Source organism: Salvia splendens, chromosome 19 (assembly GCF_004379255.2).
Source record: "Salvia splendens isolate huo1 chromosome 19, SspV2, whole genome shotgun sequence".
NCBI classification, from domain to species: domain Eukaryota; kingdom Viridiplantae; phylum Streptophyta; class Magnoliopsida; order Lamiales; family Lamiaceae; genus Salvia; species Salvia splendens.
The window spans coordinates 14434317-14505938 of record NC_056050.1 but is presented as its reverse complement, the minus strand read 5'-3'; the positions used below and the strand labels follow the sequence as shown (position 1 = coordinate 14505938).

The following is a 71622-nucleotide window of genomic DNA, read 5'->3' as shown; positions in this document are numbered from 1 at the left end:
ACCCTAACCCTTCGGGTTTCGGGCTAACCCACAGGGTTATTCGGGCCAATGCGTATTTTTAATTCTTTTAATATTTTTTAAAAAATAATACGTATTTTAAATTTTCTTTAATTATATACATATTTTTAATTAATCATTCAATAATGAAATACGTATTTTTAATTTTCTTTAATATTTTTTAAAAAGATTAAGTTATTTAAATTTAAATAACTTATTCATTACATAATCATTAACAAAATATCTATCAATAGTATGTTTATGTTTATGTATTTAAAACATAAATCAACACTTTGTTTCAAAATTCAAACATAAATCAATTCGTAGAAAATTGAATAAAATTTTCATAACGTGAGAGGTGCATCGTAGATGTAACAAAAATATTTTGAATTATTAAAGAGTGAATTATCAAGATGCTAGCTAATTGGAGTAACTCTAAGTTTTCTTGAATTATGATTGGTCAAAATTAATTTATTCCAGCTGTAAATAAGTCAAATAATAATTTATCTTTGTTTTAAGAATCATCAAAGTCCGCATAATTCAATGACGAAGCGGCGCCAAAACACTTTGCACTATTATATTGGAAATATACTAAAAGAAAGCTTTTATATACGAGTATTTATGAATCAATGAACCACATAGTGATTTTTTTCGTGATCTTATATAGTCGGTTGATGAATTTGGATTTTACATGGTTTTAGAGGGTTGTCTTGGATGATTTTGATTATATTTCTATATTTTGGTATGTTTACATGTTTGTTGAGAAATGATAGAAAATGGATTAGAAAATATACACAAAATATGTGGATGTGCAGCAGCCTTCTTTGAGTCAATGTTTCTCGCGATTTTGAAGTTTGATAAACCCCTAATGCATATCATTCTCTTCGTCTTCGAAAAAGCTTCGCGTGGATATATTGCACGCCTTAATCGGAGCTTTGTAGAGAAAGTTATGACCGTTACAAAAACTGCTCGATGTGCAGAAGCCTTCAACACGACGGGCCGACCCGTAACCCGAACGGGTCAGCCTGCCTAGCCCGACAACTCGAACGGGTCAGCCCGAATGGCCCGATTTTAAATTCGGGCTGTGAAATTACAACCCTAACCCTGTATTTTTATCGGGTTATTCGGGCCGGCCCGTGGGTTCCGGGTTACATTGACATCCCTAGGTATACCATACCTACTCACCCCTAATTATAATATTGTTAATTAAGAAAATAATATCATAAGTGGGTGTTCGGTTTGCAAGATTGTATCCAGAGACTAAATTTGTTGCGTGTTTGGTTCATGAGATTCAACCCCACAACTCAATCCTAGGTGGATAATCATGGGATAATTAGTCATAGCTAACCCCCTATGACTAAAATAATCTCACAACTCAATCCTAGATTGTATCTTGATATTATTTTATCTTGTAAACCGAACACCATCTAAGGGAATAAAATTAATGCATATCAGAAAAATAATAGAAAAAAAAAGATTACTTGCACGATTTTCGGACATTCCAATACCAAATACTAAAGTCATAGCAAATTTTGGTGCATCGAATAAAAAATTCAGGTGACTTAAAATAGATTATGTTACTTTAATATTAGGTTGTTTTTTTTAATAATGTATAGTGAACGGATCAATCAACCGCTTCAAACTAGAGTTATTAGATTATGCTATGTCACAAATTAAGTGGTTGATCATCCTAATACGATGACTCCAATTTGACCTTAGTTTTGATATAAGAATGAATTTTGATTTGATTCATTCTTATGTAGGGTTGAACTAAAATAATACACCCTAGTTATGAACTGACAATACAATGAAAAGGAACTGAATATTAATTTACAGTGAATTGAACTACACAAGATTAGGTAACAGTCAATTTGAACCAAATAGTGTTGCAAGTTGGGAAATGACTATACAATAAAGATGATGGAGGCCTTTGAGGGCTTTCTGTTCTCCTCTTGCTACGTCATCGAGTTTTGAGGCCGAGCTTATGGCTCTTCTTCAAGGCTTAACGAAGGCTATGAAGTTCTCTACTCACATTTAAATAAAGCTGGACTTAGCAGCTCTTGTTTTTTCACTTTCATCTTGACAGTTTGGGTCTGCTGATCTCAGACATTATATGGCTCAGATTCACAGTTTGATTTCTTAGCAGCAGATTCGATTCTCACACATCTACAGAGAGGGAAACCATGCTACCGACTTTCTTACAGGGAGGGGGGCCAGACCCCTGCCTTGTCATTCTATGATTCAGTCTCTGCGACCAGTAGCGGACCTATTCAGAGCCATGGGGGACCTACGGAACCCCCAGACATTTTACGTATTAGAATATGTATATTAACGCTTATAAGAAATGTCTCAGTAGTGCAGTTGGCTTCTTTCTCTGCCTACAGCGCGAAGATTGGTGAGTGTTCCATTCCAAGCCGAGGCAGCTATATTTGTTTCAGACTTAAGTTTTTTATTAAGAGTTTAGTCACTCTATTTTTACTTATTCTTCTTACATCTTTAAATATACTTATTTTTTCTTATTTACATTTGAGTTGAGTTTGATTCTTACAAAAATTATATTTTTTATTATATACATTTGAGAGTTCGATTCTCACTATAAGAACAATTACTATTTTTTCTTTCATTTTACATTGATTTTTCTATTCTATATTTTATGTGTTCCTATTTATATCCCTTTTTTATTCTACGTGTTACATCTAATACTAATTAACAATCATCTTACACGTAACTCTAACTTTTATAATTGATTCTCTTATTCACAGTGCAAAAATATACCATAGTACTAGGAACACTAGTTTGGAACCCCTATCATAAAAATCCCACGTCCGTCACTGTCTGCGCCTCGGTATCTAAGGCGCTTGTTAAGATGGACCAGTTTGGATATCCTAACTCCCGCTTCCGATGTAGAGATGTGAATTGATCTTGTTATTAGTTTAGTAACTGATACTTTGCTTTTAGCTATTCCACTTGTTCATCCTAGTTTTAGTTTAGTTTTGATAGCATGGTGGTTCCCGACCTGTGATACTTCCAATTTATTGTTTCTTGTTCTATCTTTGGATCCAAGTCACTTTTGGGGTTGAGTCATGTTTTGGAATGGTATATTTTAATTTTATTCATGGGTCTGCCTAACCCCGACCACACTTGGTGCTTTTGATAAAAAAAAGTTGAAATTAATAGGGTTTAGAGCATCTCCTATGGCGCCCCTCCGGTAGGACGTCCGGTCGGACACCGGGAAGGGCGACGGGACGTCCGCCGTTGGGAGGTCGGAGGTCGGATACGGACGTCCCGTGAGGACGTCGGGTGTCCTCGGACGTCCCCGGGAAGGGCGGGTGGACGGGCGCCACTGTGGCGAAGGTCGGACGTCCCGGTCGGACGTCCGATATTTGATTTTTTTTTTTTTTTTTTTTTTAAATTCTATATATACGGCTCGTTGAACTTCTTTTCATTTGCACCACTTGTGTTAACAAGTTTCTCTCTTCTTTTACTACAAATTTCATTTCTACTTAATGGAGAACGATAGGAACTCCCCGGCCACGAGCGAGTCGCAGACTCCGGCGTTTCCCATAGATCTGGAGGGAAACGTTAGCGGAAGTGCGTCAACGGTTCCGGGAATGTCGGGGATGGGTGGGATGGGTGGAATGGGTGGAATGGGTGGAATGGGTGGGATGATGTCCCCTTATATGTACAATTGGATGGGTGGTATGGGGGGTATGACCCCAAATATGATGATGCCGGGTATGAGGATGGGGGGCATGACCCCAAATATGATGGGTATGGGTGGGATGATGCCGGGGATGATGCCGGGGATGATGCCCGGGATGATGCAGGGGATGATGCCGGGGATGATGCCCGGGATGATGCCTGGGGGAGGGGGGTGGCAGGGGTCATGAACCAGTAGCGGACGATGTGTATCGCCCGGTGATGGCTACGCTGTCTACGGATACCCCCTCCACTTATGTTCCGGAGACTCAGTTCACCGGCTTGGAAACTTTCTCTTTTGAGGAGTTGGGGCTATCTCCAATCAGGGAGACTCCCGATGATGTGGGGGCAGCAGCAAGGGGCAGGGGCAGGGGCAGGGGGATGGGACGTGGCAAGGACAAGGGGAAAGCCCCGGACTCTTCCTCTCGAACGGTGGCAGAGGAGGAGGATGAGGAAGAGATGGGAAAGAGGACGGTCTGGAGCCCGTGGGAAAACGTTGCGCTTGCAAAGGCTTGGGTGGCAATAGTCGAGGATCCCTATGTCGGTGCCAACCAGCATATTGACAGACTGTGGCATCGTATCGCTGAAGCCTACCACACACACAAACCGGCTGGGGCGAAGCGTCGCGTTTCGGAACAGTGCCGGAAACAGTGGGAGCGGTTGAGGCCTAAGCTTAGTCGATTCGCTGGTATCTACCAAAACAACCTCCGCCAGGCAAGCAGCGGTATGTCCGAGGAGGATGTCCGGAGCCGTTCCTTTTCTCAGTACCCCGACAGAGCCTTGAAGTTCAAACAATTCGACCAGTGGGAGGCCTTTCTCGTGGTGAAGGATTCCCCAAAGTTCTGTGGGGGTGTCGAATCGGGCTGGAAGCGGACGAAGATCAACGCTTCCGGTGAATACAGCAGCAGTGCTGGTTCGCACGAGCTCCCAGAAGCCGATGAGGTTTCCCCGCTACCTCAATCAGACGCTCGCCGTCGTCGTCGCCCGGTTGGGCAAAAAGCAGCGCAGCGGAGGGGTCGGGGAAAGCAGCAGTGGAAGCGGGTCGTTCGAGGTCGAATCGGGGGCCCCTGCTGAATCGGAAGATTTCAACCGCCTCGCCCGCGCACAAATAACCCAAAATTATATCCGGACCATGCATAGGTGGCATGGCGCGACCGATGCGACGTACAAGAGGATGCTGAAGGAAATCATCGATGGATGTCGGCGCGATTTGGGGATGCCACCCATTGGAGATGATGGCGCCGAGATAAGCGGAGGGGACGACGGGCCAGGCACGGGCGACGGGGGCGGCACTGGTAGCGGCGACGGCACGGGCGACGAGGACAGTGCGGAGTGAGCCGGGGATGTTGGACTATGTATTTTTTTTTCATGATTAAGTATTTTTTCTTTTTTTCCTAAATTTGTTTTTTTTTTATGTTTTTTGACTTTGTATGTTTGCCCTTTTCAAGTATTTCCCGTAATTTTTCCGTATTTTGCTTTCCCGTACTTTTTGTTTATGTTAAAATTAAATTATTGTGATTTTTTTAATTGCGGGATGTCCTAGTGGGAAGGGCGATGGGAAGGGCGGATATGCAGGGGATGTCCTAGTGATGTGGCAGTGGGGTGGGATGTCCTAGTGACGTGGCAGGAGGTGTTTTTGGGATGTCCTAGTGGATGTCCGAGTGGGATGTCCGCCCACTGGAGATGCTCTTACAATGAATTTGCCTTGCACATGGTTGAGTATTACTCTCGACTAAAGCAAATAAATTTAAAAAAAGATGATAGTAAACCAGGACTCTGGAGGCGACGAATGGAGTGTTGTGTTCTACTTTTGATTGAAAATGGAATGATGTTAGTCTTCTTCAATAACGATATTTTGTTTAATTAAAATAAAATTGTTTATATGTCCTGATCTCATCCTTACTGTCATTTTTAATAAGATGATGTTTCTAAAATGATATTATGATGATTGAAAATAATGTTATGTTTCAACAATAATGATATTGTAATCAAATTTATATTGATATTTCTTAACAAAATGATTTTATGTGTAACACCCTGAAATTTTGAAAAATTTAAATTAGTTCAAATGTGTTGAAAGTGAGTTATAAATTACTTTATAGGTATAATTACTATAACTTATTATGATTGGTTTAGTAAGAAAACTAAATTCTAATCGCGTACATAGAAAAAAAATACAAGGAAAATAAAATAAAGATAAGGAAATAAAATTGAAATTTTAAGGAGATTTTTATCCCTATCCCTCTTCTGGAACTTACGGGAGTTATCTCTCCCATTCTTTTTCTACATCTGGAACTCGCACTTTTTACACACACATGCTTCGGTTGTCAAAACGGGCCTCCGGCGACCACCGCCTTCCGTCCAGCGTGGCAGCCCCTACTTGTCTTCCTCTCTGTCTCGTCACTTCTCTTTCTCCCTACACACCCAGCCACTTACATCACTCTCTGTGCAGCGGCTGTCCGACCGATTCCGCCACCACTGTCGCCGTTTTCCGGCAGCTGTAAGCTGGACTTCTCTCCCCTTTGTGTAAGTAATCTTCCTCCACCTCTTTTTGTCCAATTTCATCCTCAATTGAAAGTTAGGGTTTAGATTCAAGTTCTTCCCATATTTGAATTTAAACACAATTTAGGTGTAAATCCAATGTTTTGATGGCTTGTTAGGTTCCAAAGCCTACTTTGAGGAACGAATGGAATGAAATTGTTGGGCTTGGTGTTTGAATGTAGGGATAACATAGAGTTTTTCAATAGGGCTTTCGAAGCTTACCTTGCTAATTTGATTTAGTTTGAGAATTTACTTTACTTGCATAATCTAAGTTTGGATTGTGAGGAAAACGTGTTTTAGGTAAAGGATGTTTTGGGACAGCCTATAGTTAAATGTAAAACTTGATGGTTTTTGCATACCTTGATTACAGATGTTAACAATAAGTTAAATTTGCTTATTTGGGAATTAATTATAATGAGCTGAACATGGAATTTTAATGAAATTATTGGGATGATTATATAGTTGGATTATCTTAGATAGTTGAATTTTGAAATATACCAGTAGAATTATTGTTGTGGTGAAAGCAATGTTATCAATCTCGTATGGCAGCTTATGGCGGTTTGCCTAAAAACCGCCACAGGGATATGGCGTATTAGTATGGCGGATATGACGGTCAAAAATTAAATAAATAAAATAATACTTATATATTTATATATTATTCAAAATTTAAAAAATATTAAAAATATAACATCTAAAACACTTTAAACAATTAATAAAGCATAATATACCACTCTAACAACCATGTTTCTTGCATAATGCCCTATTCCTGAATGCAATACACACGCAATGTTGTCAAATGTCGGATATAGCGGTACTATGGCGTTTCCACCACCGAACGCCATGCCATAGCGCCATGGCGCCGCCATATCCGCTATTTGATAACATTGCGTGAAAGAAACAAAGGATACAGCTTTTGTGACATGTTCTGGCAGAGTTTATTCGACTTCAGTTAACCAAGTAAGCGATCTCATTTTCTTACCAAATTTTAACTGAACATACTTTTTTATGCCTTCTGTCATGTGACCAAAATTCAGTTTCAACCAAGTTCAATTGAATTAATAATGGTTTCTGTAAGGGAACTGCCCTGTTCTGCCAGGTTTGGGTAAAATACACATTTATGGCTTATGTTTTCATCTAGTTATGTTGAATTTTGACTTAGTGGTTGTCTGGATTGGATATTCAAAATCAGTACATTTTCTGTAGAAATCTTGGGACATGACAATAGTTGAAATACTTATGTTTTAACCTTATCACTTTTGAACAAGTGTATGAAGATGTGTTTGTTAATGTGAAATCTGGATGGAGTAATAGTAGTGTTGACTAATCTAATGTCTTGTAGATGTATGCATAAATAATGGACAATAATTATGAAATTAAGTTAGAAAATAATGTTTAGTAGATAGACACTAATAGCATGTATTAAGTGTATAAATAGGTTTATTGGATGACAATATGAATTTGATACTTTCTATGTGAAGGTAATATATATATATATATTGAAAGGTAACAGGACATAACAAGGACCAGGAGCATGGATAAAGTGATTCATATGTCAAAGGTGTTTAGCATTTTGAGGTAGTGTATTCTACATTAGGTCTTAATTCTTGAATTATGTCTTCTTGATTGCATATAGAATATTGTGTGCTAACCGGTGATACATTATGTGATATGTATATGTTGCTCATGGTGTGAAATATGTGAATTTTGGATATGTGATGGTATTCTGAGAATTAGAGCTTATCCGTCTATTTGATATGATACCGTGTGAAAAGAAGTTGTGAATCTGTTATGTTAAAAATTATTGGAAATAAGAAATTTGATGACAATGAGTATACCATATACTTGACTGTAGTTATGCCCCGTGCTTGAGTGTGTTCTGTGGGTACAATTGGCATGCCATAGGACAACAGCGCTGCATTATCTGCGATCACTCGTCTTCGGGATAACTGAAGCGAGGATCGTCAGAAATCAAATCTGATCTGTCTCTGGTCTCTGTCTCTGATATCTGTATCTCTGATCTCTGTTTCTGATATCTCTGTATCTGGTATCTGTCTGCACCCTAAATGGGTGGTCTGTGCAGAGTCCTCTCGAGGACAAATTCCGCTCTGTGTCTGATTCTGTTTCTGATCTGGTCTGCGTACCCTAGTCTGTCACTAAGCACTTAAGGGGCTATATTTGTTCGTATATGTGAAAATATTAGAGATCTGTTATCTGTATATATGTGTTGATATTTGAATAAGATTGTAATGTATTTCTTTGGGTTTAATTAAATAATTGGTGTGGTTGTCTATCAACTGGCTTATTTTTATTTTGTATTTAAATGAATGTATATATTTTATGAATGGATATGTGATTACTGATTATGTGGTAAATTAATTGAGATCAATGGCGACTATATGAATGTGGAACTTAAATGGTTGTTGGTGTTGCTAAAGAATAAATATGTAAAGATCGGGTAAGTATATATGTGTGTTAAAACTATGTGATTGATGACCTGTATACTATAATTGTATATCTCTGGATATTTTAATGAAGTGATATATGATTATGACTTTGGTAAGTCCTAGAAAAATCAAGAGAGGATGATATAAAGGTCAGATGTATTGTTGTGTATTTTTTTTGAAAGTAAGCATATGTATAGGGAGGTAAGGATGTTGGTACCGGAGGGAAAAATTTATGGTTAATAATTTGTAAACATATTGGTTGTATAATGTTTACTTCGAAAATTAAATTCTTGTTGAAGCTCTCTCCTTTCTTTTCTTTCCTGCAGATTATAGGATTATACTAGCCCTTTTGCTCTTTTGTTGTATAACTGCTGCTCAAGTCAGGTCACTGGCCAAACTTTTTGTGTTAGAAATAAAATTCTATTGGATATGTTAGATGTGACATGTAGTGTAATGTAGTTTGGACATTTTTTTTACCTTTTTATCCAGATTGTATAGATTTATATATGCTTTTGGCAATAGGTTTTATGGTCTATTTTTAGAAGTTATATAGCAGTTTTCCTGTTTGACAAGTAAAGGGAAATAAGGTATCTATTTATAAAAAGAGATTTTCCGTTAATTCAAGATTTTGTACCAAAATGTGACCTCACTTGATCGATTATTGAATTAATCGGGTAAGAGGTGTTGCGTTATGACAAAGTAAAAAGGCCGTTTTTCTTCATCATAAATAATATTGAATCAAAGTATAAAAGATATTGCGTTTTGTTTAAACTGAAATGATATGCCTTAAAGAAAATGATATTTAAAAAAAAGAATGAACTACTAAAATAGTCCTTCAATTATGTGTTTATCTCACCAATAATCACTGAACTTTAAAAATATCTATAGTAATCCCTAGATTAAATATTTATTTCATAATTGGTTGTTTTGCACTATTTTTTTTAAATGCCCCCTAAGTGAGAGGGGTATTTTTGTCCATTCTCAATTCCACTTTTTCAATCAGATATTATTTCAAACTACTTGCACTGTGTGCGATATTAATTTTTAGTATTAAATCCATTTTGCATTGCATGTAGTACTAAATAGAAGTATGATATTATTTCAAAAATATCTCTTCTTCCCTTTCACTCCTTCACTTTATTTCCTTTTTTTTCTCCATAACACTATCCATTCACGTATGAAACAATTAGGTTATTTATAAAATGATATTTAAAAAAGACATTTTTTTCTCAAACTTTATAATTTGAAGGCCCTTTTGCCAAATAAATAAAAGCCAATCAGCTTTTAACAATACATTACTTTTAGCTTTAGTGAGTCGATGGAATTCCTTTAGCAGAGTCTTCTCATTGTATATTCATAGCCACAAATAAACTTCAAAATTATGATTATTATATTTTATGATATTCCCTTTGATTCATCATCCATGTTAAAAAATTAGCCCTATCTTTTGATTTATTAAATAAATTGTAGTATGAAAATTTCATTTTTCACTTGAGCATCAAAATGAATGTAGGAAAATATTTCATTTTGAAAATTTTAAAATTAAATCAAAATATATACTATGCACATCGAATTCGAGCTTCGATAAAAAAAATTATGTGTCATATCATTTTTTATAGTGTTACAGAGAAAAAGTTAATTTTGAAATAATATCAGATTTAATATATACAATGCATAACATATTAAATACTAAAAAATAATATCGTTGTGCAAGTAGTTGAAATAATCAGATTGAAAAGGTGAAATAGGGAATGGACAAAAATGCCCATCTCACTTCTGGGGGCATTTTTGGGAGAAAATAGTGCAAAATGACCAATTATGAAATAAACCCTTAGTCCATGGTTACTTTAAATATTTTTAAAGTTCAGGATTATTGATGAGGTAAACCAGTAGTTCAGGTTTAGGGACTGTTTTTATTGTTCACTCTTAAACAGAAAATAGAAAATGTTGTTGGTGTTCATCACTAATGATATTGAGTCAAACATAAAACTATATTGAATTTTACTTTAATAAAATGATTTTTTAATTAAAAATGACACTTCTTCCGTCTGCCATTAGGAGTCTCATTTCTTGGCCGCACGGGTTTTAAGAAATATTAAAAAAAGTGAGTGGAAAAAATTTAGTGGAATATGAGTCCCACTTGTATATATTAGTTTGTGGGGATGTAAATCAAATACAAACTCTATATATTGTACAAACTTCAAACTATGATCTGGACCGTTTGAAAATGTCAACAGATGACAAAATAACATCAACAGAAAATATCAACACAGTATCAACGGTTGACACCGTGTTGACATTGTGTTGACATTGTATTGGTATCATCTTGACATCAAAATCTTGAAATTTTACACTGTGTTGACATTGTGTTCAAAAGTTTGGAGTTTGAATTTTATCACTACCCTTAGTTTGTATATATTAGTTTTAAATGAAATGTGAGTGGAATGAGTTAGTGGAATGTGAGACCCTATTATACCATTTATGATAAAAGTGAATTATGACTCCTATTTATGAATGAACTAAAATGAAAAAATGGGACTCCTATTAACATAGAGTACTCTAGAAAAATTAAAATGATGTTGATCTTCATAATTAATGATATTGTATCGAATTGTGTATGATATTAAGTTTCTTAATAATAAAATGAGTTTCTTAATAAAATGAGGTTTTTTATAAATGATATTTGAATGAATAACGACGCTGGTCTTCAACAATAATTTATGTCAAATTGAAAGTGATCATATTTTGCTTTTAATAAAATTATTTATCATTTTAGAGGAAAAATTGATAATATTGTTCGGTGATGAATTGGCGACATTATAAAAACATTTTGTGTGATAGGATATCGTTACACTATTAAACTTAATATATGTTTTGTGAAAAAAACAATTTAAATTGAGAGCTTATGTGAAATTTAAAGTTTCAAGATGATGTTTAAAAGAGAACAAATATTATCTTTAATTTAATAGTATGTATAATTAACATAATTTAACTACTTCACATGAAAATAGATTTCATGATTAATCTGTACCATTTCTTATCAGATTTAGATGTTCTAGATTGACTTATTAATTATCATGGAAGATCGAGGTTTATTAGGCTTGTAACACATAGTTTCATGATATATATCCCATAAAAAATCTATGTCACAAAATATTCACATTTTATGTTCACATTACCATTTAGGTTACTTATTAAATATATCTAATTTCATTATTATTATTATTATTATTATTATTATTATTATTTTTTAACTCCTCATTCCACTAACTTAGTTTATTAATAAAATTAATATTTGTATTTATATGTTAATATATTTTTTAACCATTTTCTTTTATACTCAGTAGCGGACTTATATGGAGCTAGGCGTGCACAAACCGAACCGGCCCGCCGGTTAACCGCCGGTTCGGGCCCGCCGGTTCATGAACCGGAACCGGGACCGGAACCGGCGGTTTAAACCGTCCGGCGGGTTGTCGGTTCCAACAGGCCGGTTCAGGGTCGAAGGATGCGTGAACCGTGAACCGGCGGTTCAAAACCGGCGGTTTACCGGTTTGAACCGGCGGTTCAACGGTTCAAATGTTTTACAAACAAATGAATACAAGAAATTCGTAATAGCCCATATATATTTGATGGGCTTGCGAATTTATGAAACCATTCTTTGTTGTTTCTCTTTTATAGAGATATCCTTGAATGTTTTATGTTCCACTTTCGATGTGGGACAAACTCATTCTAGGTTGTTTCTCTTTTATAGAGACATCCTTGAATGTTTTATGTTCCACTTTCGATGTGGGACAAAATCATTCTTGGTTGTTTCAGAGAAATCCTTGAATGTTTTATGTTCCATTTTCGATGTGGGACAAAATCATTCTTGGTTGTTTCTCTTTTATAGTGACATCCTTGAATGTTTTATGTTCCACTTTCAATGTGGGACAAAATCATTCTTGGTTGTTTCTCTTTTATAGAGACATTCTTGAATGTTTAATGTTCCACTTTCGATGTGGGACAAAATATGTTGAAGTATTTTCTTTTATAACTACATGTTTAGAGCATTCATTCATCTTTTTCCAATGTGGGATACAAAACTTTCTTTTGTCTTCTACTTTTCTTCATGTTTTGTATGATATATATAAACAAAATTATTATTCAAATATATTCTTGATTGATAAAAATAAAGAATTATTGAGAAATATGATTTGTATATAGAAAATATTTATTTGTATAATAATTATTGTTAGGTTTATACAATTTGTATAAGAATTATTCTTTCAATGTGTATAATATTATTTATTAGTTAACATATACATAAATTTATAAACATAAGCAAATCATTAATGATAAATAAAATATTAAGTAGTGTTTATTAATTTTTGTAAATAAAATATATTCATTATAAGTTGAAATACACTCTCTATAATTCAAGTAGTGTTTTCCCTATAATTCAATACACTCTCTTCCAATTTAAATGCTCAAGTCCAATATTAAGTATTGAAATTTTAAAAATTGTAAATAAAATATATTCATTATAAGTTGTAATTTTTAGTCTAATTCAAATTTATTATCAATAAAATTGTAATTTTCACCTTATTGTTTGAAATTTGTTTAAGCACATTTTATACATAATAAAGACTAAAAAGACAAAAAAAAATTACTCCATACTTAAAGTTGGATTTGATTTTTAAAATGCCAATACTTGGATGAAAGTATATTGGATTTTATTTAATTTAGAAGATAGTATATTGAATTATTCTCTTTTATAATTACACATTTTGGATGTGTTACTCTTTATTTCAATGTGGGATAAAAGTCTTTATTTATAAGTATATTATAGAACGTCCATCATTCTTCGTCTATATTAATACTCTATCTTCTATTATTATAATTTAACAACAAATATTATTACATAAACTATTATTCATTAGTTCTTTATCATTAATGATTTGCTTAGGTTTATAAATTTATGTATATGTTAACTAATAAATAATATTATACACATTGAAAGAATAATTCTTATACAAATTTTATAAACCTAACAATAATTATTATACAAATAAGTATTTTCTATATACAAATCATATTTCTCAATAATTCTTTATTTTTATCAATCAAGAATATATTTGAATAATAATTTTATTTATATATATTATACAAAACATGAAGAAAAGTAGAAGATAAAAGAAAGTTTTGTATCCCACATTGGAAAAAGATGAATGAATGCTCTAAACATGTAGTTATAAAAGAAAATACTTCAACATATTTTGTCTCACATCGAAAGTAAAATATAAAACATTCAAGGTTGTCTCTATAAAAGAGAAACAACCAAGAATGATTTTGTCTCACATCGAAAGTGAAACATAAAATATTCAAGGATGTCTCTATAAAAGAGAAACAACCAAGAATGATTTTGTCCCACATCGAAAGTGAAACATAAAACATTCAAGGATGTCTCTATAAAAGAGAAACAACCAAGAATGGTTTTATAAATTCACAAGCCCATCAAATATCTATGGGCTATTATGAATTTATTGTATTCATTTATTTGTAAAAATTATTTTTAAGTATAAAAATCAATTTTTATAAATAAAAAGTATATTTTTTTTAATTTTCGGTTGAACCGCCGGTTAATGCCAAAAACCGGCGGTTTTGAACCGCCTCGTGAACCGGCGGTTTTTTGAACCGGAACCGGAACCGCCGGGACCCTTCGCGGGCCGGTTCCGGTTCAAGCATATGATGAACCGTGAACCGCCGGTTCATGAACCGGAACTGGCGGTTCGGAACCGTTGTGCATGCCTATATGGAGCCATAGAGTTCCTTGGAAACTCCAACTAATTGAGACTTTTCTATATAGCATGTAATCATACAAAAGGTTGCCAAAGTAATCACCAATCTTTGTAGGCATTCAGAGTCGACTCTTAATCATAACTATAAGATAAGGGTTTGAATCCCATTGATAGCATTTAGTGAATTTTTATTTCTATTTCTTAGTCTTCATGCTGGCTTTCTAGTTTTTATAACTAATTTAATTCTTATGACTAGTTTGTTTCTTTATGTATTTCTCATAACTAATTAATTAATATTAATTTTTAATTTTAGATATTAGTAATTTTGTATATTTTTTGCATTTGTATAAATATTGTTATTATAATATTATAAAGTAATAATATTTAATTTTAAAAACTCTATTTTTAATTTTTTTCACGTTGACATTGTCATCGTATGTATATTTAATTTATATTATTCATTTTCAAATTATTTATCTATCATCATTCCTTTCACAGCTCCATAATATGTCAAATTGTTTCTGGTGTCGTCGACATTAAAAATACTCCCTCCATCCACGAAAGTAGGTAAAGTAAGAGAGATATTGAGAAAAAGTAGATAAACATGGAAGGGAGGAATAAACATAGGGTAAAGTATGAGAGATAAAGTTATCATTTTTAAAAATAGGACTATTTTTATTGACACCAAAATGACTTAATGAGACTTTTTTTTTGGATGGATGGACTATGCAATAATTGTTAATAACAGTTGGACACCAAAATGGCTTAATGAGACTTTTTTTTGTGTCTGTTTATACTGTAGTAGTAATTTTTTATTTTGCTTATGAGTCATTAGTCTCATAAAACAAAACGAAAAAATGCGTCCAACATTACAAACACAGTGAAGTATGTGGTGAGACTTAGCAACATTCTACATGACTAAGAGAAGTATGTGGTGAGACTTAGCAACAAGTTTCCCAATAAACGAAAGCTAATAAACCAGAAAAAACAGCAACAAGATTGGAGCAGAAGAGTAATTTGCTGCTTCAACAGCCTTGAACCCCACCTTCTCATACAATTTCACTGCAGCTTCATTATCTTCATACACATGTAGAAACACCTTCTTAATACCTCCCTCCTTTGCAATGGAAATCGCATGTTGTAGCATCCCGGTGGCGTGCCCCCGTCTCCGCTCGGATTTAACCACGCAAAGGTTTAAAATATAGCCGTACCTGTCAGAGGCTCTTCTCTCCACATGCCTCGAAGGCTTAGGCATAATCCCTTTCTGTACATTAAAATTTCATCAATGAAAATCAAATCAATTTTTATAAGTTCGTGAATTAGTTGAATGTAATTACTGTTTACTTTTAGATTAAGTGTCGTCTCTACATCTGGAAATGTTTGCCCATCTGCGAAGTATCGAATGTGCAAGCCCAGCGTTCCAACTACGCGTTTCGATAATAAATTGTTTTTTTCCTCCTTCACCTGATGAAGAGATTATATGTATATATACATACGAAATCAAGAGATTGTTTCGTTATCGTACCATTAGAATGCATTTGCAGTTATTCCCCAGTTCGACGTCGCATCTCTTTCTCAATCCAAAGAATTCCTGCACAAATAAATTAACAAATTTACCATTCATTTTTGGAATAATTATAATAATTCTATGTTCATTTCATTTATACCTTTTCAGCAAACTGCCTTTTTAAGTCCTCGGTATTTCTGCAGTTATAGAGGAGACTCAACAATAAACATTGATAATTAGTCCATGATTTTTTTCCCTCTAAAATAAAAATGATATTCACCTCTCAATTTCATGGCTCTCACAGAGGCATGCTGCTCTCAGCCATGCTGCCGCCTACAAGAAAAGATCGAAAATGAAATAATTAAAACGAAACAAAATACGAGATTGAAACCAAACATAAAAGTACTTAATTACAGAATAGTCTTCATCGGTTCGAGCCTCATAGGCCCGGAACCAAAAATCAGATGGCTCTCCTTCGACGGTAGCTGCTCGCGGACTAGATATTTGTTTCTTCCCCTTTATTGAAGAATTCGTCATCGCGCTGCAAGTGCAAGACTGCAAAACCCTAATCAAGAGCATATACTGTTGATCATTTTTTGATCAAGAAAAGAAATGATTGTAGACTTGTAGTAATATTTAATGCGATGAGGCGAAAACTGAAATCGAATAAAAGAAAAGGATATATGTATCGAAACTAGCGAGAAAGGTGGTGGAAACGGATAAATTCATTCAGCTTACAATATTCTCCAAGTTGCGAGTGTTTCCACTAAGATTTCTTAATAATGCATAATTCAACGACGTTGATATTGAGAAATCTGTTATGGGTTAAGAGAGTGTGTGTTCTGTGATTGGCGGGAAGGACTCTTAACCGTCTTTCAATTTTAAACCACCTTCTGCTCGCCCATAAATACGGTGTATTTTTGTTTTAATATAATAACAATAATACGTTGTTGAATTTTAATACTTCCTCCGTCCCTTATTATATGTTTCAGTTTTCGATTTTGGTTCATCCCGTATTAATTATCTCACTTCACTTTTATTACTTACTAGTACATCCCCAGCGCGTTGCGCAGCTGACGACATTCGTAGTAAATCCTTTACTTCGTGCAAGATGTGAATAAAAGAAATTATTTTAGAAACTCCATGTCTCCATACCCAAAAGTTTTGTGTACCAACTTAGTTGGGACAGCGAGAGTATAATATTTAAGAATAAATATTTATTGAGTTAAATAGAGGAAATTAAAATTGACAAAGAGGAAAAATAAGATAAATATAAAAAACAACAAATAAAATTTGAGGATAACTAATGCATAAAATAAATGTACAAACTTGTATTGGAGCTAATAATGCTTCAAATTTTCATATCAACAAAAAATTCTAGCATAAAATATAAAACAAAACATTAATTGAACTTTATAAAATTAAACTCAAGAAACCAAACATCAATACTTCCAACCATGCGATACGCAAATATATTTAAATTTATTATTGGGTTTATCACTTTTTAAATAATTATTTATAAATACGAAGTAGTACAATTAATAGTAGCATTGTTAATATCCTACGGACAACTCAAAGATTAAATAAAATGAATAATTGTGAAAGTTATTTGTAAATATTAATCGTAAAAGTAATATTGGAGTTATTACTTGTTAACATGAATAATGCCAACACATATCCAGTCCTTTAGTATTACTTGTGTACAACATTGGAAATTTAAACAATTATTAGGAGACAAGATTAAACCAACGTACACATTAGAAGACATATTTAGCAAAATATTGGAAACAAAAATCATAACAATTTCAAATGCAAGATAATACTTGGACAATGGAGGATTTTTCAAATGTAATATATTCTTTTTTTAATGTTTATACGTATTCATAAAATTATAATATTAGTTAATTATTTTCATATAATTATAATATTAGTTAATTACTTTTCGTCATTTGATGTTTCAAAGTGTGATATCAATAATTAATTTTAAATATCTACTATAACCCTTGTGCATTGCGCAACTAACGACATTTATATTAACATATGTATACTTAATCAACGTTTTGTATACAAAATCTTATACTTCAAAAGTTTTGAACCAACTTAATTAGAACACAAGGAATATAACATTTAAGAATAAACATTTACTAACTTGAATGGAGAAAATTAAATTGACGGAAAGATGAAAAATAAGATAACTATAAAATAAAACAAAAAAAAATTGAAAAAAAACTAATGCACAAAATAGATGTATTAACATGCATTGAAGCTAATAAAGCTTCGAATTTTCATATCAACATAAAATCACAAAATTAAGTAGCATTTGATCAATAGAAAAAATAAGTTGAAGAATAATAATAAAGTCAAATAATGCAACAATCAACACAACAACACTAAATCAATTACACAATTTCATCTTCTCCCAAACCAACTCCATTTTCCAAACCGTCTCTCTGTGAAAAACACAAAGAAAAAATGGCTTGAGTAACAAATAATGTATCTTTAGTACAATGATATTTCAGAATGTAATTATACTCTTTTTTGGTATTCGTATGTAATACCCGCCCTTTTATTGCTTAAGTTTTAAGAGTTCTACCGAACTTTGGAAAAAGTATCACTTTCTTTTATGTTGAAATAAATAGAACTCGTTACTTTTGTTGATACTTAAGTGATGATGTTTCGCGAAGCAAAAATAAAGAGGGCGCCGATTGAACTAAAACAATTACCTATATTTATGAAACATAACAAACATCGAGGAAGAATATGAAGAGTTCATTCCCGAACTAGAATGTTCGACTACATCCCAAACTACGCTTTAGCTTACATAATTACATGTGGCTTTATGAGTTTAAGAAAAAGGAATTATGGATGCTATTACAAAATAGACAAGTATGGGCCACAAGAGCTTAAGAAATTATATTGGTATGTAGCTTGCACTTTTGGACCTTCTCCTCAGGCCCAAGCCCTTAGCTCGGCCCTTTTGTTCGAAATGAGTCAACGTACGAGCCAGCTCCTCTTCCCAGCACCTGTAACATGAAAAAAAAAGATCAAATAAAAACCTTGGAGGTACTAAAACTAGCTGTCCCCTAAGTAAAGAAAAAGAAGCAGCAAACTTTCCAAGATAGACCAAAATATCTTGCCAAAAAGGGGCAAGGGCTCCTGCAAATCCTCTCCCAACGTTCTGCTCCACCATGAACACCTGCAAAACCAACAAATAACATAAATGCAATAGTCCTTATCTACTAGTACACCACCAAATTGCAGTTAAAGTTGCTGCAGAATCATAAAAGAGAGGATTTGCTGCAGAAGAGAATCATAAAAAGTAATACAACAGCTCCAATTAACATAGCAAGTTGAGAGTAAGAGCTCTTGAGATTCAAGAGCTGAAAATCAGGGCAACTGCAACTTTTAACAGGTAAACCCTCTATGCATCATGTTTAGGCAAACACAGTAGGTAGCCAAGAACAAGAACTTAGAAGAACTCAGAAATTGACGCCTTCGATCAAGAATCTCTCCAATCACCTCAATAAGCATAACAGAAAATAGCAACCAGAATGATACCATAGCCAAAGACCAATTCCAGTGAGATAATACCACAGTTAAGCATTTTCACACCACATGCTTCGATCAAATTTAAGAACACACAAATAATGAGAAAGTAGAGGACTTAGCTTAAACGATGGGCTGTCCGGTGACGAGGTTTCCGTCGTGACAGTGGAGACAGCGGAGCCCGAAGAATGCCGCAAGGACTCCGCGGAGCAGCGAACGGCGAGTGAGGAGCTATCTACTAGAATACTAGGCATCGATAAATAACTATTTCTTTATTAACATACATTAGCAATTGAACCTACGTTATTGATTATGCATTACTTTGACTTATCAAATGGTGCATGTTTTTCACAACCCAATAATCCTGATATCTTGGGTAGTGGTAATTAATATCTAGCGGTGCTAGGATTGCTATTATGTTGAATCGTGCGCGAGGTGAGTCTCGTTTGATAATGTCCTAAAAGGAGCGTGAAACAAGGTTTTATTATTCGGAAACTGGCCAGTTGAAATTTAAGTATTCCATGAATAATAAATAAATGTTTCTTGCTAAGTCCACTCTTGGAATTAAAAGGTATTAATTAATTAAGTCCATAGCAGACATTAATTAATTAATGGACGTTTATATCTTAAGCGTTGGAAATGAAAGTCAAAACGGAAACCCGGATTTCTTGTAATTTCGGATTTGGATGGGGAGGTCAATATTACTTCTGTAGTTGTTGCTCGTAATATTCCAATATAAGCTTGTATTAAATTGTGAGTTCAATTTAATTAGTAAAAAGCTAATTGGGGAGCCCATATCTAAAACTTTCCATAGATCCCTGACTGGGCCCAATATGTAACTTAATATAAATAGGAGGATAGAGGAGACGGAATTAAGATTTAATTGTTATGAAAATTTCGTCCAATCCCATATTTAAGAAGGGGACGATTTTTCTTATTAAGTTCTCCTTCGTGAGATTTTCAGCTCTCCTCCGTGAGAAAGTTCTGTCTCTTTATTCGAGTCCTAGTATTTTGATAAGATCAACCCACCCTGATATCGGAATACAGTTCGGGAACAAGTCAGAAGATCCGTGGTGAAGATCATCGTGGAGAAGGCGCAAGCAATCGACGAATCTTTGGAGAATCAAATCGGTAATTCTAAACCGCAGTATTCAAGTTTAGGATTTATATTTTTTGAGCATGAATTATTTGCGTTCTAGTATGCAATTATCTATTTAACACGTGAATTGATTAATCGCATAATCGGTCAAATAGATCCTTATCTGATTTATTTGTTATGTGCACGTCTTCCGCTGTGCAAAGGGAACCAAACCCCAACGAGATGAATGATCTTCTACCTTGATTTTATGATTAAATGTATATTATTTAATTATAGTTAATAATTTAAGGGTGAGTTAGCAATATATCAACCTCAGTTCTAGGAAATATCATATTTGATTCTAACTTCAGTGCTTTTCCAATAAACGTCGGTGTTTTTACCGATCATAGAAAATGTGCCACATAGTATCAAATGTGCCACGTCAATTTTAAAGATGACCGATCATAGAAAATTAATATGTAAATGATTTTTTTTGACATTTTTAAAGTTTAAGGAAAATATTAAATTTTGTCCAATATCATACTAATAATAGTTAATTTGTTGAGTATAATATCTGAATATCCTTTCACTCTTGTCTATAAAATATACTCCAATTTTATTTTAAAAAATCTCTTAAGATGGGAGAAGAGCTGAAGACTGAAGTCTACATCTCCCGCGGCTTCTGTATCCTATTTTCCAATCTCCGGCCACTTCCATTTCTTAAATATGCTCAGCCCAAACCACAATTAACCATTTGAATACAATTATGATATTTCTACTGTGCAAAATCTTAAATTAAAACGTATATTTAATTTAATAGAAGTTCGAAGAAGATGAATAATTAAATCATGGTTTTTTGGCTTCAAAAATAAAAAACTTTCTCTGAATTCTGATTTTTTCCACGAACTATGAGATTGGATTTTAAAACCACGAAGTTTCACTTCGTTCGCTATTTCCCCGGCGGATCAACAGCCAAACCCGATTTATCTATGTGTCAATTTAATCCTATTTGTCATTAAAGTGATTACTTAATCCTATTTGGCAAAATGCTACATACACTCACAATTTCTTTCTTAATAAATGACAACTTAAACAAAAGACATAAACATCTCCACATCTCTTCCCCATTTCTCTCTGCACACTGCACAGCCGCGCGCAGCGCTGTTGTCTCCGCCGAATTCACGGCGGGTTCAGCGCCATCGCCGGCGTCCCTGACTCCGCTGTCTCACGCCGCTGCCTACAACTCTGTTCCCATCTCTCTTTCATTTCTCTTTCTCGCCCGCCCTCACGATCAGATGCAGCCGCCGGGGAAGCTCACGTCCAGCCTCCGTCCTCTTCTAGATCCTGTTCAATTCACGTGGTCTCAACTGGCAACGATCTTCCGTCGCCATCACTGCAGCTGGCCTTGTGCAGCCTCCACCGCGGTGGCGCGTTGCTACCCATCCCCGTCGCCGGCGTGGCTTCGATTCTTCTGTACTTCGACCACCCCAAACAACTTATTTATGAAAGGAATCGACCTACGGTTTGTGAGGACGGTCACGAAGATAGACTGTAACCACCCAAAAACTCACAAAATTGATTTGCCTACCTGAGATGGAACGAAGATGGCCGAATTCGAAGTGAGGATGAACAAAATCAGACCTCCAATTTAAGATCGATTTTCGCGAATTTTAGGGTTTAGGAGAGTCGTGTAGTGTTTAAATGTGATTTGAGTGTAAAACGACGTCGTTTAAGGGCCATAAAACCGACATCCAAGTCATTTTTGCGGCTGTCCACGTTGGACAATTCTACACCGGAAATGTGTTATTCGGGTCGGGTTGGGAAATAGCGAACGAAGTGAAAGTTCGTGGTTTTAAAATCCAAACTCGAACAGTTTGTGGGAAAAATCGGAATCTGGGGAAAGTTTTTTATTTGTAAGGCCAAAAACCCTTAAATCATTACTGAAAATTAAAAAGGAAGAAGATGTTGAGAGGTTGGTGTTTGGCTACAGACACACAGAGAGAGAAAAGCGAATCTGCAAATCTGCTAGTGGATCCAATAGAAAAAGAGATGCAGGAAGAAATGGGGCCAAAAAAGCCTCTTGTTTTTGCCTACTATGTCACCTGCCATGGATTTGGCCATGCCACCCGTGTTGCCGAGGTTCTCTTTTAGCTACCACCATTTCTGTTGTTCTTCTAATTTATTTTGGCAATGTTGAATGTTTATCAATCTCTTCTTAAATGTGTAGATGTGCATTACCTATTACTTTGGTTTCATTAGTTTCTTTGAGTTTGATTGAGTTCTAGCTTTCAACTTATGAGAGATATTATTTCTGAGGATGAAACTGATACTCTTTTTTTTTAATTATTAACAATTCACTAATGCTTAGAGTAGTTAGATTGAAAATGAAGTTCAGCTTGAAATGACGAAACATGTATCGTAGATGATCAGATATTGTTCGGAGAAATGAAGGTGGGTGTTCAGTTATTGTAGGGCTTAATTTACTTTTAGGGAGCACAAGTTAGGGAAATGCATTTATAGAGTCTACTCAAACTGTTTATGTCCAAGTTAGGGAAGGAGATACTTTGGGAAGTAAGGGTCGAAGAAGGACAATCACTCATTTTTAAAACCAATGTTCTTAAGAAAGAGCCAAGGGGGAGGGGGGCTCTTCCAAATGAAATCCAATGGGATCCAGGGAGATCATGTCTTCATCCATAGGCTCCCAAGTGCGGGGATTAACCTTAATGGTGAGGTTTCGGGAATATCAATGGATGACTTGTTTGGTTTACTTGAAACTGTGGGCATTGGTGACTTTCACGAGGTGGGTGAGGGACTTTCTTCCTTGCAATTTTTTTACGGAATCCTTCTTCCTGCAACCTAGTTCTCCACTTTTCCTTCTCTAACAAAGTTTCATCATTGTACTATCCTTGCCATTGTTTGGTCTCGTCTGGGCCTCTCATGGCTCATGCAGTCATGCGGGTCATTTTTTCATTTAAAGGAGTAATAATTGTTCTCTATTACCTCATTGGTCGTGGTGACTCAAACCCCTACCCTATGGTTGGAGGAAAAGAGTCTTACCAAATAAGTTGCGGCTTGCTGTATACTTAGAGATCAGAATTTTAGTCTTGTAGTTTCATTGTTTCTTTTGGAGTGGACGGCTTGTCTAAATGTATACATTTCATTTCTTTCTTGGATTAAAAAATACCTTTGATTTCCTTAACAAAAGAGAAGAAGAGAAGGTATCATTTATCTGTATGATATCTTCTTTGCTTTTGCACACAGAAAAATATCATTTCGTAGCATTTATGGCTACTTTGGAAGTTCATAAATTGATGCTGATTATTTTTCAAATGTTGCTTATGTGCAGGTGGTTCGCAATCTCATCCTGCTAGGACATGAAATTCACGTGGTTACAGCTGCTTCAGAGCACATTTTTACCACAGAGATAGAGTCACCTAAACTTTTCATCCGGAAGGTCAATCCCCTACCTTCCCCCATTTTTTGTATCCAAGACTTAATATGCTTGGAGGTACAAAAGCTATGTATACTGTGCCTCTAGAAGGTGTGCCGCTCTAGATAGAAAGAAAAGTTGCGTTTGCATAAAAATCAAACCTTGTTTGTCGGATGCTAGCAATGTAGAGTGGATCTTTTGGAAGATCTGTTGTCAAACTCATGTAGACTGTATAATAAATGTAATTTTAATTCTCTGCAGGTGCTATTAGATATTGGAGCCATTCAAACAGATGCGTTGACAGTTGATCGTCTTGCATTCTTGGAGAAGGTACTTGGCTACTAGCAATAAAAATGGAGAGAGTCTTATTTTTACTCTCAATTCACATTTTATATATTGACTTCTGTTGATTATCTCATGACTTATTGGCTTCCACATTTTACATATCGACTTATCTGGTAAAGATCTGACGTTATGGGCATTATTATTATACTCCTAATTGGGAAATGCTTTAGTGCATAACAACTGCTACTGGGAATGTTGTCTTCTGCTTCTGTGAACTGATGGTTTGAGTAGATTTATGATAATAATGTCTGGCATACCATGAACTTAATCACATAAACTGATTGTGCTCTACATACCAAAACCAAGACATTGTTTGATAGTATAGAACAAAATTGTAGTACCGTCTCGGGTTTCTTTCTTGTAGTAAGTATGTTTTGAACAAGACCGGCGACCATCATGTATAGACGGATAATAGGAAAAATGATATTTATTTGCTAGAGATTCTCTTAGGGAATAATACCACTAGCAATGGGGTGGTAAGTCACATTTGAACGTTAGTAGGCTAACTGCTCTGTCCCTGTAGTTTTAAGAGGGTTGGACTATCTTCATTATTCATTTGAAGTCATAAGCAGTTTATTTAAATATATAGTAGCATAATTGCATAAGAAGTAAGACAACGGAATTAAACTGTTTAATGGAAAAAAAATAGTACTCCCTCCGTTCAAGCATTTCTTTCTGGCACGGAGATTAAGAAAATGATGTGTATTAAATAAAAAGATGATAAAGTACGAGAGAGGAAAAAGTAGAGAGAATAAAGTAAGAGAGAATTCATAAGAGAGAATAAACTAGCAATGGGGTGGTAGTGAGAGAATAAAGTAAGAGAGAATTCATAAGAGAGAATAAACTAGCAATGGGGTGGTAGTGAGAGAATAAAGTAAGAGAGAATTCATAAGAGAGAATAAACTAGCAATGGGGTGGTAGTCACATTTGAATGTTAGTAGGCTAACCGCTCTGTCCCTGTAGTTTTAAGAGGGTTGGTTTATGTTCAATATTCATTTAAATTCATAAGCAGTTTATTTAAATATATAGTAGCATAACTGCGTAAGAAGACAATGGAATAAAATTGGTTAATGGAAAAAATAGTAAATATTACAGGGTCGGTTTCTGATGACCAAAAAGATCCACATGGAGCTGTCAAACTAGAGAATTTCGCAACAGAAAACAAAGTTTCTGATTTTGCATCATGCTGTAGTTGCTGACGATTTCTCTACTATGGTTTATTCTCTGTTTAAAATAGATGGAAAATGTTGTTTTCAGTTGATTCTGTTAATTTTTGTGGCCTCCGTGCAAGTAGAACTATCAGCAGAAGCTAAATTTGAAAATCTTTAAAGGTGATTTCTGGTGTCCCGGAGGGCAAAGGTGTATCATCTTCCGCTGCAATAGAAGTTGCAACAATGTCTGCTGTGGCTGCTTCTCATGGTAATGATAAGTGCTACTTCTTTAGGTGTCAGACAGGAATAGTATGATCAGTCGAAGTCTTCATATGTTTGGCAATAACAACTTCAGTATTTACTGTTTGAATCCAATAGATCATGGATTCAAGGGTTCTGCTTATGTGTTTGTAGAGCTCCAGCATGAATAAATATGATTTTTGCAAGCGATGGTATTTATTTTAGTAAAGGAGGCAACGAGCTTAATATCAATAATTATATGAATCAATCTAATACTCTAGAAGCTACCCAATGGTTAATTTGAACTCAATGCCACTGTATAACTAATACCAACTTGTACATCAAGAGACAGAGATCCATAAAACCTCGAGTGTAGATGTACAGTCTTGGATAAAGATTATTATCAACTTATTTTTTATTGTAGTTTTTCCTAGCCTTATGAATGAATTATTTGATTGTTGTTCAATTTTTCAGGATTAGATATTGCACCAAGAGATCTTGCTTTGCTTTGTCAAAAGGCATGCTATGCTCCTAATCAATTTTTGTTGGAGTTCCTTTAAGTCTAAATATTTGCGCTGCTATTTACCGCTTAACATTGATCGAGTATCTCATGTAAAAGGTCGAGAATCATGTTGTTGGTGCTCCGTGTGGTGTGGTGAAGAAAACAAACTACTAGCAATGTTGTGTCAGGTGCGAACTATAGTAAAGCATGCTCTGTTCATCATAAATTAAGAAGCTATTGAACAACTGAATCGTTGTTTTCTTGTCTCGGCAGCCTGCTGAAGTCTTAGGTCATGGGGAAATCCCTCCTCACATACGATTTTGGGGGATACGACACAGGTATACATTTAGGGGCTACTTGGTATGGTGGAATGGAATTTCCATTCCTTTGCTTGGTATTTTTATTTTTCTTTGTTAGGAATCACCATTCCATTCTACATGGGAATAGCCATTCCTTCCATTTAGCTAAGGAATGGCCTTTCCATTCCATTTCATTATCTTTTCTTCTTATTTTAGATTTTAATAAAATTTTAAAACATATTATATGCTATTTAAATTCAATATCACTCAATTTTATAATTTTTAAATTTTATATTAAAACTAAAATTTTAGAATTTTTAATTATTAAAAAAAATCCACACTACACACACATTGCAGTTCACACACACTACACACATTGCGCGCTCACACACACTATATCCATACATTGCACACACCACACACAATATACACAATTCCATTTCATTTGTATTCCTTACATTCACCAAGCATAAGAATGGAATGGAATCACCATTCCCATCCTCATTCCATTCTCATCTCTATTCCATTCCCTCCTTGTTCCATTCCATCATACCAAGAAACCCCTAAGTGCCGTACTTCTTAGATCATTTCTGTAGTTAATATTTTCTGATACTCCAACAAATAGAAGCTTCTATAATGAGAAGATGAGCTATTGAGAATTTGAGATCAACTTTTGGGATTCACAACAACTCTTGAACATATTAATCTGTTCTACTTTTAGCAATGAACTGAGTTTTATAATTCTTATAAATAGGGTATTATTTTATTTATCTTTGTTTATTTCGTATCTCTGTTTCTTCATTATTATCATGTCAATTGTACGACTTGCTTCATATGCGAATTAGCGAATGCATATATATGGTATGCCCGCCTGTCACTCCGTATCATATTTCTTTAACAGAGTCATTTATCTATACTAATCTAAAGTGACAGTTTGTTGAAAAGACCTATTTGCCCTTTTTGGCGGGAAAATGCAAAGCTATTTTATTTACATTTTTGTCATTTTGAGAAATGACAACTATTGGATAGAAAAAAGGCAGCTCCTATGGAGCAATAGTGGCTTCTCAAATAATCCAACAAAATGCAAACTTAAGATTTAAGACTTATATAAATACACCATTAACTGAACAGTGAAGCTTATCTCGTGAGTAAAGAAGCTGCCGGATTTTCGGAAATTCTGCCCAGCGACGGCGACGGCAGTCTGGTGACTTTCCGGCAGCGCTCCGGCGGCAGTCCGACGATCACAGCGAAACTAACCTCCTTCGACCACGTTTTCACAATCTATCCAAATCTACACTTTTCAAGACTTGATTGTTAGTTTTAAGCTTTCAAAGTAAGAAAATAAAGAGAAAGGGGAAGAGGAAGAAGAAATGGAGGAAACCCTACCTCTCTCGGTCGACGGCGGTGAGACCGCCATGTATACAGCGGCGACGGCGGAGGTGGTCGTCCCCGGCGGTAGAGAGACCGAGAGAGAAAGAGAGAGACCAAGGGAGAGAGAGAGAGTAGGGAGGAAGACGCGCCGGCGGCCGGCGTCCTCACCGGCGCCACAGTGGAGAGAGAGAGAGGTTGAGGGGGGAAGTAGCCGCCCCCTTCCTTTCTGTTTCTTTTTGAATTTAGAGTAGTGGGTAGGGTTTACTAATTAATTAGGTATTAGGCCTCCCCTTTGGGCCAAATAATTTAGTATAGTATGGTCTTTTAGTTTTTCTAATTGAGTTGATTTTATTTTATATATTATAAATAATTACTATGTATTTAGTCTTTGGCCATACATTATAAGTTATGCTAAGTCATTAAAACCTATAGTGTTAACGATCCTTTTGGTACTTACTATTATAATATTTGTTGCAATTTAAATATTTTTTTATTGAGACATTTAGTTTTTTTATAAGTTATTATTAAGATAGTATAACTATATAATATTTTATTATAATTTTATTTTGGATGAAAGAAAAATAAATTCTCTAAACTTGCATTGTACATATATTCAAGAAATGTTAAAATTTTAATTAAGTAAAATGATAGTGTTTGGGTGATGATATTCATAGGATGAGATTGTGACAAAATAATTTGCATCATGAGATAAGATTGTGGACACTAAAGGTAGTATGAAAAGCTACAATTTATTTAATTTTGATTTCTTCTATGAGATAAGATTTTGTTCTTTATAACTTTGATTCCTATTTCTCTTTTATGCTTCTTAAAATATTATATTTATGTACATTACTCTCTTCGTTCAATAAAAATATAGGCATATAATATGCTATGGAAATTAAGATAAAATTTGTAAAGTATGAGAGGAGGGGAAGAGTAGTTGAAGTAATGTTTTAATAGTGGTATAAGATATAAATAACTTGGTATATATGGATAATTTTATTATAATTTTATTTTGGATGAAAGAAAAACAAATTCTCTATACTTGCATTGTACATATATTCAAGAAATGTTAAAATTTTAATTAAGTAAAATGATAGTGTTTGGGTAATGATATTCATAGGATGAGATTGTGACAAAATAATTTGCATCATGAGATAAGATTGTGGACACTAAAAGTAGTATGGAAAGCTACAATTTATTTGATTTTGATTTCTTTTATGAGATAAGATTTTGTTCTTTATAACTTTGATTCCTATTTCTCTTTTATGCTTCTTAAAATATTATATTTATGTACATTACTCTCTTCGTTCAATAAAAATATAGGCATATAATATGCTATGGAAATTAAGATAAAATTTGTAAAGTATGAGAGGAGGGGAAGAGTAGTTGAAGTAACGTTTTAATAGTGGTATAAGTTATAAATAACTTGGTGTATATGGGTAATAAATTGGGATAAGTTTCTATAAATGAGATTGTGACCATATTTTTATGCGACGAACGAAATGGAAGGTAAATATATTTTTATGGGACGGATGGAGTATTATGTTTGATAAAAAAAAATCTTAAACTTATCAATGTTGCTCACGATTCTCATCGTTGCAATATTGGAAACTTTTTTCAAAAAGTTTGAAAAAAACTACTACTATCTCATACTATCAACCAAGCCATTCAATATTTTCAGTTTAAATAAAAAAAACTATTACTATGTGCATTTGGTCAATTTAGATACTTTATACTATGATTCTAAATTCTTTTAAAGATCAAACTCTACAACCATTCAATAAGAAGCAATACCTTCTCCAATTTGTTTTCATTTTTTTATTCCTAATTAGCTCTACAAGTTTATTGGTAGTAAGGCTATTCCATTTAAAAAAGTTGCATTGGCCCACCGGATATTTAATTAAAGAAAGAAATAGGGAAAAAACAATGAGAGAAATAGAATTAGAGTACTACGTGTTTAAAATTTTACCATCTTACTGCTTTTCATATGATAGTGGTTACGTTTAACCATAGCAACCCTCGCTATGTTATAGTATAACACAACAGAGGATCCTCTCCATCTTACACATGTGTTTTTATTGAATGTGTCTTTGTTATCTATCTCTCATAAAACGTCTATTAAATTTAGATGTTTGTGTAGTGTTTTTTGTCATTTGTCACTTTGTGTGTATTTGTGCATTTTGTATATCCACTTTATTTTCGTGCGTACTAATGTAAGAGTTGGGTGTAAGATATAGACAAACATGGTTTATGGTTTTTGATATTCATTTATTTTGTATTTATAATTTGAAACTTTTATGTTCCGTGCATAGCACGGGTGTTAATACTAGTTCCATTAAAGTTACGGATGGAAAGAATCAATATTTCCGACTGGGGATCTTAATCAAATTATTAACTACATTAGAAAGTTAATTATGTTTGTCTCCAACCAATAGTTGTGAAAAACTTAGTAATGAGTTTGAGAAACATTTTTGGCATTGCAAAAGAATCTGAAGTACGCATTTTATAGTCTTGATATGGGAATGAGTGCTATTTATTTCAGGCGGCAATTTAATGTAATGTGGATCATATTCTTGATTGAGGGAGTTTTTTTTGTGTCTCCATTTCAAGCTTCTTTTCAAATAGACATCATATCCAGGATGCATATTGCAGTGACATATTAGTCCATCGTCGACTGGGTAAAGATGGTGTTTTTAGTGTACAAGTTGGGCAGCCCTCTCCTCTTATAAACCATTATAAGAATATAATTGGCCCAATCCTAAAGTCGATGTTTGGTCATGTGTTTTAGTAGTGTGTTTGGCAAAAGTCATGTTTTCTCCCACATTGACTTGCCAAAGATCCTGCAAGTTAGTTTTATTAAAATACATTCTTCTGTTTTTGTAAACATTAGTAGTTTCGTGCCAGCACAGTTTGCAGGTACGTGAAACTGCTACTGATGCCTCTACCTTTTGAATATTAATAGTTTGTGATTTAGATCATGAATAATTGCATTATAATTTGAGGCAAATGATACTACATCTTTACTTTATATTTTGCCTTTTTTCTCATTTCATGTGCCATTATTGAAAGAGCGGTGAGTGGTGATGGATTCCGACGAGAAGAACGGCAGCCATGATTGTATTTGTGGAATGAATCAAAGAAATGAGAGAGGGAGTTTGAGAGTTTGATAATTCTGATGCCAAAGCGGCAATAGTTTATAGCACAAGAAATACGTGGTGATCAAACACCCAATTAACTTAATTTCTTCTTCATTTCATTTCTTATTCATACTCAGTAAGCCCAAAAATGCAACCCACATTATTATTATTATTATTATTATTATTATTATTATTATTATTATTATTATTATTATTATTATTATTATTATTATTATTATTATTATTATTATTATTATTATTATTATTATTATTATTATTATTATTATTATTATTATTATTATTATTATTATTATTATTATTATTATTATTATTATTATTATTATTATTATTATTATTTATTATTATTATTATTATTATTATTATTATTATTATTATTATTATTATTATTATTATTATTATTATTATTATTATTATTATTATTATTATTATTATTATTATTATTATTATTATTATTATTATTATTATTATTATTATTATTATTATTATTATTATTATTATTATTATTATTATTATTATTATTATTATTATTATTATTATTATTATTATTATTATTATTATTATTATTATTATTATTATTATTATTATATTATTATTATTATTATTATTATATTATTATTATTATTATTATTATTATTATTATTATTATTATTATTATTATTTTCTACCGCTTAAAATTTACTTTGTCTTATCGTCGATTAATAATTATTTTTATAGTATCATTTCAATTTATAAATTTTTTAGAGGATCTAAATTTAGTATCTGGATATTTCCGCGAGCTTTGATTTTATGAATATTACTATAAAATTAAAAGGTTTTACTCACGCGCTCTATTATTATATTGCAGTCTCTCATTTCTTTCTTCACCACACCTCGCACACTCTAACACAGTATCTCTATTCTACCTCCTTCTCACTTCAGCACAATGATGATCAGGGGAGATGATGCAGAGAGACATAGTGACAACGAATGAATAAAACTTGGAATTCAAACAGAAAACAATATCCACTGCAATAGGCTACGACTAGAAATTGAAAGGGCGTCATTGATGCGTGATGTTGGTGCGGCCTCAAGGGACGCGACACACATTTGGGTACAGACCCTCTTGGAGGCGAGCAGTGTTGAAACCTTACTCAGATATAACCCGAATTGGACTGGCACTTTGGTCGTGGCTAGAGACATTCACGAACGTGCACTTCAAATTATTGAATTGTTGTGTGTGAGATATTGATAGTAGCTAGTCAGAGACTAAGACTAGTGTGCGTGTGTGCAAAATGCAGATCAAACAGGTCCAGAGGATTCACTCAACCGCTAGGCCTAGGAACTCCCTAAACTATTTGTCCGTGTCGTTGGGATACTCTCAATTACTATCTGATAAGGCCAATTTATACATCGGTTATGGGTTAAATTCTATCATTTCTATGAACTAATACACATTTTAAGTTTAGGTGCGTAGAGAATCTTCCAGGTCAAGGAAACGAATGGAAAAATCTACCAGGCAGAGGAAACCGAGGAAAATGGAGTGAAGAAGCCAGCTCGCAACCTGACCTAGGGGATTACGGAAGCAGCTGTGAGCAGAAAAACATCTTTTGAAGGAATTTCTAGGAGGGAAAAATCGACAAATCAGCAGAGAAATTACCCTAGAAGGTCGAGCCTCCGCTATTAATAGAGACACAACATGAAGAGAGGCATCATCACTCATCATATTCACTTTTCGCTCTTAGCTCATCACTTCACACAAATATTTATCTGCGCACATAGCTTTTATGGGGTAAATTCTAGGAGTTCGTAGCGGCCTAGTTCACTTTCTGTGGTGTAACACCGTCCTTGTGAAGGGCGAAGATACAATTTCCTATTTTCTGTCGTTTTGAGCCGAGACTTCGTCGTTTTAGAAGCTCGACGTTTATTATTTCCGCGTTGAACCTTAAATATCGTAGTTATGGAAGTTTATGTTTTCTATTTGGCTGATTCTGATGTTGGATTGTTGGTATTTACTGTTTTGGGTGCTTTTCACAATTGTTGTTTGATTCGGAATTGAGATTGGGTTGATCGAAGTTGATTTGTTGTTGAATCGGTTGAATCGGAAATGAGGAGTATGGGTTTGACGTATTGGAGTTGGTTTTTGTTGATTTGAGTTGAATTGTTGAACGGAGTTGTGGATCCGAGTCGTGATGTTCTGAAATTTGCATGGTTATGGATGTTTACTGTTTTCTGCTTGTTTCGCTCGGCCTAGTAGTTTAGATCTAGTCATTTCGCGTTTGATCGTAATGTTTGAAGTCGGATTTGTGATTACTCTGTTTTCATATGCTTGATGCTCTGTTTCGCCTCTGTTTATTTAGATTGTTGGAGAAGATGAAGGTATAAGTTAGTTAGGAGTCGGATCTGTCACGGGTGTTGTTTACTTTATCCAGTTTTTCTGTCGTCATAGCTAATTCGGGAAAATGGTCCCCACTGCATGTTACGTATCGTCTAGCCTTTTTTTTTGGAAACCTGTTTACCTGGTCTAGTAGTTTAGTTGTTGAATTTTTCTAGTTAAACTTCATTTCTGCTATTCATGCATGCGTACATACTTTTTCTGTTACCTAGGTCTAGCAGATAGGATAATCACTTTTAATTTTCTCCAAGTCCAGTAGTTAAACAAGTCTTAACCCATGAGTTGCGTGGCAGCAGCCAACCCCTTCCAATTCCTCTGAACACTTGCTTACCCCTTCCATCTCTGTGGGATCGATCTTTACTACCCTATATTAGCCAATAGTAAATGGGTTAAGGTTTTGATAGTAATTGAGAGTATCCCAACGACACGGACAAATAGTTTAGGGAGTTCCTAGGCCTAGCGGTTGAGTGAATCCTCTTGACCTGTTTGATCTGCATTTTGCACACACGCACACCAGTCTTAGTCTCCGACCAACTACTATCAAATGGCGCCATTGCCCGGGATAGATGGCATGTTTTATGTTTGTGTTTAGAGTGATTTGGTGTATATAGTTTTTGATCTGTTTTCATTTTTCTTCTTTTTATTTTTCAGTTTATGAGCAGAGGCTCGAGGTACGGGTACTGGAACGATACATCGAATTGGGGGGATAACCAGACTAGTTGGCGGACCAAGGAAACGCCAGCCCCTATTACCACTAGGTCCCGGTTGACCACAACAAACCAACACCTTCGAGTTCTTGAAGTGAGGTGGACCCAGTCTCACCTGTGAAGAGAGAACCGGAATTACCACCGGAGTTTGAAGAAGAGCAGCCAGAAATCATGGCGGAGATAATTGATAATTATCCGGAGATATGATCACTCAACGGCCATCTGAATGGTGAACCATCCCAAGCCATTGTCATTACCCCAGCCCAGTAGGCGATCGATATCAAAACGAACGTGTTGGCCATGATGCCGCATTTCTACGGGCGGAAGATTGAGTGCCCGTATGAATTCCTCCATGAGTTCTGCAAACTTTGCAGTATTCAGAAGAGGCCCCCTAATTCAACTGAAGAGGATTACAGGTTGTGCGTGCTCCCATTTGCCCTGAAGGGTGAGTCCAACACATAGTTATTAAGGTTACCGGCAAATTCTATCCGCACGTGGACAGATTTCAGATTATTTTTCTTGGACTATTTCTTTCCCGCGAGCAAGAACAATGCCCTCAAGAAGGAAATTCTAGCATGCAGACAGGATTATGATGAGTCCTTGAGCTAGTATTGGTCACGCTTCAAGGGACTGCTCGATTCTTGCCCTAACAACCGAATGAGCGAAGTAGAGGTCTACAACATCTTCTACGAAGGGGAAAATCCAGAGTCCAAGGAATTGATGAACTCCTCGAGCGGGGGAATATCACAAAGAAACGTGTGAGCCAAACCAGAGAGATTCTAGGAAGATTGATTGATGCAAAGAAGGCGTATGATTCCCCTCGTGCTATCCTTAGAAAGGGAAATGTGGATGCAGTGAATGTGAAAATGAGGATAGGATGGATAAGTTGGAGAAGACGATTTTGACCGCCCTAGAAAAAAATAATCCGCCGGCCCCAGCAGAAAAGGCCAAGTACATGTCAGGCCCAGATGAAGGATACCATTGATATGGGACTCAAGGGGAGATGGAATGCCAATCCCAAGTGAATGCAGTGGGAAACTGGAACCAGAATAACCAGAACAGTAACTGGAACCCTTGGAAGATCAAGGATGCTCCATGGAGAGATCATCCTAATTTCAGGTGGATTGTTGGGAACCAAAATCCACCTCCTCAACCGCAGAATACAAATCCACCTGAAGGGCAATCTAACTGGCCTAACAAGAATCATGAGGGGTAGAATTACCAATCTAACTGGTCTAGTAGAAATCAAGAGGGACATAATTTCCAGCAGAACTGACCTAACAAGAATCAAGAAGGACAAGGCAACTGGGGGAATAGGAATCAAGGGAGCTAGCCCAACTGGGTCAACAAGAATCAGAACCAACCCTCAAGTAACTATGTTCCACCCCACCAGAGGAACTACTAGGGCAATCATTCAAACCCTCCAGCCAATTACCAAGGAAACCAGGGATAACATGTCCATTACAATTCGAACCCGCCCCGGAATACATCTTTAAGACGATATTCAAGTCACACGCCGGGTACTATGAGTTTTTGATCATGCCCTTTGGCCTTACTAATGCACCGGCAACTTTCCAAAATCTTATGAACACGGTCTTTCGAGAATTCTTGAGGAAGTTCTTCTTGGTTTTCTTTGACGACATCTTGGTGTGTAGTGATAGTCGGGAGGAACATGTGCAGCATATAAGGCAAGTACTGGAGTTAATGCGAGAGCACAACCTCTTAGCTAAGCGATCAAAATGTTCATTCGGGTATAGTGAAGTAGAGTATCTAGGCCATGTGATCTCGGAGGCGGGGATGGCTACAAATAAAAGGAAATGAGGCGGTGCTGGCGTGGCCCCAGCCTAGAACTATCAAGCATGTACATAGTTTTCTCAGCCTAATGGGGTACTATAGGCGTTTTGTGCAAGGGTATAGCATGCTAGCTCGCCCTTTGATAGACGTCATTAAGAGTACCGGGTTCAAATGGAACCCTTTGGCTCAAGCAGCTTTTGATAAGCTCAAAGTCGCTATGACAACAACTCTCATATTAGCGCTACCCGATTTCTCAAGCGAGTTTGTAGTAGAAACTGACGCGTCGGGGTTGGAATTGAGGCCGTTCTCATGCAAGACAAATACCCTATTGCATACATTAGCAAAGTGTTGTCCCCCAAATATCAAGCACTTTCGGTTTATGAGAAGGAGTTGCTTGCCATCTTGTTGGTGGTCAAGAAGTGGTGTCATTATCTTCAATGCCGGAAGTTTGTGATCTTGACTGATCACCAAAGTTTAAAATACCTCTTGGACCAGAGGTTAACTACACCAACACAACAAGTATGGATGACCAAACTTAAGCAATTCGACTACGAAATCCGCTACAAGAAAGGGGTAGAGAATTCGGCAGCAGATGCGTTGTCCCGGGTGCCGGAGATAGAGGTGTATGCACTCACATCATATGTCATTCCTCTTGAGCTCATTGAAAAGGCTCGGTCTTCATGGTAGTGGACACTCAGGTTCAACAAATCATTGATGATAAGAAGAGGGAGATTAGAAGTTGGAAGTGACCTGGGGAATTGAGGGCTCAGATCCTCTCACTGTTCCATGCCTCAGCCTTAGGAGGTCATTCTAGAGGATTGGCTACTTATAAGTGCCTATCGGCTCTACTCTATTGGCCGAAAATGCCTAATGTTAGCGAGTTCGTGAGGGTGTGTGTAGTGTGTCAGAAGTATAAGACAGGAAACTCTCCTCATGTCGGGTTGCTACAACCATTGCCCGTGCCTACGACATTATTCACTGATTTGACTATGGAGTTCATCGAGGCCATTGCCCGTATGAACAAATAGGCCCATTTTATGGCCTTGGCTCATCCATTCACGGCCAAGCAGGTCGCTGACGTTTTCTTGAACTCGATGTTCAAGCTCCATAGGATGCCAATCAAGATCATAAGCGACAGAGGAGCCATTTTCGTGGAGGCATTCTGGAAAGTTTTCTTCGCTTTACTGGGCGTTGAGCTATTGTATTCGACTGCCTATCACCCCGAGACGGGCGGGCAATCCGAAGTGGTCAACCGTACCTCCGTTGCATGATTGGGGAAAGGCCTCATTCATGGGTGCAATGGCTAGGTCTCGCAGAATATTGGTACAATACCTCGTACCGTTCCTCGATTCGGATGACGCCTTTTAAGGCGCTCTATGGATTTGGACCACCTATGCACGTACCATATTTTCCGGGGGATTCAAGGGTAGAGGCCGTAGATATTGCTTTGCGTGATAGAGAGGACATGATATCGGTGCTCAAAAGGAACATGCAGAGGGCGACCAATCGCATGAAAAAAGAGGCGGATAAACATCGGCTTGATATGGAGTATGAGGTGGGAGATTGGGTTTGGTTGAAGTTGAGAGCCTACATGCACAAGACGATCAAGGGAAATCACTAAAAGTTCGAGCCCAAGTTCTACTGACCATATCAAATTTTGGAAGGTAGCATACAAACTGCAGTTGACTTTCTCAGCTACTATACATAATTTCTTCCATGTTTCGTTGCTGAAATCGGCAGCCCACCAACTGTTCCTAGCTCCGATATACCACCGATTTCCCACATTCAAGAGACTGTTCCGCAGGAGATCCTTTAACGCAAGATGATTTAGACGTGTTTACATTATCATATTGTCATTGTCTCATTGATACATTCAAATTATATATATATATATATATATATATATATATATATATATTTATACTTTCAATTAAGTGTCTTGATATAAATGTAACATTGTATTGATACATTTATATTTTGATACAATCAAATTATATGGACATATTCAGTATGTTGATATTTCACTATCCTATAATTAAGTACGTATTTATATATTTGTTGTATTCATATATAAACCACATCCAGGTATTTATATTTTTAATTGTATTAATGTATAATCAAATCTGGTGCGTTGATTTTAGGATCCAATATATCATGAACAAGAATACATGGGCGTACTTCATTTCCAACCAAATGCAAAAAACAAGAGACCTAAAAAAGGCCACAGAGAATATCTCAAGCCAATAAACATTCATGAGCAAAGGTACACTTCTAATTGACCAAAGCAACTCTAACCAAAAATTAAGGGAAAAAATGATGAATGAAAATGAAAAATGAATGTTCAACTTGTTAATCGCCCAGTTTCCCCTCCACTGTACTATAATAATTCACACTGATGACATACCGAGATACATATAACCCCCGGACCCGAAAGAGACCGAAAAAAAACACACAGGTAAAAAAAGAAACGCGAAAAACTATACATCTGGTCAAGACTAGACTCACCTTTGCTTTCCATCCATTTGATGAGTAATGATATTTCTTTTGGTTGTTTCTTGTTTTACCTCGTAACGAAACGAACCAACCCAGTGCATGTCAAACTGCTAAACTGGTATGACATCTACCTTAGATGTGTCCTCGCATCTCAACACGATCCCTTCTAGACTGGCTGGAAGGATGCATTTGTTCCACTGGCATCCTGTTGAGAAGGGTTCTGATGGGGGGACTATCATTAATACATTTTCGTTCCGTTGCACGACTCCCATAACGCTCACAGTGCTACCTTCTTTGATATAACTAATCATTAATCATGAAAAACACTGGAAATTGTGAGTGAGATTCTAAGATGTAGAATCCAGATAGCATGCTTTGGCTGCATAATCGAGAATATTATTTTGTGTGGCTTGTCACGTGCAATCAGTGTGATGTGTACATAGAAATATATTTGACATATAAAACAGGATAAGCAAGGTTGTTGGGAGGTATCATAGGATCGTTACCCCTCTTTGAGACGCATTTGGCGATCATCACTAGAAAGATTTCTTCCTCCTAACCATCTGACAAACTCAGGAGACATGTCACGGTTAGATGGATTGATGTCGACCACAACAGACTCGTCCACATATGGAGTTACCCTGGCACCATAGCCAGTCTTGACCAATGCTCGCAAACCAGATTGGAAGTCGGAAATATAGAAATCAACAACATGCCTCTGCAGCAACGATTGCAACAAGTCATATTCCATTATCTTGGCCAGACCCAAACAGTAGGGTTTAACAATTCATGACAGTATAGTTTAACAATTCACGTAGTCAACTTTAATCAAATGTCACATGCAGGTCCTAAAGTCCCATAAGTTCAAAGAGGGCAAAATGTGAATTAGTAAACTGTAAAAACAAACTAATTGCAATTAAAATGAAGGTATTTATCAATATACAAGAAAACACCTTATGCTTTCATATGCATAAAACTCGCTAAGATTTTAAACTCGGTTAGATGTAGCCTCTTTTATATTTTTCTCTCATGCAATGATCTCAATTTCTCAAATACAATCAAGAGTCAAAAATGCAATGCCTCCCCTTGCATGTTAGTTAAACCGTGTGATTAGTTGAATAACAGACTGAATGTAGAGGAAAGCACTGTAATTGGACAAGAGAATTTCCATTTGCAAAAGCATACAGAGAATATGTGGATATCAACACTAAAGAAAGAAATATAGAGAAAGGTATCACTTAAGCATGATATAAACAGACGAATTTTGTTCATTGAAGAAGGCAACAAAAGCTTCAAGAACAATTTAAGCAGCATGTAAACAACAACGTATTCCTCCTCACCTCTAATGTCCGGAGGCCCCAGGTAAAGCGACGATGTGTCGGGTTTGCTGCTTTCGAATCCCATCCCCGATACTCATACAAGCTTGTAGATGTATAAACACATCGAGGAACTCTCTGGAATGATGACTCAAGAGGAACATTTCCGCAGGTGACAACCTTCAAAAGGAGAAAGCTAAATTTGTTACGACAACAGTGAGGTTTTGAAGCTAAAACAAGCTGCATCAATGCTCTATTTCTGAACAAACATTACCTACCACGAGGCACATACGTTTGGCAAATGTTCTCCTTACTAAGGCTAGGAGATAATTATGCTCACTCACGTTTATAATTAGACAAACACATTGCTTCACCTATATTAATAGTTGTAAACCGTATCACATTTAGTCACCCAAAAGCGAACTTTAATAAAGGTTTCTTGATTCATTTTCAAATTTTCTTAGGATTTTATCTATTCACACGTTTCACTAAGATTTTCAAAAAAACTTTTAAGTGCAAATACATGACTTGCAATATCCTTTAAATATTTATTTTCATCCCAATACTTGAGTTGAGAGTAATCTAGTTTCCTTGTTAAAAACAATGTAATGCAACATGAAACTTGATGATTGGGAATGACAGATCTTAGCCTCGAAACCAAATTTTAAAACAAATGCAAATGCATGCATATAATGTCTAGAATGACATAAACTATAGCATCATAGCAAGTATTGCTGATCACAGGACATGTTTCTTAGGATTCCATAATTGCTTCAACAAGAAAACCATAGTTCTCACTTCTCAAGTTTTTATGCATTCTATGAATGCGGAAGAATCTTCGTGTAATGCACCTGAATAGTCAATACTGTATATATTCTAAATGAACATATCGACATACCCCAGAAACTTTGACAAATTGGCCATCTTTTGCAGTTCGTAACTCTGCATCTGGATAGCTAGCTATAAAACTAGTAATAGCTCTTCTTCCCCAGCACGTATTCCAGGTGAATACAGAAGCAACTGCAGCGAAAAGAATAACAACAACAACAAGTAGAATGGGATTGCGAACAGCTCCAAGGATAAAGCCACCAGCAATAAATCCCATCACAAAGAGGAGAATGATGGCCCAAAGAATTGGCTTCGGGAAGCTCTTGCGAAATGAATATTCATCATCCTGACTAAGATGAGTAACAGCCTGGTTATTGACTAAAGAAGCATTATGCATCTTCATCGAGCCTGTAGAATCTAAAGGACCAGAGGCTTTGCGTGGAGCACCCGATGAATTTAGGGGGCCTGACGTAATAGGCCCGGACGTAATGAGGCCAGTGGTTGGCAGAACTGGAGGAATAGGACCCGAATTTTGGCGAGATACAGCAGTTCCACCTCCCTGAGGACCAGACAACTTCTTCAATGGCTCACCGTGTTTATTAAGTGGGCCAGAATTCGTTTTCTTTAATGAAACTGACCCAGAAACCCCACCAGCTGAAACCGAGGCACTTCTAACTGAATTCAACTGCCCCGAGTGAGAAGCTGCCCCACCAAAAGAACCTGACCTTGTTGGAGCATTGTTTATGGGACCTGATTTGCGGGACCTAGAGCCATCCGTAGGGATGTCGAACATTTTACCTAGCTCTCCAGATTTTTTAATATCACCTCCAGTATACGGCATGGCAACTGAGCTCATTGTTGGAGTCTTCTCTTTCGGCTGCTCCGGCCTGCCCGATACATAAAGACCATTGCTCAACTGATGAGAGGGGAATCGAGAGCCCATATCTTAGGTTCAGTTCTCCAAAGAATCCACGAGATCCAATACCGCAGCAATGAACCAATATATAAGGACAGCCACCAATGAGGACAATCAGAAGTACTTAACTCACTAGATCAATCTAGGGATGTCAGGCTGGAATCTTATTCCTACAAGACACCAAATCCAGTACTTAAAGATGTGAGCAGAAATTCACTACAAAAAATGAACATGAAAGCAATTCACTCTGCCTTCTTACTCCACCACAAGTATTCTACTTAGCAGCCATTAATTTCTCACTTATACACATAAAGGTTGGAACAATTTTAAGAATCAAATATCAATCGAACTAAGAAGTAAACCTAGAACTTCAAATTGTGAAAATCAACACTGATTTAAGCTGAGCAAAAACAACAAAAACTCATCAATGGCAATCAAGTTTCTTTCAAGAAGCTACACTGCAGACCAAGTACTTCACTCACAGAAATCTTTGACTTTCCTTACGAAACCACCAAAATCAAGAACCTCAGAAGTGAAAACACTACTGCCTAAACCCAGATCTAAGAACCACCAATCACAGACATTGTGCAAACAGGAAAACAAAAAAAAGTATACACTTCTACAGTTCCGCACTGACAGCTCTGATAACATTCACGAAATTTCTTCAATACCCACACGAAAATAGAGCCTCACACTATCAAGCACAAACAGAACTCCACAGATCCAACAAAATAGAAACTTTAGCCCAAATAGGAGGCGTCCAGAAGCAAAGGCGTGAGATCAAAACCCTAATCAGACATTTATGTTTTGAGAAAATGTTTAAGAAAAAGGAAAAGAGGAGAAAGATCCCTTCATCCGAATCCCCTAAAAAGAAAATATCCCCAAAATATGAAATTGTAGAAGAAAATCTGGAACCCATTTTGAGAAATCAAGCAAATGGGAGAAGCCACATTTCCAATTTTGACCAAGAGTCAACAAAACAAGAGATGACAATACCCAGAGATAGAGGGAGTGAATAAGCGAACCTGAAGATAAGACATTTTGGAGATCACAGGTTGAGAGTCTGGTGAAGAAAAAGTGGGCAAATTAGGCAGGTACATTTTGCAAGATTGAGGGAGAAAACAGAGAAGCAAAACTGTGAAACGGAAACAAACACTTCACCTTCCTGCTTTTTGCTGCTATGCTTTGAAATGTTTTTTATACCCTTTCATCTTCCATGTATAATCATCTGCTACATTTTTTAATTTTTAAAAGTGAACTTGGATGGAATTTGGTGTACGAAAAATGCACTTATGCAAAATCATAATCTTGAAACCATATTAGTATTGCTCTTTAAAATTATGTAAAAATGCCACTTAAGGTTTTTTTAGCTATGAGTCTTAAAAAAGGAAAATGTCAAATCCATTTAGAGCATCCACAATGTAGGATGTCCCGTCGGACATCCGTGCGGGACGTCCGCCATTAGGCGAGGAAGGGGCGGATGCAGACGTCGGCGGCGGACACCGCACATCTGCGGCTTTCCGGGACGTCCGTCGTGACGTCCGCTATTGCGGTGCCACGACGAACATCCCGGTAGATGTGCCGGTTTTTTTTTTTTGTGGATGTCCGCCGGGATGTCCTTGGGAATGTCCGTCATTGTGCAGTGGGATGTCCTTATGACGTGACAGTCCAGTGGGAGGTCCTTATGACGTGGCAGGATGTGTTTTATTCTCTATACCTATCGATCTCCACCACCCTCTTTTCTTTATTTTTAGGTTATGCCATGGTATGAAGATTTGTTACATAATTAAAATTATTTTTAGTTGAGGATGTCATATTATTATTATTTATATTTTTGTATATTTAATTTGGATATAAAATATCTACTATGTTTGAAATAATGGAAAAGATATTTATTTAATACTCCCTCCGTCCCAAGGAAGATGACCCCTTCTTGGGACGGCACGGGATTTTATGCATACTAATTTTATAGTATTTAAAAAGTGAGAGAAAGTTGTTGGGTGTTTAAAAATAGGAGAAATAAATAAAGTAAGAGAGATAAAAGGTTGTTGATATTTAAAAGTAAGAGAGATACAAAAAGTATGTGAGAGAAAATGTTGTTGGGAGTTTAAAAGTATGAGAGATGAATAAAGTAAGGAAGGAAAAAAGATAATTGAGTATTTTAAATATTTCCTAAATAAGAAAGGGGTCATCTTGGTTGGGACGGACGAAAAAGGAAAGTGGGTCATCTTCGGTGGGACGGAGGGAGTACCTCATTTGTCCCCTAAAAACAAGACTTTAGGAATAACACGTATTTTGATGTAAAATTAGGAAAGTATGAGAGAGCTGCAAAGAAAATGTGATGTAATAGCCGCGATCTAAATTCTCAGAATTTAGACTAGAAATTTAAAGAAGAAAGACGAAAGAGTATTGGTTCAATTCTTGAGTAAACAAAAAAAAACTCAACATTTAGTATCGAGATAAGTCTTAAATTACAGATGTTGACAAAGAAAAACAAAGGAAACGAAATACACATGAAATATTACAGAGACTTGTTTACATGTTAAAGAAAAGGAGAAAATTACGAGTAAGAACCCTATCTCCTTACAAATGAAACTACTAGCTTCGAGCCTTCCTTCTTAGCTTGGATTTCGGTCCGATTGTGCCGACAGCCCGATGAGCCGAGACATCTAGGGAACCCGCTCTCGGTAGTTAGCCATGACCTCTGCCAAACCAAACAAAATCAAAGAGGAATTCCATGCTTCATAGAAGAGAAAAGGGGCAGCGGGACCCCTCCGGGAGGAGTACGAAAGGCTCACCAATTGGGACAGCCTGCAGTAGTGCAACTCCTTCACATCTCCAGCCCATGTCCAGCCGCTACGAGCCAAGAAAAGGGGCACAACTACAGCTGCTCTACAGAGCTTCAACTGCAGAGATTCAGTTAACCACCTTACAGAGCTCAGTCCCTGCAAAAACCGTACCAAAAACTCAGATAGAGTGCTGCAAAGACAGGGGAATAAGGCCACTGCAGTAGAGTAGCAAATGAGGATGGAATCGCATTTATTTTTACGAGTACATGCCCTGCCTTGTTGCAGGAGGATCAGCCGACATACAATCAACGTGGGGACCCTTTTTCCTGCACTAAACAGCAGCTTTCAGTTACACACCCTCTATATATGGGGAGATAACCCCTCGGTCTCACCCTCTCTCACCACCACATACCAATTAGCAAGATAATGCGTAGAGAGTGCGAGAGAGACAAGTCTAGGAGCAAGATACAAAGTGGTGAAAAAAAGGTAACCTCCATATCCCTTTCTTTTCCTCAAACTCAAGCATGAATCACAACATCACATAGAGACACCGCCACATAGAAAACTCATTTAGCATGCTAAATCTCAAGTAAATCAGTAGAAAAGAAAAAGACACCAAGCATGAAGAAATTTGGAGTTATATTACATGATGGAAACTGAGGAACAAAACGCTACTGCCACATGCTCAACATCTCAAATAATCTAAGAAATAACAATGGAAAATTTGCAATTGACGAAAGAGTTTGAGTTGGGTTATAGATAGCTTAGCTTTAGTCGGAACAGCGAAGGTGAGAGGGCGGCGCCTCGAGCTTCACCGAACAGCAACTGAGGCAGAGACCTCGCCAGAGGACGACGAGCCTTGCTGGACTTCGGTAATGGTGCGCAAACGCCGGGAGTGAACGACGGCGACGGTAGCTCGACGGCGCTGAGACGCCGTGTAGTGACGGAGGTGAAGCGTGCGGTTGATGGTGGCGGCGGTTCCATCGAGGAGCGACGCCGTGGAGTGGAAAAGGCGACGCCTTCTTCCCACCGGCGACTCCGCCGCGAGAGGAAGAGGAGCGCCGCCACCTCTGCACGATTTAGCCCTGCCTCTCGGTTCCGAAAAGAAGACGGCGAGAGATCGATGAACGTAGGTCTCGATTCGCCGGAGATGGTGGCACGCCTCCGTCAGGCGCGGCAGGGGCGGCTGCCTGCAATGTCGACCGAGAGGAGGGAGAGAGATGGAGGAGTTAGGGATTTGAAATCAATTTGGGGGAGAAATTATATTAAAGAGAAAAGAAGAGAAGGAAGAGAGACAGTCGACGGATGGGAGCATTTTATAAAAATGATTTGGACTTTGCCGTTTTTTTTTAACCTCCTCTTCTTTTATTTTGGGCCACACTTCCTTTATTCTAATTGGGCCTAGAAATTGAGTTTTAGCATTTGGGCCAAGAGTAAAAGAAAGAAAGAAGGGGGAGTTGGACCCTTTTCATTTTAAGTAAATGGGCCACGCTTTTAAGAAAAAAATGGGCCACTGCCTTAATAAAGTTTGGGGCATGAAATCTAATTTTCTTTGGACATTGGAGAAATGTTAGTCATGATAACATGATATCCAATAAAAGATTTAAATTGGACTTTTATTATACCCGAGAAGTTCGGCCAGTTTCTGAATAAATTAAATCGTCGATTTAATTAAAGAATTCAGATTTCTAAATTTTAGAAAGAAGAAAAAATAAAATAAAGAGCACACGCTTAGGCATGCATACATGCAAGATAAGTGATTACTTAAAGCCTAATTTAAGTATATTAATTTTGGAAAGGAACGTCGTCGCTCGACGAGTAATCTCAGGACAGGAAAACACCCGTTTTGCAAGAGTTTAAGCAATTGAGGTGGGCTTTCTTTTCTTTCTTTTAAAGCGTGTTTTATGTGAAAACATGATTAATTGAATGAGTTGTCATGTCATGTTTTGTTTTATGATTGCCTATCTGTTGGCTATGCCAACCAGTTAAATCGAATTCGGGTCCCAGTAGGTCAGTAAATCCTACTCGGACTAGTGTACACATAAGGACCGTGAGCTAGCGCCAGGTTGGCCGGTCCAGGGGTCGTGAGCTAGCGCCAGGTTGGCCGGCCCAGTGATCGTGGAATGTGGCCACATTCTCGATTCACGCATTGAGATATGGTATATCATCAGAAGTTTAAAAGACTGCAGTCTATTTTTCAGAAAGAAATAACAGTTTTAGTGACCAGGACTTATTTTATGAAAAACCCCGCATTCACTCAGCTTGGCTGACAACTAAAAGAGAAAATATTTTTGACATGAGCCCACTGAGTGCATCAAGTACTCAGCCCTGCATATTGTTTTCCTTAATGTGCAGGTTGATCGTTGTCGAAGCCGAGGAGGTGTTGGGACAGAAGACTAAATAAGTAGAAGGATAGCTAGTGTAGTACGTCTTCATACATAATACATCTGTCTTGGTACTCTTCCGTTGCGCAAATTTAGAACTTGCTTTTAGCAAAGACAATTGTTCCATAACTACTCTGATTCAGTATGATTTGTACCCTCAACACATTTCAGACAATGTTCCTTTGATTTAAGCATCTTATGATGAGTTGAGACAGTTTCAGTAAGTTTTGGTCGCGATATAGCTGCACTTTCTTTGACTAGGGAGATGTGCTCGTGACAGAGTGGTATCAGAGCACCTTTCTTTCGCTCTGACCCAAGAACCTTCCTTCTAAGCCTCAGTCCAGAAAAGATAGTACTAGGCTAGAAAGTGAACAGAATGTTAAGTACAAGATCCCAACACCTCAGCTCGACACGATCAACTGCAGCAGAAACAAGGGTCGACGCCCGCTCGTCCAGAAAAGAGAATTTTAAAGAAAGAAAAATATTTTCCATTTAAGAATGAAAATGAATTTTATGAGATTTTCAGAAAAAGAAAAGAATTTTCACAGCCCTTTATGGGAACGAAAATGTTTATTTGAAATGTTTGCAAGATGCAACGTGATAGCTGATACTTTGCATGAGATATGCTTAAAGTATCTGTGATTTATGAGCTTGACATGAATGTATAGGTGTCATGTGGACTATGTATGCGAACCTAGAGTGCTTTAGAGAAGTACCGTAGGTGAGACATATGCGGCCAAGTGCTAGTAGAATGAGAATTTTTTACCGCCTTCCAGGGCGATGAAACCAATTAACACCCATCACTTTGGGAGAGCTTCTAATTCCACGGAATTACGAGAAAGCAATAGCGAACCAGAAAGTACGGTCGTACGACCTATAGACAGCAATGGAAGGAAGTCCATTTCTTTTGAGCACACAGATAGTATATATAAATATACATATATACTAAACGATGAACCAAGAAGTTCCCAGTGTCTTTATAAAGACCCAGTCATAACGAAAATAGTGTACCTTCGATCCTGTTCGGAAGATACGTCCCTACACGAAAAAAGATCATACTCGTGATCTAGTAAATTGATCTAAGCTGGCGTAACAGGCCCAAGTGGCTACGTGACCCAGAAATGATACTTATAGCGTGCTATGAAGCACGATGGAGAATGCAATGTTTTAAAAGAATCGGTGTTCTAAGTTATCGAGAACGATATGAAAGTATGACCTCCAGCTACGGTTATCAGTTTAACAGCACGAGAAACCCCATCATGGAATGTATGGTTTCCTAGAACGCGTTTAGCGTGTTAGAGCGCCACAAGAACAGACAAGGGAGTGTCACATAACTAGAACCGATGATTATAATCAATAGTACTTACTTGGATTCCCAATGAAATTCCTTCTAAGAGTCCTCCCACAGGACGGTACCCCCGTCTATTCAAACTTTAGTTGGACTCGCAAGTAACATGTCAGTATTCCTTTTCCTATGTAAGATTTGATTCACTTCCAGTTTATGGACTGCAGTCCTTGGACTCATCGTTCATAAAGAGTAAAGTTTTGACTGTGTAAGCCCCGGTCATAAACCTTAAATTCTAAAGTTGTTTATATCTATGACCTTCAGAATGAGCTTATTCTTCAAACCTTCTTTGAACCTCCTGGACAACGATGTCCTCTCGTCTATTTAAGACTTGTGATTGACTCACAATTGTTGCAAGAAATACGCCACTTTCATTTTTTTCACGAAAGCGGTGATTCAGTTTCAGTTCCCAAATTTGGGATACTCCTATGTTTCAAGCATCGTTATTTGTTGTTGTCTCTTTTGAGCCACAATATAGGGGATTTATATCCAGATTTCTTGGACCCATGCAATGAAATTTCATTCTTACGATGCTACGTTTGTGATCTCCAGAATGATCATGACACTTAAACAATTTTCCTCAGGGAATTTCATGTGGTGCTGGAACTTTTGTTCACCTCCCTATTTTGAAACCCTACAGAGATGGAATTATTCTACCTCAGTTCCAGTACATGTATTATTCATAGTCTTGGAATTTTTCTGCAACTTGAAGTTAAGGCAATCATATTGCACTTTTCCCTAACGAGCTTGGCCTAGCTGATTTTTCTGAATAGTTCATTTCACTGTATTGCCTTAATGAACCTATGAAATCATTGATGTGATTTTGTTATTCCATATCAAGATGCCTTTGAAGCATGATCAATGTTCCTTCATTGCAATCGCCTACGTTTCTAAATTTTCGTGTTTGATCATATTAGGCGGTGACATGTTTGAACCACTATCCTTGATGCTCAGATCCTTTCAGTTTAATTGGACAACAATACTGTCCTATTTGGCAGCTCACTATGGAAATTTACAGTTAATTCATTTCCATCCAGTTTTCATGACCTATCTCATGATTATTTCTAGCTCCCACCAGGGGTAAGCCTCAGCTTCTATGAGTTTATCTAAATCCAGTTGAGCTACGTAGTTCTATGAATGAACTCAGTACTTACCTTCAAGGTCGATTATCGACAAAAATTCATATGTGTTGAACAAAAGATGTTATTCTTGTCCAGTTAGGTATTCAGGAGCCCTTCAAATTTTCAGTCATACTCTCCTGTGTGAATAATAATCCAAGTTAAGACTATTAGATTAATCATCGAGTTATTGATACGAGACTATCAGAAAAGGCATGGTCTCAGTTTCTTTCAGATACGCATGACAAATATGTCTCTGTTGAGACACGTGCAGAAGATGAGGCACCAGCCAGAAGCGTCGCATAACCAACACCACCAAGCGTTAAATATTTCACGTTTACGTACCGCTTGTAACAAGCTGGTAGAAGATCGAATATTATGTTATGTAGAGAAGTAACTAGCCTTGAGAAGAGAGACATCAAGGAATATACAAGGTTTAGATGACGTTCGATGACGTAAAAGACCTATACATATGTATATAACTGTTTGATCGATCGAAATGCTTATTCCGAGTAGGATAAGTAAGCCACGAGAACAAAGACTAAGTCATGGTTATGTAAGGAAAGCCATGGAGAAAAAGTGAGTACATGCGTAGCTTATGGTTGACGAAACAAATCCCATCAGCAAGAGGGATTCGTCTGAGAGGTGGCCAGGAAAAGCTAAAGCTGGAGAGATATTCGGGAAAGAGGAACGCGTGATAGCATCGCTACCCTCATCATCCCCACTATGAAAGAAAGAATCGAAATTCTTCTTTAAAGAGTTATCGCAAGAGAACTGATTTAGAGCCCTATAATATAGAGCAAGGGCAAACGTTAACATTAAAACGCGAATAAGTATTCTACGATATGCCACGCCCCAATTAAGAGGCCCAGAGAGGAGCTGTCGATAGAGTTTTGTGTTAATCTAGACACGAGATCTAGATCACGTGAAAAGTCATGCTAGATTATTTCACCACGAATCGCTCAGTCGAACCAAAAGGGCATGGAGACAGTAGCATTGGGAGAAAGAAGCCAACACCTCCACATGCACTAATCCAATATTGAAGGATTAACGCGAGTAGAACAAAGTCTGTGCTAAATCATGACAAAGAATCGCGGTAAGCACAAAAACATCTTGAAAGCGGTGAAAGTAGACTACCTCAGCTAAGCGAGAGATTACGAGGTCATTATGCCAGCTCAATGACTACGATTACGATCAATGCAAGCGTTAGAGAACTCAATATCTGACGATGAAATCTAAGATTTGAAATGGATTCATGAGCCAGACGAAATAAATTACTAAATGAATGACTTGAATTAGTCATATTATCTCAGTCACCATATAGAATGACGCTTAAGGAATAAGAAGAACTTAAGATCTAGATACGAGAACTACCAGACCTGCGTTATTAGACACAGTGTGCGACCAGGTAGTACACCAGAATTCTTCGTGAAGAAGGATAGAACGTCGAGAGTTGAATGAGTTAACACTCGAGAACAAGTACCCTCTACCGAGAGTCGACGACCTCTTCGACTAGCTGCGAGGAGCCGGAGTATTCTCGAAGATGGGTTTGGGATCGGGTTATCATCAGCTGAGCGTCCGACAGGACAATATATCTAAGACCACGTTTCACACCAGATATGGCCATTTCGAGTTTACTGTAATGCCTTTTGGGCATACAAATGCCCCAGCCGTGTTCATGGACCTAATGAACCGCGTATTCCACCCATAGATGGACAAGTTCGTCCTAGTTTTATAGATGACGTGTTCATTTACTCGTAGAACGAGAAGGAGCTCAAGGATGCACTTGAGGACCACCTTAGAGACATTAAGAGCCGAGAAGCTCTATGCTAAGTTTAGCAAGTGTGAGTTCTGGCATAACGAAGTGAACTTCCTTGGATACATAGTAACAACAGAAGGGATCCGAGTGGACCCTGCTAAAGTTGAAGCCGTGGTACGTTGGCAGTCACCAGCGACACCCAATGAAATTCAGAGTTTCCTAGGACTGGCAGGATACTACCGACGATTCATTGAAGGATTTTCTAAGATAGCGAGGCCAATGACTCAACAGCTCAAGAAAGGAGTCAAAGTAAATTGGACCCCAGAATGTGTAGCAAGCTTCCAACTGCTAAAGGAAAAGTTGACCACAACACCAGTTTCAGCCGTGCCGGAAGCGGGAGTCGACTATGTGGTGTATACAGAAGCATCGAAGGTCGGACTGGGGTGCGTACTGATGCAGAAGGGCAAGGTGATTGCATATGCATCACGCCAGCTAAGGCCGCACGAGTGAACTACCCGACGCACGACTTGGAATTGGCAGCAATGGTGTACGCTTTGAAAATCTGGAGATATCATCTCTATGGAGTTCGATGTAAGATTTTCACAGATCTTAAGAGTCTTAAATACTTCTTTGAGCAGAAGGATTTGAATATGAGACAACGCAGATGGCTAGAATTAGTTAAGGACTACGACTGCGGTATAAATTACCACCCAGGCAAAGCCAACGTGGTAGCAGATGCTTTGAGCAGAAAGACCGCTCCTCGAGTGGCTACTTTCCTCACACAAGAGGAAGAACTTATCCGTGAATTCGCCAAGATGCGACTGGAGATAGTCAGGGCCCCAGAGACGGTGGACAGCAGAATATCCACCTTGGTCATAGAACCAGACTTAAGAGCCAGAATCATCGACGCCCAGAGATGCGATGAGGCGTTGGAAAAGATCCGCCTCAAAGTGAGGACCGGAAAAGGGGACAGTTACCGCGAAGAGGTGGATAACGCTCTCACCTTTGAAGGAAGACTGTGCGTACCCAAAGATGAGGCACTTAGGAAAGAGATCATGAGTGAAGCTCATGAGACGCCCTGCACTACCCATCCTGGAAGTACGAAGATGTATCAGGACTTGAGGAGGCAATTTTGGTGGGATGGCATGAAAAGAAGCATAGCCTCGTTTGTAGAAAGATGCCTGGCTTGCCAGCAAGTGAAGGCTTTACATCAATGACCGTATGGGAAGTTGCAGCCCCTCGAGATTCCGGAATGGAAATGGGAGCATATAGCCATGGATTTTGTGACATGATTGCCAAAATCTCAGCGAGGAAATACCGCCATCTAGGTGATTATAGATCGGCTCACCAAAAGTGCTCACTTCATACCAATTCGTATCACATACGGATCAGATAAATTGGCACAAATTTATGTGCAAGAGATCGCGCGCCTGCATGGTGTACAAGTGACGATCACTTCGGATCGAGATTCAAAATTTACTTCTAGATTTTGGATAAGCCTACAGGGAGAGTTAGGCACTCGGCTGAATTTCAGCACAGCATTCCATCCACAGACGGATGGACAGTCCGAAGGGACGATTCAGACATTAGAGGATATGTTGAGAGCCGTAGTGCTCGACCGTCGAGTAAGCTGGAAGCCAGTACTTCCACTTATAGAGTTTGCCTACAACAACAGTTACCAGACAACCATCAATATGGCCCCATATGAAGCACTCTATGGGGAGAAATGTAGATCACCACTTTACTGGGATGAAGTTGGAGAGAGAAAAAAATTCTCGGACCAGACTCTGTAGAGGAAATGATAGAAATTGTCCGACAGATCCGAGAGAAAATTAAAGAAGCTCAAGATAGACAGAAATCCTATGCAGATGTTCGCAGAACCGAGTTACAGTTCCAATCGGGAGACAAAGTCTTTCTGAAAGTATCCCCGTCGAGAGGGATAACTAGATTCGGCGTCAAGGACAAGCTAAAATCGCGTTTCATCGGACCCCATGAGATCCTAGAAATCGTTGGCCCTGTGGCATACATATTAGTACTTCCACCGAGGTTTGGAAAGGTGCACAATGTGTTTCACGTGTCACAATTGAGGAAATAGGTGTTCGATCCCAAACACATAGTACACCAATAAGATATGGTGTTAGAACCAAATTTGAGCTATGAAGAAAAGCTAGAAGCAGTTCTAGACCGAAAAGTAAAAGAATTGAGAAATAAAGCTATTGTAACAATGAAAGTCCTATGGAAGCACCACGACTGCGAGGAGGCGACGTGGAAGCTTGAAGACCAGATGAAAGAGAAATACCCAGAGCTTTTTGCCTGACCGAGACAAAATTTCGGGACGAAATTTTTAATAAGGAGGGTAGAATGTAATAGCCGCGATCTAAATTCTCAGAATTTAGACTAGAAATTTAAAGAAGAAAGACGAAAGAGTATTGGTTCAATTCTTGAGAAAACAAAAAAAAAACTCAACATTTAGTATCGAGATAAGTCTTAAATTACAGATGTTGACAAAGAAAAACAAAGGAAACGAAATACACATGAAATATTACAGAGACTTGTTTACATGTTAAAGAAAAGGAGAAAATTACGAGTAAGAACCCTATCTCCTTACAAATGAAACTACTAGCTTCGAGCCTTCCTTCTTAGCTTGGATTTCGGTCCGATTGTGCCGACAGCCCGATGAGCCGAGACATCCAGGGAACCCGCTCTCGGTAGTTAGCCATGACCTCTGCCAAACCAAACAAAATCAAAGAGGAATTCCATGCTTCATAGAAGAGAAAAGGGGCAGCGGGACCCCTCCGGGAGGAGTACGAAAGGCTCACCAATTGGGACAGCCTGCAGTAGTGCAACTCCTTCACATCTCCAGCCCATGTCCAGCCGCTACGAGCCAAGAAAAGGAGCACAACTACAGCTACTCTACAGAGCTTCAACTGCAGAGATTCAGTTAACCACCTTACAGAGCTCAGTCCCTGCAAAAACCGTACCAAAAACTCAGATAGAGTGCTGCAAAGACAGGGGGATAAGGCCACTGCAGTAGAGTAGTAAATGTGGATGGAATCGCATTTTTTTTTACGACATACAATCAAAGTGGGGACCCTTTTTCCTGCACTAAACAGCAACTTTCAGTTACACACCCTCTATGTCTCACCCTCTTTCACCACCACATACCAATTAGCAAGATAATGCATAGAGAGCGCGAGAGAGACAAGTCTAGGAGCAAGATACAAAGTGGTGAAAAAAAGGTAACCTCCATATCCCTTTCTTTTCCTCAAACTCAAGCATGAATCACAACATCACATAGAGACACCGCCACATAGAAACCTCATTTAGCATGCTAAATCTCAAGTAAATCAGTTGAAAAGAAAAAGACACCAAGCATGAAGAAATTTGGAGTTATATTACATGATGGAAACTGAGGAACAAAACGCTACTGCCACATGCTCAACATCTCAAATAATCTAAGACCATCAGCAGTGGGGCGCCCTAAGGCGCGCCCTATGGTGCGCCACGTCAGCATTTTTATCCTCCTCCTTCTCCACCTGCAGTGGGGCGCCCTATGGCGCGCCACATCATCAATTTTGTAATATTTACAAAATACATACGAATTAAAAAAAAAAACTAAAATACATTTAAAATACGAATTTTAAAAACTTAATTCATTTAATAAAAATTAATACATTACAATGCTAAATTATAAAAAACGCAAACTTCAGCCGCCGCCTTCTCGCGCTGCATTTGCGAATAGCATGCCGCCATGGCCTCTTCAACGGCTGCATCTAATGCTTCGTCAATCGAACGACCGGAATCAGACGAACTAGAACTATTGGTGTCTTCGCCGGGATTCATTTTCGTTGGATGTTGAGAGATAGTCGATATGTTTGTATGCACAACTGAATGAGAAAATAGATTTATATAAAAAAACGAAACCGCGTGCCATCATCCGCGGCCTTCACAATGGGGCGGACGATGTTGCGGACGATGGCCATCGTCCGCGACGTCCGCAATGGAGCGGACGATGGCGCGGACGATGGCCATCGTCCGCGGTTTAAGTCGCGCCCGAAGCATAGGCCGCGACTATCGTCCGCGGCCTATGCCACACACCCACAGTGGGGGCGGACGATGAATGGCGCGGACGATGCGCGCCATCCGGCGTGCCATCGTCCGCCCATTGCGGATGGCCTAAGGAATAACAATTAAAAATTTGCAATTGACGAAGGAGTTTGAGTTGGGTTAGAAATAGCTTAGCTTTAGTCGGAACAGCGAAGGTGAGAGGGCGGCGCCTCGAGCTTCGCCGAACAGCAACTGAGGCAGAGACCTCGCCAGAGGACGACGAGCCTTGCTGGACTTCGTTAATGGTGCGCAAACACCGGGAGTGAACGACGGCGACGGCAGCTCGACGACGCTGAGACGCCGTGTAGTGACGGAGGTGAAGCGTGCGGTTGATGGTGGCGGCGGTTCCATCGAGGAGCGACGCCGCGGAGTGGAAAAGGCGACGCCTTCTTCCCACCGGCGACTCCGCCGCGAGAGGAAGAGGAGCGCCACCGCCTCTGCACTATTCTCGATTCACGCATTGAGATATGGTATATCATCAGAAGTTTAAAAGACTGCTGTCTATTTTTCAGAAAGAAATAACAGTTTTAGTGACCGGGACTTATTTTGCGTTCAGCTTGGCTGACAACTAAAGGAGAAAATATTTTCGGCATGAGCCCACTGAGTGCATCAAGTACTCAGCCCTGCATATTGTTTTCCTTAATGTGCAGGTTGATCGTTGTCGAAGCCGAGGAGGTGTTGGGACAGAAGACTAAATAAGTAGAAGGATAGCTGGTGTAGTATGTCTTCATACATATTACATCTGTCTTGGTACTCTTCCGTTGCGCAAATTTAGAACTTGCTTTTAGCAAAGACAATTGTTCCATAACTACTCTGATTCAGTATGATTTGTACCCTCATCACATTTCAGACAATGTTCCTTTGATTTAAGCATCTTATGATGAGTTGAGACAGTTTCAGTAAGTTTTGGTCGCGATATAGCTACACTTTCTTTGACTAGGGAGATGTGGTCGTGACATGTGACTATAGTATTATTTGTGAAAAATGCGGGAATATATAATTGTTAGAAATTTGAAGTGAACTAATTTTGTGTGACGGGTCGAAATGAAAAAAGAAGATCAATCGTTAGAAATTTGAAGTGAGCTAATTTTGTGTGACGGATCAAAATAGAAAAAGAAGATTATTGTTTGTGAAGGAAGGAGTATAAAATAGTTAGAAATTTGAAAACATAATATTTGAAGAAAAAAAACTATTTTAATATTTTATTTTTTATCTTCTGTTTATCATGGATGAGATTTGAATGTCCGTTCTTGTTCTTCCTTTTAATATTGTACTAGTATGTAATTTTTTATACTCTTACCTTCCCAAAACATTTTATTTTCGTTACGTGATTTTATTTTCGTTACGTGATTTTATTAGTATGGTTTTGTGAATTAATAACACTATAACAAAGTAAGAGGGAGGAAAAAGTTGATATGATTTTGTTTTCATTTTAAAAAATGTTTCATTTTTAATGGACAACACAAATGGACAAGTTATATTTTTAATTGGACGGAGAGATTATTATATATATTCATAAATTATTTGATCTAATTATATACGCAGTACTACATAATTATTTTAGAAAATCAAATTACTATAAAACAACATGCTTTTGAAAAGTTCTTTTTACATTAAAAATACTCCTCTTAATCTCAATAAAATAATTATTGATTTTTAAATATGAAATTTGTTTTAAATTATGCATATGTTTTTAATTTAGACAATTATTTGGATTAAGTATTTCGTCTTTTGGATCTGTATGGCATTATTTATTGCTGTTTGTCATCTGTATTTAAGGTTTTATGACTATGCTTAATATTGTATGTTTTAACTATTAATTACTACTCTCTCTGTCCACAAAGCAGTGGCGGATCCAGACATTTTAAATTGGAGTACAAATCGGATGTTAAATAAACATACAACACATAAAAAAATAATATTTTAAAATATAAACAAGGTAAAATAAATTATATACATGTATATATAAAATACCACAAAATATTAAAAAGAACGAACATATAAAACTTAATATTCAAAGTTAACATAATTAGTATACAATATAGAAAAGGTAAATAAGTATACAAAAGTACGGAGCATATAATTATAAACTATAAATGGAAAAACAAGTGAGGTAAATAAGTATACAAAAGTAGGAAACATAGAATTATAAATTACAAATGGAAAACAGGTGAGCTAGGGAGGTATTGAACTCGGGTCTCTACTTAGAGAAAGTAACACGCCAACCAATGCACCATCAATGACTTTCTTAATCCTAATATCAATACTATACTACATACACAATAACTTGGGGGTACAATTGTACCCCCTTGTTCTATGCTGGCTCCGCCAGTGCCCCAAAGAATATGCAATTTAGGTTCGTCACGGGTTTTAATGCAAAATTAGTAAGTAAGAGAGATATTGAGAGAAAAAGTAATTAAAGTATTGTCAGTGGAGAACGGTTCCTACCTCATTAGAGTAAAAAGAGTTTCCAAAATTGAAAGTGCCTATTCTTGTGGGACGAACTAAAAAGGAAAGAGTGTATATTCTTGTGGGACGGATGGAGTATTACTTCAAGAAGTAGTTGTAACTTGTAACTAAATAATTTATACATCCAAAATTTTAAAATATTTTATTTAACATTATATTTGTATATCTGGATATCTGAACTTTTAGGGGGTGTTCAGGGTACATGAAATGAAAAGGGGAGAATATAATCTTATTTAGAATTGATACTGTTCCACCAAGTTATATTTTGGCCGTTTCTAGTGTTCAAGTTCTCATATATATATAAAGAAATGGGTTTTTCATTTCATTTTTTCAGTTATTTGAAGGGCCCCATCATCTATACTTCCTAAATTGCCCTCATCAAAATTAAAACCAGCCACTGCAAAATTTCTACGCGGTAAACCTATCAATTTGATTTCATTTCGGGGAGGAATAAAGCTTGTGCGCTGCTTCTGTTTGCAAATTGAGGAAGCCAAATGGAACGATGCAGTCGGGACACCAGCATGGGAAAGGTATGAACGACTCTCCCCAGATTTTACACAAAAGGAATGTATATTTCAAGTTACAACGACTGTGATTTGTTCAGGATTTGTTGTGTTTCCCCCAAAAAATAGAGGAACATTGCAATTCATTTCTGATTTTGTTACAAATGGGACCCTATTGGTGTGTTGTCGGTCACGTCGTCATGTGCTATTTCTTTTTGCATCAATTGTTGAATTTGTACCGACATTGAAGTAAATATGTCATCTTGTTTGCTATTTTGTACTGACATTGAGGAGTTATAGCTTTGATTAAGTGGGTGTTTTAAGTGATTATTTAATCTCTGGGCATCTAATTAAGGTTTGTCTCCATTATCCGGAGGTCCAAATGTAGGTAATATGTAACGCCCGCATTTTCTAAGGATAGAAAACACGGTTGATCGCGACTAGGGGAGGATTAAAGAAGCGGGGAAGAAAGGGGAAAAACAACACAACTCGACCATAGCTCGAAACAAATGAGAATAGCTCGAATAAAATCAGAGTATCATTTCAACAATCAACAACTCCAAATGAAAAATATCTCAACAATACACGAACTCAAAAGAAACAATATTTAGCGGAAGCATTTCGAGAGTAGAATAATGTTATGTATGAAGACACAACATATTCTAGACATTTGATTGACATTCTTCACTTTTATGCTCAACACCCACCGCACTCGTCACCGCTCAACCTGCACATAGGGAAAACACATGCAAGGCTGAGTACTTGATGTACTCAGTGAACAAATGCCAAAATAATTTAATAAAAACAGTTATATCATGCCATCATTGAGTGACATCGGGGTTTTAACTTGAAAAGGCCCGAGACACTAAAAATATCTCAAACACAAACTTTCAACTCATCCTCAAATCCTTTTTCCTCATCATTTACAAACACAACCATTTCTCCTTGATTTATTTAAGAAACTGCTATATCTGTTCTTTAGGGTGCCGTGTAAGGGGCCACTTTCCACTAGCACGAAAACCGGCCAACCCGTTCGATGACTCACAGTCCTCATCGTGTACACTAGCCCGAGCAGGGACGCACCCTTGCTAGGACCCGAATTCGATTAAACTAATAGTAGGGACTCACTCCCCACTATGCAATCATCAACATCAACATCAACATCAACCTCAACATCATCAACATCAACACCAATCTCATCAACATCAACATCCTGTGAACGAGAATGTGGCCGCAAACTTGATCACTAGACCGGCCGACCCAAAAGACGGCTCACGATCTCCATAGGTGTACACTAGCCTGAATAGGGACTCACTCCCTAGACAGACTCGAATTCGATTTCACTAGGTCTAGTAGGGACAACTGCCTTGCTAAACAAACAGATAGACATTTCTCAAACAAAAACACGACATGATATTCCCTTTGCAAACTTTATTTTCCTCAAAAACGTATTTGAAGCATAAATAATTTTTCTACATAGGTCGAACATCATCTCACATCACATCAACAAGTCGAGCAATTCACAACCACTCAAAAAAGCTATACCGCGCAAAACATGACAATCACTTTCACTTCAAACACATAAATCACATAATCATATAATAATCGCAATCACATGCATTTCATCACATAAAATGATGCTCAAACCAATATATTAAATCGAAAGCTCTTAAAAATACTTTAGTTCGAAAGCCCACCTCGTTCGTTTAAAGCCTTAACTTGTGTTCCATTCCGTCCTCGAAAAGCGTGTATGATGTCACCTGTTGATTTAATATTCTGCGGCCCAAATTTCCATTTAATTAGTTGGCCCGGACTCAAGTTAACTCCAATCCAATCTCCTTTCTTTTCAATCCCATTGAATTGCCTCAACACCAAATACTTATGTTGCAGCCCACAATTTATATTACTCCAGGCCCAAATAAAATTAGTATAGTAGCCCAAACAAAGGAATGGTACAGCAGCCCAAAAGCAAAATGAGTAAACTCATTTTGTATAGTGAGAAACAACGAGCCCCTTCATTATCCTCTTCCCCAATTTCATCTCTCCCTCCCCAAATCTGGCATCTCCATCTATCTATCACAAATTGAGTGCAACACCTTTCTCTCTGTCTCGATCCCTCCGTTCTCGGCCTCCCTCTCACTAATTCTCTCTCTCTTCGGCCAAATCGAAGGAACTCACTCCCGTCGATCCCGGCGTCTGCCGCCTCTCCATCTCCGACTTCAATTCTCCGCTGGGTGTCCGCCGGAAGAGGACGCTGCTGTCGCGCCTCTGCTCCGTCGCCGCCGGGAAGAGCTTCTGCTGGCTGCGTCATCTACACAGCCGTCCAGCCGAGCCGCCGCTGCTGTCGGAATCGCGTCGCCGCTGCTCCGTCGTCGTTCGATCCAGCCGGGAGATGCCGCCGCCGGGAGGAGCCGCTGTAGCCACTGCTCCGCCCCGAAACATCACCGCCACCGCTGCTGGATCGTTGCCGCCCCGCTGCAGCCACTGAGGCAGCCGCTGAGAGTACCGCTGAACGGCGTGGTCCCCTATTTCTCCCTCAATTTTGTTTTCTTTTCCTGATTCCTCAATTCTTTGGTAAACTCTTCTTTGCACTCTCGACTTCTCTGTTTCTTTGGTATTGAATGAATGAAATGGTGAAAAATTATGGAAACTGATTGAATGAGATGAATTCGCAGAGTTGTGGGTGATATATATGTGTACATAACTGATTTCATGGGATCATGGGGAGGTAGGAACCGATTTGTTCCGGATTTTGTGGAACAGAATAGTTGTTGAGTGGATTGGGCTGTAAAGTGGGCTCATGAAGAAGAAATAAAAAGATGATTTGGGCTTAAAATAAAGTTCTCTTTAAGTAATAAAGAAAATTGGGTTAGGAAGGATAATGGTTTAAACCCAAAAATGTAAAATTCTTCTCTCGACAAAAGAAATAGGGTCGAAAAATTTTCAAGTGCACAAACGACGATCCTTTCAAGAACACAATAAAAATAGTGGAAAAAGTTGGGGTATTACAATCTACCCATCTTAACCAAAATTTCGTCCCGAAATTTACTTACGTCCTTCGAATATAAAATTTCTCCATCATCTTGTCTTCCAAGCAGCTTCCACATGTCGTTTACTTCCTCATGTCGTTTAATTAACACTGTAGTTGAAAGTCGCATCGCTGCCACTTTTAATAAATTACGCGAGATTAGACTATATTAACTTAAATCGCGCACTTCTCATCATCCCTCCTTGTCTTGCACCCTCTTTTGCGTTTGAACTTCATTTCGTCTTCGCTATCTTCCATTTCTTGAAATCTTCCTCGTCTTCTTTTTGTTCTTGTCGTTTAGGGAAAACGTAGGAAATAGTAAAATAGTTCACACATCAAGCTTGCTCCAAAGTTTCACGCAATTTCAAGAAAAAGTCTCATGGTCCATCGGCCTCCATTCGCACTCCCGATCTCCTTGCCTCGTCGTGCCTTGATAAATTAGGGGTTCACCCCAAATTTTCAGATTCTCGTTCGTTTTTGTCACTCGGGAAAGTGATCGATTATTTCAACTTAAAACTACGGTTCGCGCATACACAATCTAGTCTACAACATAAGCACTCTATGTTCGCAACATACTTCATCATCTCACATCTCAACATCTACCACAATTAACGTCATTTATACCATAAGATAAACACACAACATTTTCACATCCCATAGCAAAACACTTTCGCACTTCACATTTGCATTCATAAAAATTTGACACAAAAGCTTTCTTCAAACTCTCGCCATTTTCCTCAAAAATTTCCAATCTTACTTTCAATTTTAAAGTAAAAGTTTTGACTCAAAATTAAAACGTACTTTCACATCAACTTTCATCCTTCGTGTAAAACACTCCATAGAATAACGCATCATACTTTGCACATCATAACATAATATCATCACACTTCCATAGCTCAATTTTCCAAATGAAAAAGTTAAACTATTTTTCTCGAAACTCAAAAATTTTCGAATGATTCATAAACACAGTATTTCCATTGATCAATTTTTTTCATAAAAGATAAATCACCCCATTGCATAACATACATCTTTCTATCACCATAGATTTTCATCTTCTCGCAAAACACACACACACATATATATACCATAGCTCCTCTATTCCATTGTAAAACATACTTTGTTTTAATAACCATAGCTTCTTCTATCCCATTGTAAAACATACTTTGTTTTAATAACCATAGCTTCTTCTATCCCATTGTAAAACATACTTTGTTTTAATAACCATAGTTTCTCATCTTCTTTCTTCAAAACTTTCTCATAAAATTTTTTCAAAAAAATAAATTACCTCTTTCTTGATTGAGCGTGGCGAAGCGGGATGTTGAGTCTTCAATACACAATTATTATTTATCTTCTTTTATTTATTATTTTATTTATTATTTTAGTCTAGCGAAACAAGTCTAGACTAAGATTGAAAAAGACTCTCGGGTCCAGAGCGGAAAGAAAAAGTTGCTCTGATGCCACTCTGTCACGCCCGCATTTTCTAAGGATAGAAAACACGGTTGATCGCGACTATGGGAGGATTAAAGAAGCGGGGAAGAAAGGGGAAAAACAACACAACTCGACCATAGTTCGAAACAAATGGGAATAGCTCGAATAAAATCAGAGTATCATTTCAACAATCAACAACTCCAAATGAAAAATATCTCAACAATACACGAACTCAAAAGAAACAATATTTAGCGGAAGCATTTCGAGAGTAGAATAATGTTATGTAAGAAGACACAACATATTCTAGACATTTGATTGACATTCTTCACTTTTATGCTCAACACCCACCGCACTCGTTACCGTTCAACCTGCACATAGGGAAAACACATGCAGGGCTGAGTACTTGATGTACTCAGTGAACAAATGCCAAAATAATTTAATAAAAACAGTTATATCATGCCATCATTGAGTGACCTCGAGGTTTTAACTTGAAAAGGCCCGAGACACTAAAAATATCTCAAACACAAACTTTCAACTCATCCTCAAATCCTTTTTCCTCATCATTTCAAAACACAACCATTTCTCCTTGATTCATTTAAGAAACTGCCATATCTGTTCTTTAGGGTGCCGTGTAGGGGGCCACTTTCCACTAGCACGAAAACCGGCCAACCCGTTCGATGACTCACATTCCTCATCGTGTACACTAGCCCGAGCAGGGACGCACCCTTGCTAGGACCCGAATTCGATTAAACTCATAGTAGGGACTCACTCCCCACTATGCAATCATCAACATCAACATCAACATCAACATCAACCTCAACATCATCAACATCAACACCAATCACATCAACATCAACATCCTGTGAACGAGAATGTGGCCGCAAACTCGATCACTAGACCGGCTGACCCAAAAGACGGCTCACGATCTCCATAGGTGTACACTAGCCTGAATAGGGACTCACTCCCTAGACAGACTCGAATTCGATTTCAATAGGTCTAGTAGGGACAACTCCCTTACTAAACAAACAGATAGGCATTTCTTAAACAAAAACACGGCATGATATTCCCTTTGCAAACTTTATTTTCCTCAAAAACGTATTTGAAGCATAAATAATTTTTCTGCATAGGTCGAACATCATCTCACATCACATCAACAAGTCGAGCAATTCACAACCACTCAAAAAAGCTATACAGCGCAAAACATGACAATCACTTTCACTTCAAACACATAAATCACATAATCATATAATAATCGCAATCACATGCATTTCATCACATAAAATGATGCTCAAACCAATATATTAAATCGAAAGCTCTTGAAAATACTTTAGTTCGAAAGCCCACCTCGTTCATTTAAAGCCTTAACTTGTGTTCCATTCCATCCTCGAAAAGCGTGTATGATGTCACCTGTTGATTTAATATTCTGCGGCCCAAATCTTCCATTTAATTAGTTGGCCCGGACTCAAGTTAACTCCAATCCAATATCCTTTCTTTTCAATCCCATTGAATTGCCTCAACACCAAATACTTATGTTGCAGCCCACAATTTATATTACTCCAGGCCCAAATAAAATTAGTATAGTAGCCCAAACAAAGGAATGGTACAGCAGCCCAAAAGCAAAATGAGTAAACTCATTTTGTATAGTGAGAAGCAACGAGCTCCTTCATTATCCTCTTCCCCAAATTCATCTCTCCCCCCCCAAATCTGGCATCTCCATCTATCTATCACAAATTGAGTGCAACACCTTTCTCTCTGTCTCGATCCCTCCGTTCTCGGCCTCCCTCTCACTAATTCTCTCTCTCTTCGGCCAAATCGAAGGAACTCACTCCCGTCGATCCGGGCGTCTGCCGCCTCTCCATCTCCGACTTCAATTCTCCGCCGGGTGTCCGCCGGAAGAGGACGCTGCTGTCGCGCCTCTGCTCCGTCGCCGCCGGGAAGAGCTTCTGCTGGCTTCGTCATCTACACAGCCGTCCAGCCGAGCCGCCGCTGCTGTCCGAATCGCGTCGCCGCTGCTCCGTCGTCGTTCGATCCAGCCGGGAGATGCCGCCGCCGGGAGGAGCCGCTGTAGCCACTGCTCCACCCCGAAACATCACCGCCACCGCTGCTGGATCGTTGCCGCCCCGCTGCAGCCACTGAGGCAGCCGCTGAGAGTACCGCTGAACGGCGTGGTCCCCTATTTCTCCCTCAATTTTGTTTTCTTTTCCTGATTCCTCAATTCTTTGGTAAACTCTTCTTTGCACTCTCGACTTCTCTGTTTCTTTGGTATTGAATGAATGAAATGGTGAAAAATTATGGAAACTGATTGAATGAGATGAATTCGCAGAGTTGTGGGTGATATATATGTGTACATAACTGATTTCATGGGATCATGGGGAGGTAGGAACCGATTTGTTCCGGATTTTGTGGAACAGAATAGTTGTTGAGTGGATTGGGCTGTAAAGTGGGCTCATGAAGAAGAAATAAAAAGATGATTTGGGCTTAAAATAAAGTTCTCTTTAAGTAATAAAGAAAATTGGGTTAGGAACGGATAATGGTTTAAACCCAAAAATGTAAAATTCTTCTCTCGACAAAGAAATAGGGTCGAAAAATTTTCAAGTGCACAAACGACGATCCTTTCAAGAACACAATAAAAATGGTGGAAAAAGTTGGGGTATTACATAATAACAACACCGGGAAATGTCCATGAGGGGCAGCTTTAGCAGGGTCGATACCGACGATCTGTATAACCCTCTGTTTCACTTAACACCATATGTGTTATAACGTTGTTTTTAGATGAATTTCTGTTTGGGATGACGGGTTTTTTTATTCTAGTAGTGAGTGAGTCACCGAGGAACAAATTTCGCAAGGGGGAAAGATCGAGACGGATGTGGACTCTAAAGAGAAGGACATACTTGCCGCGACACTGCTAGAGCTCACTGCAACGGGCTGGAAATCGGCAACGGTTTCAGGGCGGGGTACCTAAGCAAGATAGAGAACAATCTTCATGCAGAGTTCCCAAATATGGACTTGAAGGGCACCCCACACATAAACTCCAAAATCTTGCCATGGAAGAAGACTGAAGAGTTATGGCTGTCTACGATCCATTTTGAGTCGAAGTGGGGTAGGGTGGAACAATCATGGTGATCACAAGATTGATTGAGTGATGATCAATGGGACCAGATAGTACATGTATTATGCTATAAAAATTTGTCACCTTGTTTTGAATTTAACTTAGCAATTGGACAACAATACAGGCGGACAAAGATGCCAAATATTGAAGTGGAAGTCTATATTTGGCAAAGATCGCGCTTCAGGGGGTGTTGCTGAGGAGTTAGATGCAGTTGTTGCTCGTCTCCGTGCACAAGTTTCTTGAGGCAGTCAAGTCAATGAAAATGACTACCACCCCTCCTTTGAAGATTTCATCCCTGAACCATACACTCTGATGGCCGTCAACAATGAGGTGAACGATAACAGCTCCAGAAATAGTGGGAAACAGATGTCAACGGGCAAAACTAGCCCTCTGAAGTAGAAAAAAACCTCCCCTGATGCAGAGCTTGTGGAGTTCTTGGACACCACCATTCTGAAACAAATGCCTGTCTTGAGATGATTTCTACATGAATTGGATATGAGTTCGACATGGGTAAAGCATGAAAGGATGTCTTTGATAAGCTCGGCATCGTTGAAGGCCATACACTGTCCCAATGCTATCGTCTGTGTAATATTTTGGGTGACAAGCCTCAACATCTTGAAGTTTTTATTGGCATGCCGGCCAATGCTAGTCTTGGTTATCTTCTATGCCTTATCTAGGACGCACAAAAGGAAGGGTGACTGAAACATAGCGTACTATGTATTAGACTTAATGCAATCTACTTTTTTTGGCTATGTATTTAATCTTATTTCTAGCGCAAGTATACTAGCTCTAGAGCACGGACAACTTAATGGGTGTGGATTAGTATATAATTTTTGAGATTGTATGTGGCAGCGGATTTACTTTGTATTTTGGTTATGACTTAATTTAAGTTTCGAATACAGAGTCTTGTTTAGTGATTGATAAGGCTAATTTCATGCATAGGTCTAGGGTTTTAATTCGTAAAATTTCTGGGTCTAACGCACGTTTTAAGCCAGGTGTGTGAAGATTTTCGCCAGGTCCAGGAAAGGAGGAGGACAATTGCGTGGACCTAGGAAATAGGCGAATGAGTGGACATTAAGCGGAAAATTGCTTGACGGAGAAGCCTCGGATTTGAAGGGTAGAATAGAGATTTCTACGAAGACTCTAGAAGGCTATGTCCGCGTCTATAAAAGGCAGAAGCATGCACGCTGGAGGGATCTTCTCGGTGGAAGGCCTCGCTAACAGCCTGTAGCTTAGTTCACTTTTCACACACTTGGGTTCTTTTCGTGGGGAGATTCAGGGGGGGTCATGCACTGGGGTTTACTTTGAGCTTTCATATATTTTCGATTGGGTTGTAACACCGTCCTTCGGTGGGGGCGAAGAAACAATTTAATTTCCGCTTTCATACTTTGCTGATTTTGCCGAGCTTCGCTGTTCGAAGCTCGGACCTCTGTTTGCTTTTGCCGAATATTCTCTTATTTTAATGCAAGTTTGATTTTCTATTACGTCTTTATGTTGATTTTTGGAATTTTGGAGTTGGATTGTTCGAGTTGGGTGCGTTTCGCAGTTGTTTTCTGAATTTATGCAGGTTTGTGGTTGGATCTGGGTGATCGGAGTCTGTTTGTGGATGAATCAGGGTTGAGTTCGCTGGTGTTGTGGAGTTGTCTGTGATTGTTTGAATTCAGAGTTGATCGGAGCAGATCTGTGAAAACCGGAGTTATGGAGTCGATTGTGTCTGTTGTTGGGTTCGGATCGCTTGGATCCGGAGTGGATTAAGCACCCGACGTGAATCTGAGCAAGATTTATTTAATTTTATGCCTAGTTTACGTGTTTTCATTTCATTTCACCTAGTTTACGTAGATCTGATGTATTTCCGGTTCATAGCAAGTTTCCGGCATCCAAATCTTTATATTCTGTTCGAATCTAGATATATGCTCTGTTTTCTCCATTTGCGTGCTTGAATCGGTTAGGAAATTGCATGTCGTTGTTAGTTGGAGCATGAGTTTGTTATTTGCAGCTTTAGCCGTACTTGCTATATTTGGAGTCATGGTCCCCACTGTTTTATTTTCCCTGTCTAGTCTTAGTTAATTAGTCGTTTACTTAATCTAGGAAGTAAAATGTGTCTCTCAGTATTGAAGTCTGATTCTATTACATTTTCTGTGTCTTAGGTCTAGCATTTACATTTCGTGCCTAGATCTAGAGGTAGTTAAAATTCTCAACCCTTTTGCGTGGCAGCAACCGCTTGTTTCCAGAGTCTCTAAGCACTACTTCACGAATCCATCTTCGTGGGATCGACCCCGCTTCCCTATCCTAATTTATAGTATTCGGGTTGAGAGATTTATTTTTGAATGGGAGTCGAGTGTGTCCAACGACAAAAACACTCTGTGTTCTCTTGAGTTCCTGGACCTGGTGATCCAGTGGATTTAAGAAGCGTGGTGTCTTGACCGAGCATTTGCATTAGTTTTCTCTGTGCACACTTGCTTACTCCGTGTGAAACCACACTACTACCAGATCGCCTCCCTTCAAATGGCGACGTTGCCGGGGATGGATGGCGTGCTTTGTGTTAGTGTTCAGTGTCTGTGGTGTAAATAGTTTTGATTTATTTTCTTTCTTTTTTTATTTGTAGTTTATGAGAAGAGACTCAAGATCTGCCCACTGGAGCAACTCATCTGGGTGGAAGCACGACCAGTTTAATTGGCAGGTTAAGGATACAGTCTCTACTGTGACCACTAGATCAGGGTTCACCACGGGAGATCCGTTTCCGAGTGAATTTACTAGCAACGAATCTTGGACGTCGTCAGGACGCGAAGATCAAGAGTCACCACCCGAATCAGAAACAGAGTCAGAAACAGGGGAAGCTGAGGAAGTAGTCATGGCGCAAGTGGTAGATCCAGATCCAGAGATAGGGTCACTGACAACTCATTTAGATGGAGAGCCAGCCCAAGCCATAGTAATGAACCAGCGCCAGAGGACTATTGAGATCAAGACAAACGTACTCGGCATCTTGCCAACGTTCTCTGGGCGCAGTAATGAGTGTCCGTATGAGTTCTTAAATGAATTCAGTAAGTTGTGTGGTATTCAGAAGAGGCTGAATGAAGCAACAGAGGAGGATTATCGCCTACAGGCAATTCCGTTTACCTTGAAGGGGGAAGCTAATACGTGGTTATTGAGGTTGCCCCCGGATTCTATCCGCACATGGAGGGACTTCAAGTTGGAATTCTTAGATTATTTCTTACCATCCAACAAGACGAATGCACTGAAAAAAGAAATACTAGAGTGTAAGCAGGATTACAATGAATTCTTGAGTCAGTATTGGTCGAGATTCAAGGGATTGTTGGATGCATGCCCGAATCACCGAATGATAGAGGCGGAGACCTACTCTCTGTTTTACGAAGGGGCAACTCCTGAGTCAAAGGACTTAATGAACTCCTCGAGTGGGGGGAATTTCACAAGGAAGAGGGGAAGTGAGGCAAGAGAAATCCTGGGGAAGTTGATCGACGCTAAGAAGGCGTACGATAACCCTAGAAATGCAGTGAGGAGAGGATCGGTGCATGCTGTGAGAGAGCAAGAAGATGATAAGGTAGAAGCAAGGATTGACAGGCTCGAGAAAGCTCTATTGAACGTAATTAAAAAAACAAATCCTCCAGTTTCACAAGGGAAAGAGAAATCTCCTGGTCCAGGAGATAATCAAATTCAGCAATATTACGGGACCCAGGAAGGAGATTATCAGGCCCAGGTCAATGCAATGGGAAGTTGGAATCCCGATGGGAGCTGGAATCCAGGGAGACAAAGAGATACGCCCTGGAGAAACCATCCACATTTCAGATGGACTGACAATGAGCAGAATCAGCCAGCACCACAACAAAGTCAGCAGTTTGCACCTCAGCCCGAAAGACAAGGTAACTGGTCAGGAAGGAATCAAGAGGGGCAGGGCAGCTGGATCAATCGGAACCAAGGAGACCACTCGAGCTGGGGAAACATTAATCAGAATAATCAAGGGAACTCTTATGTACCACCGCACCAAAGGAATTTTCAGAACAATTACCAGGGTCAAGGAAATCAATACAACAACTCTTCAGGAGGTCAAGGAAACGCTCGTCAGAATCAGATGAGTGGACCGATTCTGAATATAGGGCCAGGACCCAGTCAACCACCAAAGCCACAAAAGAGTATCGATGATATGGTGCACGATCTCGTCAGTTCTCAGCAACATATGCAAAACAACCTGTAATCAAACAATGACGTAGTGCACAAGCTTCAAGATGCTCAACAGGAGCAAAAGGCGGCCATGGATATGCTGGCCAAGCAATTATCGTAGATAGCCACTTCTTTGAGTGATATGAGGGGAAATGAAGAAAGATTCCCGCCTCAGTAAGGCCACCAGATAGAGCGAATATAAGTCAGATTACCTTGAGATCCGGGAAGGGATATGAAGGGCCAGTGGTAAGAACGAAGGAAGCGACATGTTCCAAGGAAGACAAGAAGTAGGAGGATACAATTCCTAGATCCAGGAACTTGGAGGGAGAAAATTCCTTGGTCAAGGATGACCTTGAAACAGGAGATTTGGAGAAACCCCTGCCTAAGTCAACTGAACCATTTTTCCTCGATCCAGAGCCGGAGTTGGAGAACGAGGCAGTAAGGGAGGAAACTGGATAATTCTCAGCTGAAAGCTCTATCGGAGCAGGGAAGCGACTGAAGCCTTTCCCAAGCCGGGGGGAAGCTAAGAAGAAGAAGGAAGAGCCGGTGGATTTCATGGATATTTTTGGGAAATTGGAGATTAATCTACCATTCTTACAGGCTTTGAAATTGCCGGTGTTTAGCAAGTTCATCAAGGAATTTATAGCTGGGAAGGCTAGACCTAGTGGGAAAATTTTGATCGGCTAGAACATCTCTGCAGTGATTCAAAAGCGGAGGATGCCTTCGAAATGCAATGATCCAGGTATGTTTACCTTACCCACCTCTATTGGTGATGTAAAAATCGAGCATGCTATGTGTGATTTAGGTGCATCCATAAATGTGTTACCACTGTCTATATACAAGAAGTTAGTAGGGGTAGGCATGGTGGACACCAAAGTTGTGATCCAATTGGCAGACAGGTCATGCATTTGTCCTGAAGGAGTGCTTGAGAACGTGATAGTAAAGGTACATGACTTCTTGTACCCAGCAGATTTTCATGTGATTAGAATGAGTGATAATGAATCTGCAGAGTCTGGTAGAGTACTTTTAGGGAGACCTTTCCTGCGTACCGCTAAGACTATCATTGATGTTTTTGATGGTACCATCTGCCTTGATTATAATGGGGAGAAATATACATTTAGCATAGAAGAGGCAATGAAAAAACCTCTTGACGTTGAAAATTTGCATGCTATAGATGTTATTAACCCCTTAGTCCAAGAATATCTTGAGACAGAGATAATGCAGGAACAGATCGAGAATTCCGAAATAAGTCTTGACATTGATAGAGAAGTAGCTAGTTGGTGTCAAGCAATGAACACGAGTGAGTTATCAGATGATGAGCTAGCTGAAGCGATTCTGGAATTCCGTACGAGCCCGGAGCTAGCCAGATCAAGGAAGGCACCTTATGTGGCGAGCATGGACAGTTCTACTGAGTCTAAGAAAGGAATAACAACTGAGTCGACAGAGAAAAATCCCTTGCCCCAGGAAAAAGATGTTCCCAAGAAAGAGTTGAAAACGCTTCCACCTGGGCTCAAGTATGCGTATCTGGAGGAGAATGAAAATTTCCCGGTGATTATTAATAGCAGCTTGACCGAGGGACAAGAAGAGGAATTGCTGAATGTAATCAGGAGAAACAAGAAGGCTATTGGGTGGACACTCTCTGACTTGGTTGGGATCAGTCCAGATCTATGCATGCATCACATTCGCCTAGAAGAAGGAGCAAAAGCCTGTAGGGACCCACAACGCAAGTTGAATCCGAACATGAGGGAAGAAGTGCTGAAGGAAGTATTGAAGTTGCTATCCCTAGGAATCATATATTCCATACCAGACAGTGAATGGGTTAGTCCAGTACATATGGTACGAAAGAAGTCAGGAATACAAGTGTTTAAGAACGACAAAAATGAGTTGGTCCCTA

The 71622-nt window shown here is 38.1% G+C and overlaps 3 protein-coding genes and 5 long non-coding RNA genes across 12 annotated transcripts; 2 read left to right on the top strand and 6 right to left on the bottom strand.

Annotated features, from left to right (window-relative positions):
• The first annotated feature begins 6998 nt into the window (after positions 1-6998).
• On the top strand, positions 6999-9300 carry LOC121778425. The gene is made up of 2 exons (XR_006045669.1): positions 6999-7812; positions 9008-9300. It is a non-coding gene; the product is annotated as an uncharacterized LOC121778425 (long non-coding RNA).
• A 6056-nt stretch (positions 9301-15356) lies between these two features.
• On the bottom strand, positions 15357-16749 carry LOC121778413. The gene is made up of 7 exons (XM_042175766.1): positions 16704-16749; positions 16380-16530; positions 16246-16298; positions 16126-16162; positions 15984-16049; positions 15803-15922; positions 15357-15722 (listed from the first exon to the last, which is right to left on the bottom strand). The coding sequence occupies exons 2-7, from the start codon at positions 16500-16502 to the stop codon at positions 15429-15431; spliced, it is 693 nt and encodes a 230-aa protein (XP_042031700.1). The 5' UTR covers positions 16503-16530; positions 16704-16749; the 3' UTR covers positions 15357-15428.
• A 4855-nt stretch (positions 16750-21604) lies between these two features.
• Positions 21605-22280, bottom strand: LOC121778427. Its single transcript, XR_006045671.1, has 2 exons — positions 22178-22280; positions 21605-22106 (listed from the first exon to the last, which is right to left on the bottom strand). It is a non-coding gene; the product is annotated as an uncharacterized LOC121778427 (long non-coding RNA).
• Positions 22281-22550: 270 nt separating this feature from the next.
• LOC121778417 (L-arabinokinase-like) lies at positions 22551-26877 on the top strand. Of its 3 annotated transcripts, none has more exons than XM_042175771.1 (7): positions 22551-22728; positions 23936-24043; positions 24281-24349; positions 25696-25783; positions 26230-26273; positions 26375-26445; positions 26531-26877. In XM_042175771.1, the coding sequence occupies exons 1-6, from the start codon at positions 22552-22554 to the stop codon at positions 26429-26431; spliced, it is 543 nt and encodes a 180-aa protein (XP_042031705.1). In that variant the 5' UTR covers position 22551; the 3' UTR covers positions 26432-26445; positions 26531-26877. The 3 variants fall into 3 exon arrangements, 2 of the variants coding, with proteins under 2 accessions (XP_042031705.1, XP_042031704.1); XM_042175770.1 differs by having other exon boundaries at positions 23936-24097; XR_006045667.1 differs by having other exon boundaries at positions 23936-24097; positions 26230-26445.
• A 629-nt stretch (positions 26878-27506) lies between these two features.
• LOC121778426 lies at positions 27507-28391 on the bottom strand. Its single transcript, XR_006045670.1, has 2 exons — positions 27943-28391; positions 27507-27847 (listed from the first exon to the last, which is right to left on the bottom strand). It is a non-coding gene; the product is annotated as an uncharacterized LOC121778426 (long non-coding RNA).
• Positions 28392-38191: 9800 nt separating this feature from the next.
• LOC121780236 (uncharacterized membrane protein At1g16860-like) lies at positions 38192-42783 on the bottom strand. 3 transcript variants are annotated; one of them, XM_042177772.1, is made up of 6 exons: positions 42675-42783; positions 42539-42576; positions 40668-41683; positions 39794-39949; positions 38960-39171; positions 38192-38756 (listed from the first exon to the last, which is right to left on the bottom strand). In XM_042177772.1, exons 3-6 carry the CDS (start codon positions 41538-41540, stop codon positions 38564-38566), a joined length of 1434 nt encoding a protein of 477 aa, XP_042033706.1. In that variant the 5' UTR covers positions 41541-41683; positions 42539-42576; positions 42675-42783; the 3' UTR covers positions 38192-38563. The 3 variants fall into 3 exon arrangements, with proteins under 3 accessions (XP_042033706.1, XP_042033707.1, XP_042033708.1); XM_042177773.1 differs by having other exon boundaries at positions 42539-42676; XM_042177774.1 differs by lacking the exons at positions 42539-42576; positions 42675-42783 and adding an exon at positions 42207-42491.
• A 1139-nt stretch (positions 42784-43922) lies between these two features.
• On the bottom strand, positions 43923-45616 carry LOC121779865. The gene is made up of 2 exons (XR_006045945.1): positions 44312-45616; positions 43923-44217 (listed from the first exon to the last, which is right to left on the bottom strand). It is a non-coding gene; the product is annotated as an uncharacterized LOC121779865 (long non-coding RNA).
• Positions 45617-53376: 7760 nt separating this feature from the next.
• Positions 53377-54413, bottom strand: LOC121778774. The gene is made up of 2 exons (XR_006045726.1): positions 53728-54413; positions 53377-53633 (listed from the first exon to the last, which is right to left on the bottom strand). It is a non-coding gene; the product is annotated as an uncharacterized LOC121778774 (long non-coding RNA).
• Between the last annotated feature and the right edge of the window lie 17209 nt (positions 54414-71622).

What these genes read in the sequence shown, in the direction of transcription:
- LOC121778417 (XM_042175770.1), top strand. Translation starts at nt 22,552, where the DNA reads ATGTTGAGAGGTTGGTGTTTGGCTACAGACACACAGAGAGAGAAAAGC. An exon ending in ATGCCACCCGTGTTGCCGAG is followed by an intron (nt 22,729 to 23,935) that starts GTTCTCTTTTAG and finishes GCTTATGTGCAG; the next exon opens with GTGGTTCGCAATCTCATCCT. An exon ending in GTCTTGCATTCTTGGAGAAG is followed by an intron (nt 24,350 to 25,695) that starts GTACTTGGCTAC and finishes AAATCTTTAAAG; the next exon opens with GTGATTTCTGGTGTCCCGGA.
- LOC121778413 (XM_042175766.1), bottom strand. Translation starts at nt 16,502, where the DNA reads ATGACGAATTCTTCAATAAAGGGGAAGAAACAAATATCTAGTCCGCGA. An exon ending in GAACCGATGAAGACTATTCT is followed by an intron (nt 16,299 to 16,379) that starts GTAATTAAGTAC and finishes CTTTTCTTGTAG; the next exon opens with GCGGCAGCATGGCTGAGAGC. An exon ending in ACTGCAAATGCATTCTAATG is followed by an intron (nt 15,923 to 15,983) that starts GTACGATAACGA and finishes TCTCTTCATCAG; the next exon opens with GTGAAGGAGGAAAAAAACAA.
- LOC121780236 (XM_042177772.1), bottom strand. Translation starts at nt 41,540, where the DNA reads ATGGGCTCTCGATTCCCCTCTCATCAGTTGAGCAATGGTCTTTATGTA. An exon ending in AATTTGTCAAAGTTTCTGGG is followed by an intron (nt 39,950 to 40,667) that starts GTATGTCGATAT and finishes CTCCTTTTGAAG; the next exon opens with GTTGTCACCTGCGGAAATGT. An exon ending in CAAATGCGTCTCAAAGAGGG is followed by an intron (nt 38,757 to 38,959) that starts GTAACGATCCTA and finishes ATTAATGATTAG; the next exon opens with TTATATCAAAGAAGGTAGCA.